Below are 68,986 nucleotides of genomic sequence, written 5' to 3' on the forward strand. Positions count from 1 at the left end.
TCACTATCATGTCTTCTCACCGGCGCGAAATTCACGAAAAAAACCGTCCGCACGTTTTCGTTCACCGGAAGAGAACTCGGCAACAGAGCTTCTGATACAGCACGTGTGTTGTGCATTTCCTATGGAAATTATTCGGTGGTTTAAAAGAATAAGGAAAATATTCGGCCGTGGACCCCCGATCAGGTTTCTTATTTTAGCAATTTCTTGGGGCCAATGATGGTAATCCAGCAAGATGATTGAATTTCCTGGTGAGATTGACTTCCATGCGATGATGACGACGCATTTTTTGGAAAGGGCAAGTTAGAAACTAAGCAAAACTTGCTCCCGTCTTGTATATAGGTCGGATAATTAATGCCACGGAAAGCATTTTATTCATGATGCTTTTTCAAGAAAAATCCTGAACATTTACGTGGAATGAATTGAAGACTTCGACGTGGAACGAATGGAATGACGTGTAATAAATAAAATCTTTTTCTATAAATAAGAAAATATAGTAACAGCGTTAATAATTTAAATTTGTGGGATTTATTTATTTATTTATTCTCCAAAATTTACAGTGAATGACATTGAAGGAAGTTGCAGCCTCTTCAAAACTTTCATCATGCAATACAAACCTACGAAATTAGAATGAACGAGACTAAAACATGGATAATATCTTAATAAAAGGTATTGACCATTTAAAATAACAATTTAATTTTTTAAGAAAAAAGTAATTGTGGCCGCAGAACTTTTCAGTTATATTAAATGATTACATGGGTGTGAAATAAATTGGAAATTCTTTCAGATATTGCCGGTTCATGGCGATCAGGCGGTACCTACGTTGTATCCTGATGTGTGATAAATAAATAGTATCTGAGCTCAAATAATTCTAATCCATGACTCGTATAAGATTTAAAAGAAAGATTCAAAACATCTGATACATTTTGGGATTAAGTACGTTGAATAGTTTTACATCGAATCTGGAATATGTGTGAGTACATTCACCTGCAACGTCTGCGAGGTGTATATAAAAATGTAAGACAAAATATAAACCATTCAAGCAAGACGCTTCCTCCCTGCAAAAAAAGCCACATTTACCCAATGGCCCGATGCACTTTCTGCAGAGCCGCACCGTCACCGTGCCAAGTTCAGCCTTCTATCTCCTCTGCACTTCGAATTTTCGGAGGTCAGAGTCGGGGCTTTAAATACGACGCAGGGTCAGGCGATGTCAGTTGAATATTACACACCTCCTGAGAAACATGGTGAGTTCTCTAGAGCGTCTAGAAGTCCCGAGTGTTGAGAAAGGTTTGGTGAAGATCATGTTAAATGTTTAAACTCCACGGAACATTTATTGACTACTTTCACAGAATTTTTCATTATTTTTTTCCATACGTTTAAAAATATTAAAACTCGTCATGCACGATAAATTTTTCTATGTTAAACTTTAGTGCATTGCCTTCATCACTTTTCAAAGAGTTGTTAATGAGGAGACTGGATGTTTAAGACTCCCGTAGATAATTTGTTTAAGTGATGGCCCCGATCGTTCGGCGTGCAAAATTAACAGCAGTTTGTTTCGTGTATCTCGATCGCCAGTGAAAATTCTATGTTCATCACGTGACCCAAAGAAATCCATGACTTCTTATTCAACATCATTATTCTTAATTTTATTTTTCTTGTTCAGGCTTGCTGTGTATCCTTCATTTTGGGATCATCCCTTTTGATCGCCCTCGTGGCCGGTGATGGTGAGTTTTATTATGAGCTAACAAATAAAATTTTCGTCTCATTAAAACGAAAAACGTACATGTTTACCATAATAATTCGGGGACCGTTACACAAGTTTTCGTCAACTCGTTGCTAGAGTAAAACGCGTCGAACTTTCATTTCATTGCAATTTTTTAATGATATTCGGTGATTGTTATACCAGGCAGTCCACAAGATTTTCTCATACGAGTCGCATTGGCAGCGGAGTGATGTAATATATCGTTATAGCTTCACTTATTTTGTTACCTGCAGGAATCAAGGGAGGGTTTGGCGGCGGTGGCATCGACGGTGGCTTCGGAGGCGGCAAACTTGGTGGATTTGGTGGTGGTGGTTTCGGAGGTAGTTTAGGAGGTGGCAAATTTGGGAGTGGATTTGGAGGTGGTGATTTCGGGGGCGTCGGAATCGGAGGTGGTAAACTTGGAAGTGGTTTCGGAGGTGGTAAACTTGGAGCTGGATTTGGAGGTGGTGATTTCGGAGGTGTCGGAATTGGAGGTGGTAAACTTGGAGGTGGATTAGTAGGCGGGGACTTCGGTGGAGTCGGACTCGGCGGCGGTATTGGAGGAGGTAAACTTGGCGGTGGATTAGCAGGCGGAGACTTCGGTGGAGTCGGACTCGGCGGTGGTATTGGAGGAGGTAAACTTGGCGGTGGATTAGTTGGTGGTGATTTCGGTGGAGTTGGACTCGGCGGTGGTCTCGCAGGAGGTAAACTTGGTGGTGGTCTTGCAGGAGGTAAACTTGGCGGTGGATTAGTAGGCGGAAACTTCGGTGGAGCCGGACTCGGCAGTAGTTTTGGAGGCGGTAAACTTGGCGGTGGATTAGTCGGCGGAGACTTCGGTGGAGTCGGACTCGGCGGCGGTATTGGAGGAGGTAAACTTGGCGGTGGATTAGTCGGCGGAGACTTCGGTGGAGTCGGACTCGGCGGCGGTATTGGAGGAGGAAAACTTGGCGGTGGATTAGTTGGTGGTGACTTCGGTGGAGTAGGACTCGGAAGTGGTTTCGGAGGGGGTAAACTTGGAGGAGGATTCGGCGGCGGAGGCTTTAGTGGTTTCGGCGGATCTGGATTCGGAGGTAATTTTAAGGGATCCATTGTGAGGGGAGTTCCCATCCGACTCAGCCACGGAGGTGGTTTCAGCAGCGGCCTCGGCAGCGGTTTCAGCAGAGGTTTCGGCAGCGGTTTCGGCGGAGGTTTCGGCAGCGGTTTTGGCGGAGGCCTTGGAGGCGGAAAATTCCATTGTGAGTGTTTATTTCGATATTTGCAGAAGCATTAAACATAAAGTACACTAAAGGATAACCAGAATATAATGAAGTTAGAATTGTTGAAGTTTTCACAAATATCATTATACTGAAGCGTTTCTCATTTATTTATCTCGTGCTCTCAAGCTTAACGATTACATATTTTTCTGATGCGTAGTGAAAAACGTAAGTTTAATATGCACTACTTTCTGTTTCAGAAACTTCTCATCTCAAGAGGTGAATATCGGACTTTCCTTCTCTCTGAGCGCTACACTGCTTAAAGAAAAATTAAAAGCCTTTATTTATTCACAATGCATTCAGTGTGGATTAACTATCGATTTATAAAAAAAAACATAAATTTGTTGTTTCATTATTTTTCCCAAAAATAAAACGATATTTTACGAAGTAGGTAATTTTTGCCGAAGATCCACTGCAGAAAACATAATCGTTCATCACCACCAGCGTACCTCAAATTCCATCACTAAAGAATGATATTCGTTAATTACCAAACATTATTTAATTATATGCAACATCAAATATAAAGTTACATTAAATTAGACATTATATTCATTATGAAATTGAATAGTAATAATTCCTACTTTCGATAAGATCTTTTTCATGAAACTAATTGTATTCGGTATGCTGATGTTATGCAGAAGGGTTGGCAACACACGCACGGTTGACCAACGATGCTTCGATGTTGTTCAACAGATCGCCCCGCTATAGGCGCGCTGGACTGTTGCTTCACTCAGGCGTGCATTCGCTACGTTGTAACCGGCAGCGCCGTATAGCTTCTTCAGTCTTGAGCATTCACTGCACGAAAATTAATGTTGTTCACCAAGAACTGAACTCGGTTCATTGTTCGACCTCTTCTGGTGCAGATTTGTTGATTAACGTGAATAAATTAACTGCAGTCTGAAAAATATGTGCACAATTGTTAAATATTTTCTAAACATTCTTGTCGAAATTTTAGTGACAAAAAAGATTGTGCAGAGCGCACATATGCTCGTTCTGTTTGATAGTAACGTGGAGTAAATTGATTATTTGCATTCAAATATCACGATGTTCCAATTAAATCCAAATTAAATATCATGTTCCAATTAAATGCGGTTTTCTCTTTCGATAAAGTTTGCTTTCAATTTTCTTAGTAGAATATGTTCATGAGCAAAAATGAAATGATAAATGAATATACTAACAGGAATAGTATTTATTTAACGGAACACATTTCGTTTTGCGATATAATTGCACACATAATTAAGTTTGATTAGAAATTAGGGCCGCTTGCTGAATTAACAAAAATTAAATTTTTATTTGCCTTACTTATTTTTGTCTGAAATATAGTTTAAATATTTCTCACAAGTGTTTATACTATACACAATTATTATCTAGTTATGCAATATACAAGTAAAATTGGTTTATACAACAATACAATTGTATTATATTTGTTCACCATGATCCCAAAATGATGGATGATACTTAGCCCCATGGTTGAACTAATATAGTTCAACCATGCTTAGCCTCACACTGCACGCGCCAATGTCCTTATTGGAGCTTAGCTTGGGTTCCGATTTTTTTTTCACGTAACTGCGGTCACAGAAAAGATGCATAATAAAGTAAGATGAAGTGGCGCCATGATTGTTGGAAATTCATCTTGTATTCTGTTCTCCATGAAATACAAAAATGGTTAAACGGCACTTTGCTTTAGTGGAGGTTGTACGAGGACATGATATTATGGAAAGTATGTGCCGGCTTGTTTTAATGCCTTATAAAGGAGAAAATATTTTTCTCGATGATTGACATGAGGATTTAATTTGCAGTCATTTGCAAATTCGATAAATAATTTCTTAACTGCTAAAATTTTTTATATGTTGAAAACACACATAGGAGTCTGTGAAAATTCACTTAATAAGTTTTTCATGTATTCGGAACATGTGATGATAATATGGTTTTAATATGCTGCCATTTAGTATTTCCATCTTTATACATTTGTAAAGTTAAGAGTTCGAGTAAAATTGTTTGGATATTTTGTTACCAAACGATCAACTTGATGGGCTGAGTTAAGCGCAAAGAAATTACGACGTCATGAGGTCTAATGATTTTTAACGTTAAGCCTAAATTTGCAGTTATGTACTAAAATATTCAGAAAAACAATTCGAAAAATGAAATCTGGGAACTATTTATTATACGAGTCTGTTTTCGCTTACGGAATTTCGTTTTGAATTGTGCAAGAGACTTTTTCAGCGTCATTCACTTCGTTAAGACTGAAATTAAAGTTCGTCGAGCTCGTAAAACACTCTGTCTCAGGAATAATGTGGTATTGTCGTCAACATGAGGGCTGCAGAAGATCGAGGCTCGAGAGCCGCAGAGCACTGCAGGGTTGTACTTAAACTCGCAGTGGCCTCCGTACATATAGCCCTAGATTTATTTTCTTTTATTGGCAGAAGTAGCTTGGAAAGCCGCCAGTGATTGGCTGATTGAGCGATGTACCAAAAACTATTTATGATAGTATGGCCTGATCTGGAAACCGCTTTGGCTATGCTGCCGCTCTCGACGTCAAGACAGGTGTACTGCCGCCCTACTGCGCTGATAAACCGCTGTATCAGCGGTACTGTGCTTTGCTATTAACATATCAACTTATTCGCTTCCATTTTTCATTTGGCTGTCGAATTTATGTTATATATCAATGTAATCCTGATTTTTTCATTCCAAGCCATTCATATATAGTAGTACTTCAGACATATATAGGCTTTTGGCGACAGGACTTTGTTTTCTTAATTATTATTAAGATTATTAATTTACTAGACCACAATCACACAGGTTGACTAGTAAGAAAAATTACTCAGATAAATGCAAATTAATAATGATTTGCCATAGTCTCGAAAACAGACAATTGAAATTGAATAGAAAACGAAACAAAGTATAGATAAAGTATAACCCCGCCTAGTGGCGGCTGCGGAGAGGACAGTCAATCACTGACGGCTTTTAGATCTAAATCCATCAATGACAGACGATAAATCGACAATAAATAATAATAATTAATCGGTATCTTACAACTGACCGAACTCTAGTGAGTTTTGATAGAACAGCTCCCAGTCCTGCAAGCCCCTAGAATATTACTCTTAGCAACTGTTAATTAATACCTTGGTTGAGCTGCGTCCATGGATACTGTACGCATATTACGGTTCGTACGTACACCGAGTCTGTCAAATCTACGCAAACGGGTAGATCGTAGATCGTCGTGTGATAATTATAAAGACTTGCATGATATAAGTTTATTTATCAGCCGTTCTATTATATATTTTTCAGTATCAAAGTAAAGTCGCTGCATCGCCTCAGAAGTAACCTTCATAGTCAAAGTGATCAACATGAATTTGGTAAGCTTGGCGACGGGTATTTATCGAGTTCCGTGAAAAAATCATTCACGAACTTACGTGAATTAAATTTCGTTTAAAAAATATTTAGTATTCTACGTAGCATACTTCGGGTGAAATCGGTCTCCTCATTAAATTTCAATAGTAATTATTTCAGAAACAGATAAGTGAACGTAAATATGTGGTGCTCCTTTCTTACCTGAGTACTGCTAAAGCTCAATTAAAGACTAGCAATTAAAATGTGCTTAAATCGGCCCAAATTGGCTTTTATAAACGCATACAAATATTTATTAATTAAAATTCTCCTGATTCCCTTCAGCACTGTTGGCTGGTCGTCTGCGGCCTCATGATCACCGCGGACTCGCCTACGCGAGGTGAGAGCTTCTCTTGAAATCAACTCCTGTGATCAATAGGAATTCTATCAATTTTAAATTAAATTAATCAATTTAATTCTCAACCATTGAATAAGGCAAGGTAACTAATGTTGAAGATATTTATTTATTTTCCCATGTTAAACGATCCTTATTTTACGCAATATTCAACATTACATTATATGGTATTTGGTCATAAACGCTTGTTTGCTTCATAACAATTTTGTTTTCTTTAGTACGTATATCAGCCTCTCACAAGCGTTCGTGTATATTTCAGTATCTGGGCGTGCATTCTTTGCCATCAACCTTGATCTGACGAAGGGAGGCATCATTGGTGGACTTCATAGAGCTTTCTTCGGTGAGCCTCCTACACCACCACCCCCAACGACAACTCCACCACCACCACCACTTCCAGCGCTGCCTCCCCCCGGATGGTTCCAATGGTTGGCTTTAGCAGCACAGAACCCATACTACCTTAACAATATACAGTATACGACGACTCAAGCTCCTACTACCATAACTCAACCACCAACAACCACAACTCAACCAACGACTACCACTACTCAATCAACAACAACAACTCAACGACCAACCATGACCCAGCCACCTCCAAGCCCATACCTGATGGCGGGTGGTCCCCTAGATGGAAAGCCAGAATTATGGAACCAATGGCTCGTTGAGGCTCCGGTACAGCCTTTGGGGCCGATGCCATCGCTATATAATAGTTTCTATCAGTTATCAATGGCAAATGGAAACCTGGGGAATAAGGTGGAAACAATTTACACGGATTATGGCATGCTAGGAGGTCCTACCGAACGCAAAATGAATCTTAAACTGGTGACGAACGGTAGTTTCATTCCACCAAGCTTTACGCCAAGTCCGAATTGGCGAAGTCTGTCTTGGAAGAAAAAATAATTCGAATTGTGTATGCCAAAATTCGGCATAATTAATGACTATATCACCTTGCTATATCAATTCTCAAAAATCAATTGTAAAATTTTCCAATTCATGATATGCAAGCATGCTTAGAATTCTCGAGTTTCTCTATTTCGAATAATGCACATTGCACACCCGATACCTAATAATAAATATTGAGCTGCTATCATCCGGAAACATGTGAGAGAGCAAGGCTATTCCTCAATAAAAATGAACAAGTTTTATTAGAAAATCTGAAACTGTAGTGCTTTGACTTTGTTTTTTAATTTTTAATTCAGAGAAACTAGTATGACTTTTAAACATGTGTTGGTAAATAATGAAATTACTGGGTAATTAATTTAATAATCCAATTTTGTGGGCACTTTTTGAACTTTTGTGGGTAATCCGGACCCATTTTACACCGGCTAATTGAGCGCGTATCAGAAGTACGTCCACTCTCAGCTTGTGCTGTGGGCAAGAATGCGAGTCAATATTTCGTCAATATGGATATTTATAATTTCGACACTTATTTTTCTGAGTGTCCCGCTCACTGAGTCCCGCTCTCACAGTGAAATTCGTAAACTACTCATCACTATTAATCATGGGGATGCGCCAAACTTGGGTTATCACAAACGAGTTTCGCAAAAGTTGTCAGCATTCACATTTTTAATTCCCCAAGTGAAATATTTTTCTTCCTCATTGTTCTTGTGAGAAGATTAGCATGACTCACAATTTATAAAACAGGTAGCTGAATAAATTTAAAGGAGTTGGGCATCGCTAAAACGTAAATGCGAACTGTAAAATCACTGAATAACTTGAGAGGCATTGGTGATGACGGAAGTATTAAGTTATCTATAGTTAAGTTGAATTAAATGTAGAGTTGAAGTACTTAATCAGGTAATTGATTGATGCTTGCTGATTAACCTGATATATTTATAAGCTTCGTTATTTGAATGGCAGTTCATTCGGAATATGCTCGGATTATGCGACATCATGATTTTGTCCTAATGAAAACATTTAATAAACTATTATTCAAGCTGGATTTTTTTCATGAACTCATTTCAAATCTAAGAAGGAAACTTATGAGTTTAAACGTATACATTTTCTGAATGTTCAAGTTTTCTTCCGGGTATTTAATAAGTCAAACGCATCAAGTGAAATAATGAACAAATAGTTCTTTCGCAACCAAATTGCTTTTCGATCATAATCTGAATCATACAGCTTGGTGTTAGGCTTCAGGACTTCCTTTTAATCTGAATTAGTTCGTCTTGCCTCCATCTCTGTGCAGCATTTACTGAGCGAAACTCATTAAAAATAATGAAACTAAATTTCCCTACGTAATCATTGCGAAATTTTTTACAGCCTCGTATTATCTAAATTCTAAACAGAGACCTGACTTTATGCAGCTCTGTAAAGCTTCCTCTTCTGAAAATAAGTTTTAGGCTTATCCAAAGTTTTTCTCTCAAACAGCTTTACTTATAAGTTGCAACTGGTATTGTGCAGCTTTAGTAACAACCACACCGGTTAACATAAGGATGAAGCATACATGTTATAGAGGATACACGTGAGAGGTTATACGCTGCCGATACTGCTTGTGAACATCTCCCCCCCATACCTGTCGCAAAAGTATTCATTCACCAGTTAGTCTTCAACTTTGCAATCCACGCTCACATTAATACGCCGGCTAAAACTGTCACCATGGCAACCACAAGCAGTCCTATGTTTACAGCCGTCGCCTTGAAGATCCTCAATATGTGGCGACAAAGGATCCTCCACCCAGACAGCTAATAAGAATTGAATTTAAAATTACAATGTACCACTCGGAGCCTCACCGATTTGTATCTCAACTTGGCTCATGACAGTGCAAATCAATTTAGTAGCAGCAGTACTTGTTGACCATACAGTTATCGCATTGATCCTATTTTGGACTGACTCCCTACATCACATTTTGCTACCAGAAGTAGTTGAAAATTTGACGTATAGAGTCTGCAGAACTCTATACGTCAACGATTACCAACGATTTGAGTGACATCTGCATGTAAAACAAATGACCAAGTAAATGAACGTAAATTTGAATATACAAATAACAAAGTCATGATAATGCTGAAGTAATAGTCCAAAGTTGTAAATTTGAATAGTGGAACGAACATACTACCAAATAACCTAGTCGTCACGTGTGCCGAGATCAGGAATAATTGACGTGCAAGATACAGCGGCTAATGAAGGGTTCCTAGAGTGTTGCCACTATAGGTGCATGAATATAAAATACACACAAAGAGAACTTAATAGGAAAGAAAAGAAAATAATTCCTGTTGTACAGGCCGGACAACGTTTCGATCATCGCATGCGACATTAGTCGATGCAGTTCGCGTTATTGTTCATATCCTCGTAGTTTAAATTGAAGAAAGGTGTAGCCCTGTAAAACAAACTATTTCTATAACTACGCGTGAACTTGAAAGTAATTGACTGCAGAAATATAACGTGTACGCTAAATAAGAAGTTATACCAATCAAAATAATTGTAGATTTCCCTGAGCTAAATTTATCCATATTTTCGACCGAGCAAACCTCTTCGAAGTTAGTTTCTATGTTTTAATTCAGTCATCTATATAAAATAAAAGCGAAAAATAATTTCCAAATATCTAGATGAACAAGATGTTCAAATCTCCCTAAAACTATTCATGGAGCCCCATTTTAATGAAGTACGTTATAATTAATAAAGCTCATATTGCAGGGAATCATTCATGCTACGATCGAGAAAGCTATTGAATCAACTGTAATCTTAACATTGCAGTCAAAAATAGATACCTATCAGGAAAGCGCCGTTGAATCAACTTTGTAATAAACGTTGTTTGGTTGAACATACATTGATTAAACGTTGTTTCAGCGTCACTTGCCTGGTAGTATAACAACGTACTTGGAGTAAAAAAATACTGCCAAGTTATGTGCCGTCAACGTAAAAGTGCATGGACGTTCACTCAGTCTCAGTGACATTCAGTACCGGATTAAAAAAATATAACTCAGTACTCACTGCAGTGAGTGACAGAGAGCGCATTTTCTCGTCGACGAAAACTTGAGGTCACGGACGGACAGACAGACAGACGGACATGGCGAGCACAACAGTGCATTTTTTTCCATAAATGAGAAAATGCGCTAAAAAGGGTTTACATTCATGGATACTCTTGCGAGAAATTTTTTTTAGGAATGTGGATAACGAGATTTTAAAAAATAACTGCAGATTACTTGTAATTTGTGAAATTCAATGTTGTGAGCAGGTGTTTTTAATGAATAACCAATTTTGAGTTTTGCATGTTTTCAAAAAATTCGGACGGTTTGAAAACAGAACAGTCACTGGTGCGTAGATATTGAAAGCCTCGCGTATCACTCCTTTCTTTTGCTAGACCAAATTCTGGCCGATTTTAGCAACGCTCAGACGCGCATTCCTTTTCTAGCGGGAACAAGGTTAGGTTTACGGAGGCAGTTTCATGGTCAAACAGAATGAAAATGAAATTTCACAAAACTGCTTCACATTTTATCAAGGGCTGCTTTTAGGCCATTGGAAAATGTTTGATATTCCATTCACGGTTCCTGCAGGTAATGAACTTTCGGGAATATTTTCTAGGAAATTGTTAGATGTGAAAAACGTTCGGTGCGAAAACGTTTCCAATTAGATGCGAAGACGTTGTGAAATTATTAGATGCGATTTTAGCATGCGAGTGCTCACTCTCTTGCTAATCACTAAACACTAAATTTGGGTACAATTTATTTTCTCAACAATCTCCTGCGAATAGAAGAGAAATATTGTTGAGTACATAATCTATGCCCACCATATATCTCCTGATAATATGGCATATTTCGAATATTGATGTAACATGAAATGTTCCATGATGTTGCATGAAAGTTATTACTGAAACGCTAAAACTGTCATGTGCACTGGACAAACTCCCATCGATTTCATTCGCACATTTTAACAATTTTTAGGTTTCCGTTGTTGGTGGTAATATATTGACAAGCAAAGGGCACGGCGCATGGAAATTAAAACAATATATTGCACTTTAATGGACGTCTTTGATTGTTCTCGCATGATTTTCATTTCATTATACTTGTTATCTTAGTCACGAACTCGGTATAAGAGTGTGCATCGAGTACACGTCTTGCCATAGCGTCATTAGGAAATAACGCAATCCTTAAATGGTTTGATTATCTTTCGAGAAAGTGAAGTTCAGAGTGAAAAACATTGACCTAAACCTATGCAATCGGGCACTGTAATTCCATGCTATAAGACAAGTCATTTGTGGCTTATTCACAGCACACACTAACTTCTAAATTACGTGCGATTTGCCATCATGATGCACTCCAGCGTTTAGTAATTTTATGTTATTTTTTTTTAAGATTATGGGTATCCCATGCGCAGATTTTATCGAACGTACAATTTTAAAGTTATAAACGAGTACCAGCTGTCAAATGATTTTCCTGTTGAATTTGATGTTGTCACTGCTGAGTAAGAGAACATTTGGTGTGCCTCAGGTGTTTGTCGACCTGAGCTCCGCAACAGCGATGAAAAGTCTCTACTCTTTTGCAACAAAATTTTGGCAAAATGATCGTTTGTCGATAATATACTAATCACACTGTTTTCCAAACGAGCTTTACTCGTTTGGGCAAGAACAAGAATTTACTCTGCATGCTGCTTGGTACATTTGCTTGGTACAACAACTTGTAAAACACGAGCAGAAAGGAAAATATGGAAGTTAAGCAAGTTTTTTTTTTACATTTATTTGATGCGTTCGTTTTTCCTACCTTTGATCTCTTCGTTTGGCATTGTACTAAATCTGAATGCTTTTGCTTCTTTCTCTATTAATCTCGAGTGAGAACAATTCCCGCATTCATTTCACATCGTTTTCATACTGCAATGCACCCCAAACTTTTTGTAACCGAGTACCACTTGCAGATCTTGTGCAGTTGTGGTGGACCACCAAGCCTACCAATTAATACTGCAAAAGAGTTTTGGTTATTGAAAAGTATGGGTTACATTTAAATTTTGAAGCTAATTATTAACGAATTAAAGGAAAGAACTGTTTCAATTTCACGGTTGCCTGTTGGTAGCAGGTGGGTGGCATATGACATCTGTAATAATATTTGCAAATAATCTTATGTTAAAAATATGCGACTGAAAGTCGTTTATGACCTGAGAAGTGTTCATGCACTACACGTGGTACGCATGCCGCTCTTTAATTGGGAACCACTGCTAATGGAAAACTTATCTCTCAGCTTTAGCTTCTTCCTCTGACAAATTTTCAGTTTCTCTTCAAATCCCACTTACCCAGTTCCTTTCTCCGATGAAGCCCCAGCTTTTATATTGCATGATTCTCTCTTCCTCTTCATATCCTCTAATTATTTCAATGAACATCAACGCGATGCCCTAAGTCAGCGCATCCACAAAACAAGCTTCAGCAGCCCGAGATGCCTCGCCCAGTTTCCTTTCTATAACGACGGGCATCTTACTGGTTCCCACTCACAATCGCTCCCAATTCTGAAGGTCGTTGCTCTATTGTATCATATATTTATAGAGCTCAACCTGCAGCCAAATGTCAGTTACGCTTAGCCCGTCTGCCGCAGAACATGGTCGGTGCATAGATCCATGCTTAAATTGCTTTCACTTTTTTTTCTCATATGAAATATTTAAACATCAAAACGACTAAAAAAATAATACTTTTTTTTCTGCAGGGTCACATTTTAAAAAGTGTTTGGCTGTGCGCTTTGCTGGCAGGCGTTACAGTTGCTTCAGGTAATATTTTTATATATAATTTATTTCTGGATGTTTTTCTATCGTAAATTGGATGTGATTAACTTTCTTGATTTATTGATATTGTGATAACTTTATAATAATTTTTTGTCCCAAAATATGAAGGTTTATCAGAATTTCCATTTCAAATATATTGGTTTTTCAGGAGGAGGCGCACATAAAGGCGTGTCAACTGGAAGCGGGAGTTCAATCGGTAGCTTCGTACGCCAAGGTCAAGGAGGAGATATCCATTCGGAGGACTTCGGTCAAGGCGCAGTTGGTGGAAATTTTGGAGGCAGTGATTCTGATGGATCGTTTGGTGGTGGCTTTATTAAAGGGGATGGAGGTGGCCTTGGTGGCAAAGGAGGTGATGTAGGTGGCTTAAGTGAGAGTGTAGGTAAAGAGGGTGTTAGTGCCTCCGGTGATGGTGCTGGTAAAGGAGATGCGGGAGGCTTCGGTGATGGTGTTGGTAAAGGGGGTGGTGGTGGTGGCATCGGTGATGGTGTTGGTAAAGGAGGTGGTGGTGGCATCGGTGATGGTGTTGGTAAAGGGGGAGTAGGTAGCGTCGGTGATGGTGCTGGTAAAGGAGATGAAGGTGGCAAAGAGGGAGGAGGTGGCTTCCATGATGGTGTTGGTGAAGGAGATGCAGGTGCCTTCGGAGATGTTGTTGCTGATAAAGAGGGTGTAGGAGGCTTCAGTGATGGTGTTGGTAAAGGAGGAGGAGGTGGCTTCCATGATGGTGTTGGTGAAGGAGATGCAGATGCCTTCGGAGATGGTGCTGATAAAGAGGGTGTAGGTGGCTTCGGTGATGGTGTTGGTAAAGGGGGAGGAGGTGGCTTCCATGATAGTGTTGGTAAAGGAGATGCAGGTGGCTTTGATGATGGTGTTGGTAAAGGAGGTGTAGGTAGCTTCGGTGGCGGTGTTGTTAAAGGGGGAGTAGGTGGCTTCGATGATGGTGTTGGTAAAGGAGATGCAGGTGGCTTTGGTGATGGTGCTGAGAAAGGTGGTGCAGGTGGCTTCGGTGATGGTCTTGGTAAAGGGGGTGTAGGGGGCTTCGGTGATGGTGTTGGTAAAGAGGGAGGAGGTGGCTTCGGTGATGGTGCTGATAAAGGTGGTGCAGGTGGCTTCGGTAATGGTGTTGGTAAAGAGGGAGGAGGTGGCTTCGGTGATGGTGCTGATAAAGGTGGTGCAGGTGGCTTCAGTGATGGTGTTGGTAAAGAGGGAGGAGGTGGCTTCGGTGATGGTGCTGATAAAGGTGGTGTAGGTGGCTTCGGTGATGGTGTTGGTAAAGGGGGTGTAGGTGGCTTCGGTGATGGTGCTGGTAAAGGGGTAGGAGGCGCCTTCAATGATGGTGTTGGTAAAGGAGATGCAGGTGGTCTTGGTGATGGTGTTGGTATAGGGGCTGAAGGTGGCTTCGATGACGGTGCTGATAAAGAGGGTGCAGGTGGCTTCGGTGACGGTGTTAGAAAAGAAGGAATAGGTGGCTTCGGTGATGTTGTTGGTACAGGAGATGCAGGTGTCTTCGGTGATGGTGTTGATAGAGGGGGTGTAGGTGGCTTCGGAAATGGTCCTGGTAAAGTGGGTGTAGGTGGCTTCGGTAATGATGTTAAAGGGGGTGTACATGGCTTCGGTGATGGTGTTGTGAAAGGAGATATAGGTGGCTTTGGTGGTGGTGGTGTTGACAAAGGGAGTGTAAGTGGCGCCGGTTATGGTGTTGGTAGAGGAGGTTTGGGGAATCTTGGTAATCGTGTTGGTAAAGGGGGTAGTAAAGGGGTTATCACCAAAGGAATAGGCGGTGAAATAACTAGCGCATTCGCAGGAGTAGGTAACGAGTTCAGCACTGTGGGCTTCATTCACGGCATTAGAGACTTCAGTGTTGGTGGAAATTTCTTTGGAGGAAGAAGTTTTGGTGGCAGTGCAGTTAACGGTGGTTTTGGGATCGGTGACACAACAGAATTTCGTGATGCAGCTGGCGGATTTGGTCATGTAGATGGAGGTAGTTTCTTGGGGCCAAAGATTCATTTAGGAGTGGGTGAAAGTATTCAAGGACTTGGATTTGGAGGAGGAGTCATCGGTGAAGGGTCTCGAGGAAGCTCTGGTTTAGGCTTCAATGGCGGCCAAGCATTTGTCGGCCAATCTAGTTTCTCTGGAGGACTTGGAGGAGTCGAACTAGGAGGAAGTTTTGACGATTCCGGGACCTTTGAAAGAGGTGCAGTAGGTGGATTTAGCAGACCCAGAGTTACTGGTGGATTTGAAGACATCGGCTTTTCTGATGGATTAGGAGGGCACACAGTTTCTAGTGGCTTGAGAGGACTAAGTGCTTCTGGTGGGCTTGGAGGAATTGGAGTAACGAGTGGATTTGGAAGACATGAAATCTCCGATGGATTTGGAGGACATGGAGTTGTCGGTGGATTTGGAAGAAATGGAATTTCTGGTGGATTTAGAGGAGATGGAGCTGTCGGTGGATTTGGAGGACTTAGAATTTCTAGCGGATTTGGAGACCTCGTAACGACCAGTGGATTTAGTCATGGAAGCTTTGATGGGTCTTCTACTGGACATGGAACCGGATCAAAACGAGGCCTTGAGATCGTTCGTGGAGTTCCGATTCGTCTGAATGGAGATGGTCTAGGTCACGACGGTCTTTTTAGACACGAGCTAGGAGCTAAGGATGGATTTGGCTTCTCCGCGAACTTTGGAGGTACAAGTGGATTTGGAGATAATGATTTCGAGATTCCTCAAGGACTTGGAGGAAACTTGGGAACACTGTCGGGACGATTTAGTAACAACTTTGGCGCTTTCTCTGGAAACTATCGCTGTGAGTTATCAATCTATGAAAATCAACCATAGAATTTTGTTGCAGTAGAAGTCAATCAATCTTTTTCTAATGAACTTTATCCAAACATTTCTTTGAATATAGGCAAATGAAATAATACTCGGTCATTGATTGGTCACGGGTGCAAAACATTTGAAACATAGAAACGTTCAGAAGCTTCCAAAGTTTCTGCAAACTTTCCGTGGCCAGTGCTTGGTACTTGAGTAAATAGGAAAATACGTTAATATTGAGAAACTAATTAGGTGACATATATTAGCAAATTAGTGATACTGGAAAATGAATTATATTGCAAATGAAAATTTTTAATTTTCATAAAACATTAATAATGGATGAAGCTCCATATTTTTCTCTGTTGCGTGAATAGCTTGAAGCTGGAAGAAGATTTTTTGTCAAGTCTAAACATTGAAGTTGATTACTTCTTTAAGACTCGTCTTATATATTTCATACTTCTACTTGCATTTCGAATTTGAACTCATGTATAACTCACTGTGTCTAAGAAGTTAACTAATTCATGTGTTATCCATGCTTTCTGCTTCGATGATATGTGAACTAGTGATGAAAACGTGCCATTCTTTTTTTTTCAGGAAACAATGTCGAGGTTGAGGTTACGAATCTACGAATGAAGATGTGTTGAATGTTACGAGAATGGACATCGAAATCAACGCTTTCTTATGGACCGTGATTGTTTTTCTGTTTTTATTTTATTTCCAAAATAAGGGAACTAGAGAAACTATCAAACGTTATATTTTGTATTTTTCTCAAGTTAACGATTCCGCAGTGGACATTAGGAAGAAAAGCTGAAAAGGTAATTATACCTGGACTGCAATTTAACTAGAATTTTGTTAGCAATTTAACCCTGCTTTTTGATATTATTTGCATAGATAAACGCTTGAATTTTTTTATCTACCGCCAGTTTAGATGTGTGAAATACCAGTGATTATTTTTCGGCTGAAAATCTCTTATTGTGAATCTCGATTATGGGTATGAAACTCGAAGTAAATTGCCCTTGTAAAGTCTATATTGTAAAAAGTCCAAGATCCACTCAAGTTTATTGTAAATATTCATGAATGCTTTTTTTCAACACGCAACCCAACATACGTCGCAGGTCAGATATGCCAAAGATATCACGGTAATCCAGTTTTTCACTACGTTTTTTTAACTTTAACCAACCGAACGGCCAACTCGTACGATGTACAAAGCTTTCTACTATTTGATAAAATATTTGTCCCACATCATACAATATGCATTTCAGCGGATACTATCGACACGAATCGGACGAAATGTATTTTAAAAATATTCTTGATTGAACATTGACTTGTCAGCCTAATTTCGTTCACATTGATGAGGACGATGAAATAAAAATTTAATATTATTTCTAAATAAACAAATTTCTTAGAAGGCTTCGTGAACTGATTTCAACTCGTTGCAATAAATAATGATACCGAACAGATGTCACGCTAGAGAAGCCTTATTTGTATTTTTTGATGCTGCACTCCGTTAGATGAACCTCCTCTTGATAAACCTCAGTAAAATCATTGGTCATTTAATAACAATCTTATACCTCGCTGCTTCTCATCGTAAATGATAGCAATCTCGGTGCAAGTATCAACAAATTAAACTGAAGATTTATTTCCCTCGTTTAACGGAATAAAATTCTGATCACAAGCATCGAAAAATTGTAACTTCGCATTAAGAAATATCAAATATGTCAGCAAAGGATGCTTAAAGTCCCAACCTAGCATTTTAGATGAGTCAGGCGGAAAGTCATGTATAAGCGACTGACGACTGACGAATAATCAACTGAATCATTAAACGACGCACCACTGGTCAATGCAATAAGGTAAAAATTAATGCATGAACTCGCATCGTATAGTTCGTATACAATTAAAAGTTTGCTAATTGTACGCATTTCCAATTATTTGCGATTACAGATACTCTCACTGTCTTCGCAAATGCATGTAATTTTAAAAGCTGAAATCTAAATTTAATATATTCATGAATATTTGTACGAGTATGTACGTGATCGTTTAATTACATTGTTATTCAAAATTTCAACTCTCCGCTGGTGAGCGTGCAAACGTGGCACGTCAGGCGCGAAAATTTTTCATTTCTGTCCCCATTCTTTTTGTTTCCAGATACCCGTCAGACATAAGAATGGGTATCAAATGATAATTTCAGAAGCCCGTCAACAACAATAAACGTCCCGGTGACCTGCAGACCGAAGCTGTGGTCCAAGTGCAAAAACAAATGGTGCGGCTGATAGCTTGGGAGTCGTTGTAAGAAGAGTTGTGAGAGGAACTGAAGGAAAGCGTAGCTTAGACTCAAGGTGGACGGTAAACTAGAGTCTACAGATTATATGCACATGTAGTATATAATTAAAACAAACAAATCTATACATATCTTCTCGCGAACCTTACTGAGATGTTTAACATAATATTTCAGTACTTCTGTTGTGGCCGTGAAAATGGAGGTGAAGAAAATGTGGTCTTGCTGAAATTCAGGTGTCAAAGGCAGTAAATGATCGAAAATTAATTATTGAAATATCCTTGATGGTTCGACAAAAACAATATCTTTTGTTAATAAATTTAATTCGTTAATACTGTAGAATCGAGTACTTATTTATGCCAACCCCAGCATCAACTTTCAGCCCTCTAACCGTCCAATTTCACGATCTTAGAACTTTACTAGCAACAATTAGACTTAGAAAAAATGAACGAATATAATAACAGCGATTAAGTTCTCATACTCATACTTGAAATGCTCTCATACTTACAGACATGCTCGTTGAATTTCAGGAACTACCATTTTATAATTAATATCGAAAATAAATAAGTATTCATGTTTTTTATTCTTTCAATTTATGCGAATTTTTAACATAAATTGATGTGCGTTTTCTGGTAATAGAGTGACATTATTATCTCCCTGATTAGAAATCACCAACATGAGTATATTGACATGAGTGCTATGACTTTCACTTCAGGTACAATTTCTTGGAGGCCGGAGATATGAAACTGTGAAACATGACATTGAAATTCATGATGTTACGAATACAAATGAATTGAAATGATGTGAGACGCTTATTTTCAGTACTTGTGCAGTTGCTAATTTTTCGAAGATTCTATGAAAGAGGTTTAATGGTAATACAAAATCATATTGGTTCTATTCAACAAATAATAAGATGATGCTAAATTATAAAATACCTAGCTCTTAAGAAAACATTGATGCATTTTTTACGAGCAGATTCCTTCTAGAAGAAATGAATTACGAGTAAGGCTGGAATTCCACTCAGAAGTGAAATCGAATTCCGTGTAACAGCTATATGGAATTCGGCGGTGGTAGGAACAATCCGCACTCAGAGCCACGCAGTACCCTAAGTTTGTTTAGCCAGCGATTACCTTTTGCATAGCAGCGTCAATCGACCACTTGTCGCTATATCTAACTTTTGATGTACGAGTGTTTGATATCTTGGATTACCGAGCTCAGGCCTGTTGGCGAAATCTATTGCCGAGTGAAGACTTCATTCTGTTCTGTGTCGACAACATTTCGACTGTTACCGAATCTTCAAAGTCCCCATCACCTTCGCCGTCTGTCATGGACTAGCTGTTACTTGCCCTGTTTCTAGAGTAGGACTGCCAAGCGTTCTTCAATGAATATGGTAACGTATATTGTTCTCGTTTAATAAAATGTTTCCCCTGATACAAAATGAAAGTAGGTACCTTCAAATAACTGTAAGAAAGGCATTGTAATATTAATTAATATCTAACGACTATTAGCAATACCTACATATCGTAAACACGGACGACAGACTGCGGCAACTTAGAACTGCTGAAGATAGTCGTAAAATTTACCGCTGCAGCTTGCGGGGGAAGAGCTATGTCTGACGGTTGGAGTATCAAGTCTCCCGTGTGAACGGTATTATTTGTTTCGTAGGGCATTTGAGACACGGCCAAGTGGTAGGCTGGAGGGAGAGTTTCCGAACTACCGTAGTGAGAAGGCACATAACTCTCGTGAGGCATAGACATCGAGCCAGCTAACGTGTAGTGGATGCAGCAGCACTCGTGATCACTCATTTCGCTTACGAGGTTAATTGCCAAATAACAGAAGATGGTTTTCGAAGCTCGACCTGATCAATCTTTTCAAGATTCACTCTAATTTTAAATTTGTTCAAAATTAATACGTTGTCATTTTGGTTTTGATCCATTCCAGCTCATTGTGCTGAGCGTGATGACGTTATAGGTATGCTTTGTAAACCCCAGCAACACATAAACATTTAAAGTTCACAAAATTATAACTTATCAAATGGAAGTAATTATTATCAGCTTGATGGTCTTATTTTCGTCAATTACCATGATAATATATTTAGGATTTTTTATTAAGGTCCATACATCAATGAAGTTATTATTCATCAGTGAGGAGACAGGATGTAGTTCATGCTTCTATGGTCAACTTGTCACTAAAACTGTCCCTTCATAGAACTGCTCAGCGTCTCATAAAGTCACGCTATGTGCCTAACAAAACACTTATAATGCAATTATTCAGCAACTGCAGCTACTTATCTTATCATGACTAGCAATTCTGCACTATCATCTATTTTTCAGGTTCTCTGGTGCTTGGTATCAGCGGGAGGGAATTTTTCAACGAGTGCTATGGACGAAATAATCGTAGATTAGAATTGTCATTCAAAGTCCACGTTAACGTTGATGCCGTCTCAATTTATAGATGCTTTACTCTCTAAACTTTACGACAGTCATCGTTCGATCTACAAACCTGATATCGTCGACCTTGAGACGTAGAATTACCTACCTAACAAATTAATCTTCAACTGCCTGTGTTGCGCTCACCATCTCATCTAATGACAATAAAATACAGGAATTTTACACGAGTTATCCTGATGATTGATGTGTCACAGGGTGATAGAGACTCGTAATACGGACGACATGAACATTTTCAGCCCATTTTTATATTGTAATTATATTTTCAGGAAAGCAAATTCAATTTTATATTGAATTTAGATTAAATGGCAAGAAAATATTCAAAGTAACGAGATAACACTTTCATCCTGCGCCCAACTAGCAAAGACTCGTGTGCAATGATAATTTTATAAACGACAGAAATTGAACCCTATGCTATAAATTTGCCAACATTGGTCGTGGTGCATTAAACAGAACATTAGCTTAGCAATATTTGATTATATATAGAATAGAATAGAAGTGTCGGCATTGAAGAAAGAGGCCCATGGCCTGTTGCCGATTCTCGAACTTTTCGTGACTTGATTCACAAGGGACCCGGCCTTTGGAACCCGATCTTTCCATAACTGACGATTGATTGAGATAGCTGCTGGACTTATTGCCTGGTCCGTAATTTGCTAGGCATTTTAAGACTGAACATATGCTCCTGCATAGCTTCGTCTAGTCTGTTCTTGAAGGCGTTCATACTCGGAGCGTAGGAGTCTTAAGGCCCGTTTCCACTATGAGACTCTACGAGACTGACAATTGAAAAACTGGCTTTTTCAGTCCGGACTGAGGCAGTCCGAACCATCGAGACTGGAGTGACGGGGAGTCAAGCGCTGTTCAATCTTTTACTGGACTTGCGTGACGGGCAAGTGGCAGTGTCGCTGTGACTTTCGTTCAAGGAGGTTGTGCGCTGGGCTGGCGCTCCAATAGACGCACCATTGCCTGCCTCTTTGCTTAACTGACCATGTCGCACGACGGATACTGGAGCAGAGATGTCACTGAAAGGCTTATCGATTTATATAGAGAGGCACCTTGCTTCTGGCAAGTAAAAAGCTCTTTTTAAAGAGACAGAATCTTGAGAATTAGAGGAAATAAGTAAAGAAATGGAAAAATTATATCCATCCACGAACATCGAAAAATGGAAATAATACATCCTAACTACTCATTGACCGATTTATCTGTTTATTGGCATAGATTCACTCGTCCGTCAATTAAAAAATCTTAATTATCTTATTGTACTTACAGTGTATGTATACTCAGTAAATAGTAAATAAACACATTAACCAATAATAGTAGCGCATAGTGACAACAGCTAGTAAAGCAAGAGCGGCAGCATAATCTATCTTCAAAGGCCAGCGAGTGCGGTAGCCCAGACGGTCAGTCTCAATCCCAGCACACGCGCGTAGTGGAAACGCGCACTCCAGTTTTCAGAATCAGTCCCGTAGTGGAAACGGGCCTTTACATAGACGCTGTTAATATTGCCGGTTCAGAATTTATATGAAATTTATTGGACAGTGAAGTGGGGTTTTGTTTCCTATATTGCCTGGGAGAATTAACGGAATATTCTGCTTCCCAGGTGGGAGGGACCTTTTCTGATGTGGCGTCAGCTTCTGGGACCCGACTATGTTCCTCTCGGACGGTTTTTCAAGGGTGTGAACCGTGAACGTGCACCGTTGGAAGAAGCCGACCGCCTCCAGTGTTTACCTGACGTGGGAGCCGACTTGTCCAGTCTGCCCCTTGGTTTCCAGTGCGCTCTGCATAGCCAAGCCACGAGGGCGTCTACCGTCGTACCTTATTGGAGCGCCTAGTGACGAGATTAACTAGAACCATGAAGTTTCTCGTGGGGGCGTGATCACCCTAGGCTTGCCTGGATCGAGACATCGTGTTCCGGTCCGGTGTCTGTGCCGCTTGGGGTCGTTCGTTAATGTATGAGGGCTACCCCTGAAAGATATACGCGGCTCTCGTGAAGTTGGTGCGTCTCGTGTTCCGTTTTGGTAAAGGTCATCAGTTTTTAGAATTGTCGGGTCGACTATTTGAATAAAGATGTTTTTAGCTTCAAGTAGCCAATGAAGTAGGTAACTAGTACTGATATTTGTGTCTAGGTTCTCGACGCGATTGAATAAAATTCGGGTTGAATTTTATTCTTGCGCTCTTAGCAGGTTTTATCGTATGCGTCCTCCCTCGTACCAGTAGCGCCTCCTGCCCAGGGACATTGAGCGTTTAGGCGGCTCTGTCGTAATTATTAATAGTTACCCGCTCTCCCGTAACACTGGGACCTTGTATATAAGCCATGAGTATACTTGTATGCTTCAATGAGGTCCCCACGAAGACGTCGATAACTGAGGCTTGGAAGCTTCATAATCTTTAATCTTTCCTCATAGGACTTGCCTCTCAAGCCCGGAACTATCCTTGTTGCGCGTCTTTCAACACTCTCTATTAATTTTTTGTTCTTTTCAAATTTCGGTGACCACACGACGTTTCCAAACTCTAGGTTCGGGCGCACGACAGCAACAAACAACTGCTTCATCGCTTCTGCATCTAGGAACTCAAAAGAGCGTCTGATCAGTCCAAGTCGTTTTTGGCTTTATTAACTTGACCTTCAATATGCTTAGAAAATTTTAACTCATTGTCGGTATTAACTTCTAAATCTTTTTCCATTGTCGACTTCGACATCATCACTCTGTTTTTGCAACCGTGTCTTCTCATACTGTTGTAATCTTGCTGTTCATTATTCTTGCCAAGGTGGATAACTTTACATTTGTCAGCGTTGAACCGCAGCTGCCACTTATCAGCCCAGTCAACCAGCCTGTCAAGATCACCTTGTAACTGTACTTTTTGCGACGTATTCTTCACTGTATTATAAATTTTTGTGTCGTCAGCGTACATCGAGCAAACGCTAGACACAGCTTCTGGCAGATCGTTTATAAACGCAACGAATAGAAAAGGCCCGAAAACGCTTCCTGGTGGCACGCCGCTGACATTGAAACCCAGTCTGATACGGACCCATTAATGCTGGCACGTTTTCGACTCCCTACTAGAAAATCTCTGATCCATTTGAATACATTACTATCAATTCCCAAAGACTTCAATTTTCGCAACAGCCGCTCATATGGGACACTGTCAAATGTCTTGGCAAAATCGAGGTACACTGCATCTGCTGGCTCCCTTTCGTCCAGCAGGCGGGTCCATTCGTCCAGAGTAGACAAGAGGTTAGTGGTGCAGGATCTCCCGGCAATAACGCCATGTTGACAGTCTGATAGGAGATAATTAGCAATCAAATTATCTATCAATCGATCCCTTACAACAGATTCCATTACCCTGCAAACGACACTTGTCAAACTGACGGCGATAGTTGCCCGGGCAGCTTTTGTCACCTTTTTTTAACAATGGCGCCACTTGAGCTTATTTCCAGTCAGCCGGCAAGATCCCTTCGTTCAAAGTTTTTTCGAAAAAATGATGTCAGAGGGCCGGCTAGGACAGTTGCTAACTCTTTGAGTAATCTGGGGTAGAAGCCGTCTTGTCCACATGACTTGTTTGGATTTACAGCGATAAGGCGCTTGAGAACATCTTCTTGTAAATCAAAACTTCTTAATTTAGAGCCGACTGGGCGCTCCTCAATAGCTGGAATACTGTTCAAGTCCTCTTCAGTGAATACGCTACTGAAAAAATGATTAAGTACGTTAGCCTTGCCCCCATCAGAGGATATCTTTCGTTGATCTACTTTCAAATCAGAAATACCGTCGTTCATCTTGCACTTCGAGCTAGCGTACAAAAAGAAGGCTTTCGGGTTCTTTTTTGCATTTTTAGCAATACTTTTTTGAGAGTTTTTCCTGCGGTGCGACAGCTTTCTTTAGCTTGATTTCGAGCTCTTGCGTATTGGTTATAGTCAACATCGCTCCGAGTCTGTAAATAACGCTGGTAGGTTTCCTTCTTTTTTTCAGCTTAGCTAGAACCGTACTGTTCATACACCAAGTTTTTTTGGCTCCACCAAGCTTAATTTTAGATACATACGCATCAACTACAGACATAACCGTGTCCTTGAGAAATGACCATGACTCGGCCACATTCATGTCCTTAATACAGTTCGAAATATTCACAGCATTCACTGCTTCACGGAGTTTATCATAGTCGCCTTTCGCAAATTTCAAACGCTCACGCTTCCGAGGCGTCTTTTCTGTACAGCACTTATAGTCCGAAAAACAATGATTGGTGATGGCTTTTGCAAAACGGAGCCTCGTGCCGAAGCTCATCTAACCATGATTCATCACTAGTAAACACCAGAGGTCTAGAATATTGGGAGTCTGTTTACTTCTATAATGGGTTGGTTGGGTAACGTGCTGGTCTATGAAGGAGTCTCTTACTGACTCCATGAACAATGATGCTGGGTGATTCTCTTCCATTGGAGAAGATCCTTCAATCCAGTCTAGCTCTGGATGATTAAAATCACCAACGATCAAGGTGTGTGACCTACGGAAAGTCATGCTCGGTAAAAGACTGTTTAGTACTTTATCGTTATCAGAATAACTGTTTGGTGATCTATAAACGACGCCTATGAGGAGGCTATCATTGCATTTGAGCGAAAGTTCGCACCACACTGATTCTCTAGCATAGCTGATTGATGTTCTGCAGATAACTTGACTTGCTGGGCCGCATAAGAGGTTCTAACCCACAAAGCTACACCTCTACTGCACTGCTCTTCATTTAAGTTATGAAAACAATCAAAACTTGGTAACTGAAATTCAGGAGGTACCATTTTTCCCCGTGATTTTTAGGGAGTGTTTCTGTAATACAAATAATGTCTATGCACTCGTTTTCGATCACAGTTAACAGTTCACTTGTTTTGTTCAAAATGGAATCCGAGTTCGTGTAAAAACACTTTAAAGCTTTTTGTGCACTTTCACTTTGATGCATGCGTTTACTTCTTACATTATCTACAGGCCTGGATCTATGGATATGACTTCTTACTTGTCTTCCAGCTCCGCTGACTGACCGTGTGCGGCCGGTGTTGTCTTGACATCGTGAAGGTGGTTGACCTGAGTCTCCGCGCCTTTCCGCCAGAGTCTCTCCGGCCATTTCCTGCGAAAAATTTCTCTCTCTACAGGGGTAGCATCCTTCTTTACAAAGACTGAATTAAACTCTGGGAATTCACTTAGTTTTCTCGCAGCCATAAGCACATGTCCGACCTGGGCTGTATCCTGCACAGTCACTAGAAGCGGTCTACAGGTGGTAGCGTCTTTCGATCGCAGCCTCTTGCATGCCGTTATATTCACAACGGCGTTAAGTACCTTGGCGCAACAATCAGTTATTTACGCAGCATCCAAAGCATTGCTTTCGGGAACGTTAAACCAAACAAAGTTAAGGGGGGGTATACCCTAAAATTTTCGGATTTGGCTTTTTCGGGTTTTAGTCTCATCTTAAAGCTGACATTCTGCCCTATCCAACGGTACCATTGCCATCTCTGTACGTTGATTTACGCTTTCACGACAGATCATGAAAGGGGGCGGGTGGGGGAGTTCTTTAACAAATTAGATAGGAACTAATTCCCTCCCCGACACTATAAATACAGTGTTTGCTTGAGGTGCAGCTCAGTAACCCGCCTGGCGTTGTATGAGGAGGTGCGCATGTAGTCGCTCCCACCATCCTTGAGTGGAATCAAGCTCCAGAAACGTTTAGTTCCGTATCCTTACTACATTGAGTGCCTATTGCGATGCGCGCGAGACTTTGTCGCGCTCTACTGAAAAGTTGAACTTATTGTCACTGCCTGCCTATCTCCTCCTACAGTTTTGAAGCTACAGCAATGAGACATATACCATTCGATTCGTAAAGACCATACCTATCGAGTAACAAAGCCCATTTTTTAGATTTGTGCATAGTTTGGATTCAAAATGGGGGAGGAGGCGGGAAAATTTGAAGAAAATGAGAAGAAAACGGAAAAATGCGTGTAAAAAAAACTGGCAAAAGTAAAAAATCGGGCTTCATTACTCGATTGGTATGGTCTTTACGCATCGAATGATATGCGTCCCAATGTTGTAGCTTGAAAACCCTAGGAGAAGATAGATTTCTACAGTACCCCCACTTTTTCCGTTTTCTGTGAATTTCACGTTTTCTAGTAATTCTCCGAAAAAATCATACGAACAAAATGTTCTTGTATTTTGGTTTACATTTTTGTGTGAAGTGTCAGACAGATCCGTTAGTGAATGTGGAAGTTTTCTGGAAGGTATACCCCCCCCCCCCTTAAGTCTTCTTCTCTCTCTATCCAGCAGTTCACGAGTGCTCTCGCTGGCGAGATCAGAGATGACCTCTTTGCGGCCTTTACTTTCTGTGTTATCGCTATTTTCTGCTTTGTGCGGATGAGCTTACATTTCCACCAGTTCGTTTCGTAACGAGTGTAATTCGCTACGCAACAAGCTCAATTTTTTCTTGTGGTTCTCCTCCATTTCGGCTCTATTTCTCAACTCCTGCTTGTTGGTTTCTTCCATTTCGGCCTTAAAGACAGAAAACATAGAAGAGCACTTCTCTTCCACCATCTTTTCGCTTTTTACAGCGCTAAGTGCAGGTTGTTGCCAGTGTACTATGCCGCGTCTACGTCGTGGGAGTACCCTGGCCTGCGCGTCGGACGGATGCCCGGCATACTCGTGGGTCAGGCCAAACGGCAGAGGCCCCCCGCCCGGATCGCTGCCGGACGGAGGCTCCTTTCTTCATTTTTTCGACCAAGGGTTGGGGAACCTCGGCCTCCCTTTCCCCCTACCCACATCTTTGGCCGCCTATCTTTCCTGAGGCACCCAATGCCCTTCTCTCCTCACATCTTTTCTTCCTACTCGTCCTTCTCCTCCTGACCCAGGGTATCCATCCCAACCCTGGCCCGCACCCCTGCTCAGTCTGCTCCATCCCGGTTACACTGCGATGTTACTCGCTCCTGTGCTCCATGTGCAATGCCTGGACCCACAAGCGGTGCTCCGGCGTTCACTCCATTCACCTCTACTCCGCAGACTGGATCTGCCCTACGTGCAGATTAGATCTATGAACAAGGCACGAAAAGGAAAAGGATCGGCGACAGGCCACATCAGGCCTACACTTCAGCGCCGACATCACTATGTTATGTTATGTTATATCCCCGCAACGATCACAGGCCACTGTAGCGTCATTGACGTTAAGCGATACCAGCTTGCAAAATTTACAAATTTCCTCTCGCTCATTTTGCGATTTGATCTTCGCATTCGGTTTAACAGGACTGGAGGCCTTTTCAATTAATCTTTTTCCTCACTGACCAGCCATCATGAAATGCAAGAGCTAAAAAATACAACTTAAAACTGAATCAAATTGAGTAAAAATTGTAAAGTTTCCAAATTGCTGTAAAAACTCGGTTACAGACTTGAGAATAAGCGGCTTTCCGAAAGCGGTTGTAAAGGTGTTCAGGGTAGAGGAGGTGAACTTGGACGTGACACAAAGGCTGGTATTGTTATACTGTACGCTGCGTCGAGGACGTGCACGTTGCTCTCGCTTGCAAGCGACCTTCGCTGACTCTAGAATAGAATAGAAGTGTCGGTATTGAAGAAATAGGCCGCGTTATTATCTAAAGCTCGCGTTATTTAAGATGAAAACACTTTTACTCTAGGTTCGTTCTTTCTATTCGCACTCTCTTTTGCTGACTCACTGAAAATTCAGTCATCCACTGACACGGGTCATAAAAAAATGCGAAAAGAGTTCCGAAAACGGCACAGTGAAAGTTGAAAGGTGAAAATCTGGGATCACAAAACACGAGCGTCCGCTCTCGACCACGACTGATGACCAAATGATCACAGACAAATGATCTTGACCACAATGACCAAATGAATCACTGATACAATGCAATTACTGAACATCGTTCTCTCGAGTTTGCATATAATGATTTAGTACCAAGAAATTAACGAGACAAGAGCCAAAAATTAATTACAAGTTGTAAATGAACCGATTTTTATCCGGCAACGTAGGGAAACTGTTTGGAAATCTTAGCAAAATCAAGTGTAAAGTCATAGCAAAATATGTTGCAACGTTACGTGGAATCTAATTATAATGAAAATGCATCCCTATTTCTTTCACTACTTTGATGGAAACAAAAACATAAGCTCTTTAAAGTTTAAAAGAACAATAGTAATGAAATTAGGTGATTGAAATGGCATGTGTCCACTCATGTTGTATGTACGGTTTGACTCGCGCAATCATATCCAAAATGGAGTCAAGTATTAAGCCTACAATTGATATAGTTTCAAACGTTACTTAATGACTGCATGGAGGCAATTGGTTTGATTTAGCGCCGAATTCTGGCGTAAAATAATCAACTAGGGGAGTCTAATACACGAGGCTAACTAAATATTAAAGTTCTACTTTTTAACAACCCAACGGGGCCCTGAACCTAGCTTCACGCCTGTAATATTCAAATATGTTGACGAAAACTCACCAATCTGCAGTTTTAAATAGTCATCCTTAATGTCTTTATTATGACACTCCTGTTTTTATCCTGACAACGACAAAATATCAGACGATCTTTACTCGTAACAAGAGACAGGAGAAAAGCGCAGGGCCATTATATGACAAATTTTAATTTACAAAACAACATGGCCTACAAAAAAATTGGTTAAAATTTATTGTCTAATTAATTCGTTAACGTTTTACGCTTATCGTTAGTCTCGTGTCCGGAGACATAGTCGACGCTCTGTAGCTCGTTCTAGATTAATATTACCTTATCCTTACCCGAGTGAAGACCTCTTGCTCAAACTGTATTATTACTTTTGTTAACTCTTGCTTATCTATACCTTAATTTGAGTTTGTGCGAGTGTGGTTTCATTTCATTTTGTTCCATTTAATGCATGTTAGAACTTCTTTGTTTTGCTCGTTTAAGATCTTGCTTAACTACTGGCTTTACGCCAGTGCTTGGAACCCGTTGGGTTATTGGCTCCTTGGAGCTTCGGTGTTTAACCGATTTTATCACATGCCTTACCTTAGTGCTGTGAATTAACTTGCATGCTTGCATGCGCTTAACTCTCTTTAAGTACGAGTGAACACTCCTATTACTATTTTCACTATTTTCGTTCTTATAGTTCTCTACATGAGAACTCTTGGCCAGGGTTCCTCAACGGAAACAAATAGGTTTATTTTGATTACTTGAAACTGTGTTATCATTATTCTGAATTTACTTGAATTACTATACTGAAATTCACTGCGTTAAAACCTTGAATCTATTAATTTTAGGCTTAAGTTGGTTTTCTGTCTTATTCAGATAAGAAGCAACCGCCTCTGCTTGGTCTTCGACTCAGCCGTTTCTGTTTTGTTGAGCTGAACTACTTGCATATTACGTTCTGTTGCCACCGACAATATATGGTGAGAATTAGAGAGAGAGACATTCACCTGAAACAGTGACTCACTTAACTGAAATTAAATATTGTGTTCTAGACTCCTAACGTTCGAGCTTGTACTTATGTGCGAACGTATTCTACTACAGTGCACGAGTACCTCATCGCGCTTCGTGCTTCACGTTTCCTCCTGGCTTCGTTCTGCGAACCAATTCTCTTTTCGGAACCTCTGCAATAAAAGTTTCAACGCTTTCTTTGTTCTTTAATTTCCAATTGTACCAAAATTCAATAAATTCGGAGCCCCTATCTTGGTTAATTAAAAAATTATTTTTCAATATCTCTGCACCATTAATGACATCAGTATAAAAAAATAACTAAGTGAATATCATTAGTGAATTACTGAAGTCGAGTGAGCACTGCCAGAAAATTATGTAGCCGTTTGTTAGCGAGATGGTACAATGACGTATGTAATTATTCTCATTCTTGATTTTTGCATCTTTACCTGACAAGTGAATTTCTAGAGATCTTAAATTAGGCAAGTACCTAAAAATGCAATTAGTAAATTCTCAAGACGTGGGTCTATCGAACATCAGCCTTTATTTCATTTTTGCCTTTCCTCCCTGTTGCCCCTATCAACCCTAAAACATATTCACTATAGTTACACTGCAAATTTCTTCAACGCCTCATTTCCTATCTTTCTCCGGCTGTTGAAAACTTTGCTTAGCGAAGCAAATTGATCTGATTATTAATCTTAATTTCTCCACTCAAAAGTATAGGTACGACGTGCAACACAGTAGATGCATAGACGTGAATCCTTCGTTTACCCACCAATCTGTTTAAATCCAACCAGCAAATGTTGCATGACAGCTAAGGAAGGTCAGTGGAAAATTGGAAACTGATACGAAAACTGGCGTTTTTTTCTTAGAGCTTATATTAATAATATTTATTTTTAAAGTAGTTGTATTTTACAAGGGAACGTGCACCGCCCTGCAGGGCTTATGTTAAAGAGGATGAAGGAGGGAGGAGTAGAACGGAGATAAACTTAGTGATATAAAGCGATATTTACCTGAAAGCGCTTTCTGTAGGCACCATACAGTAGACGGAGGCGAAGTACAGCCTCGCCTCCGCTATTAGGTAACCTATCTCGTGGCATCAATCGTTGTTCTGAAGTAGCCTTGAGTTGATGACAATCAACAGCTAAGAGCTTTTCGAGGAGCAACGTTAGAAAGAACTACATAAATTACTCTTAAAAGTACCGCTTCTGTTAAAATTGAAAGCCTTACGATCGACGGCAGCGGAACCGTGAAGCTGGCCGGTCACTGTTTTAGGGCCCTCAATAATTTCACGATGGCCGTGTTGGCTCAGCTTTCCTGCCGTGTGTGTACGGGCACCCGACGGTCGTTTCGGCACAGCCGCGTAACGACTCACTGCGATAACCGTACCTTCATCATCTCTGTGATCCCGCCACATATTAAATAATTTCTATAATGTGTGAAAACAATGAAATCATCTGTTGAAAAAGGTTTCAGCATTTCGGGTTGTACTAGTGATCAGGGTTTAAGTATGTAGATGCTACTTGAATGTCTGTCCAGGTGTCTACAGGATATTTTGTTTTCGTTGGTCGGTGCTCCTATTTTTGCAAACCTTTTAACTATAATCTTTATTTCGGTAGGATTCATGCAGAACGCCTTTAAACGCCACTCTTTATATCGTCTCGCAGACACGCTACCTAATCAATTGGTGTACTGGAAGTGAAGGGGAAATTGAAATGAAGAGATTAGGTATTAGAAAACTTCATATTTCCAATATAGGTATTAAACTATAAACTGTGCATTCGTTCACCCATGGCAAACATTAGTAAGATGGCATTGTCAGGTTGTCACCGAATAATGGACTTATTGTACGTCACCAACAACAGCCTCTTATACTACTACGAGATCCGAACGAGAAATTGAATCTTGATCAGTCTAATGATGTATAAATATAATTTGTTTGGAGACAATTGCATGACAGATTGAATACGTTCCAATTAATATATTTAAAACATGTTTCTTTAATGTTATCAACTTTTAATTACAGGATTTTTACCTGGAATAAGAGATACGATGGTACGGGATGCGAAGTTTGAATGCTGTTATTGGCCCCTCAAACGCTGAGATCACAGCAACCGACATTGAACTTTTTCAGCAGAAGTTACTTTACAGATTCTAATTGATATGAAAGCGTAATAGTAAATTCCGTGAAATTATACAAATTATGTCACTATAAACTAGCTAAACAAAACTAATTACAAAACACTGTGCACAAGAATCCTTAAACGCGCTTTAATCCAAATGAGCTTCCAAACAGCAGCGCATATCGATAAGCTAAAAGCCTAAAATCTATTGGGATCGTGAACATGGATGGCAGACTGCGGCGACTCTGAACTGTTGAAGAGAGTCGTGAGATTTCCGGCAGGATTTTGCGAGGGACGAGCGATGTCTGACGGACGGAGTATGACGTCACTCGGGGGAGATGCATTTGTTTCGTAGGACATTTGGGACACGGCCAAGTGGTAGGGCGGGGGAAGTGAGTTCAAACTCCCGTAGGAATAAGGCATATAACTCTCGTGAGGCAGAGGAACTGTGAAGACAGAGGAAGATTCCTCCGGGGGTGAACGGTGCGCAACGTCTCTGTACGACGGGGGATCAACTCCAATTCTATCCCCGTCCGTGGAAGTGGAAGATTCTGTGGCTGCCGGTGGGGATTCTGGTGCCGAATTGGTAGTCGACGCGACTTTGACCTGTAGAACGGATTCATGAAAAATATGCCAGTCGGCTATTCCGTTATTGAACTAAATCAAATAGTTGTTTGAAAAATTGGAAATAAATTTATTGAGTTTACAATGAAAACGTTTTTGTGCTGTAAGTTTGTTTGTGCGAAAACACCAATTCAAGTTGTCAGCGAAATAAACATAACTCATTGAATTATAATTTTTCGTTATTATTTCTTTATTCAAGACGAGATACTCCTTAATTAGTGACAGAGAAAATAACTATCAAAACATTTTTGAATGGAAATCATGAGATCAACTATCAAAACATTCAATGGAAGTACGGAAAGATACCGACACGGGAGATGTCCTGGGCATATAAGAGCTTTACAATTTTCCTGAAATCGTATTTTTTAACAGGATTCGACGAGTCCATATGATAACTTTTCCAATGATTTTCATGTAAGATTTTGTCTGTTTTCAACATTCCAACAGTGTCAGTATCACACTAAGGCATAATTAAGTTCAATCTTGTAAACTAAACAAAGCTTCTATAAAGCGGTTGACTATAGACGCTGTGTCACCGACCCACGCTGATTACGACTTTTGAAACTCGTAGGGTCCACGTGGGACGTCATAATGAAAATTGTATCTATTATGATACGTAATGAGAAAAAAGCTAACTGCAAAATTATTAACGTAACTACCGAGTTGTGTGGACCGCCAAATGTCTCAACTGGCCATTAAAATAGAACATATAATTTGTCAATCCAAAATCCGTGCAATAAATAAATCTTGATGTCTCGTTTCGCAATGAAATATTTCGTCTCTCCTCGAATCGTTGGGGCATGTCAAGTTATATAGTCTGTCTCGTACCGGGTCAGAGTATCCGGGTAACAATTTCTAACTTTTGTGACACAATGTTTTCTCGATTTCTAACTTTATGCTAAATGGCATTTTAAGTTTTCCCGGTCTTTCCTTCTGGAGTATTTTTCGTCTCAATGTTCCGGCGCAATTAAAGAGAACAATTCATGGGCACAGGAATTTGCATAATCATTTCTTATTTAGTCACAATCATAACTTTAAAAGATGTTCATTGATATGTTAGGTGGTCTTAGGTCCTGTAGCACTTATGTGAAATGAGGCTTCTTGTCGGTATTTAGAAGCTTCTAAGTCGTATTCTAATGAGTTATTTCCATTTTATGAATACACATTGCTTGATCTGTCACTTGGTATTATTTAGACCCTTAATTGTAATGTCAGTGGCGGTCCATCATTGACATCACTCCATCACAATTGTAAAGGCATTAGCCTCACCACTAGTCTGGCTATAATGGAACTGAGTACATCACATTCTAGTGCCGCGAAACGATAAAATCTAAAGTAGAAAGTGTGAGAGCTCGTCATAATTGAGCTCTCATAATTGAGGGTTAATTATATTGAGCATAATAACCCCTCTAATCCCTTATTTCATTTAGGTCCAAGAAACGAATACTGAAAGTCTACATTTGATTGAGAGATCGTGTCAATTGACCATAATTAAACGGCATCTCCACACGATGCCGGCTGACAGCAGCAGCGGAAGACAGATGATGATCAGCACAGCGTCATTCGGTGAACAAGTTTCGGGCCCACGGGCGAAAAATCCAGTGAGCAAACACAGCAGTGATATCGTCAAGCACATGCGGGAGTAAAGCTTGAGCAGGTTTGGCTTACTCTGTAAATAAAAAGAGCGAGTGAGATATAAAATAAAGTGAGGCATCAAGTCTCCTGTTAAGAAAACCGATACCCAATTGAATGACCAACACCAACCTGAGATTTAAAGCCTCGAGTTAAAGCCTGAGATTTAAAGCCCAGCTAGGGTCTGGAACGACAATGCGAATAAAACACAAAGTCGTAACCAAAAACCGAAGGAAGCTATCAAAAACCGGATTCTGGCAACAATTTCAACGCTAAAATACAGGGGTTGGACAAAATAATTGGAACACCTGATAAATTTAGAGAAACTTTATTTAATACGGAGTTGGACCCCTTTAGCCTTCAATACAGCTTCAATACGTCTGGAAATCGAATCATACAGCTTCTTGACTTGTTTTTTTTTAAAGGCCTCCCACACTCACCATTCCAACAAAAAAAAAGGGAATTGATTTTATTAATTAAAAACAGGGAATAGTTTCATGTCAATGATCAGGGCCCCGACCTTAACGCCTCTGATGGTGGCCTACACCGACTCCGATCGAGGGTCACTGAGCTGTGACGCGAGCTAGGAGCGGGCCCACGTAGAACTTTTCTCTGACTGCCGTTAGGATGCTAGCTGCATTGCCTCTCTGCACAGCCAAACCCAACCTTTGCTCCAACCATAGAGTCTCTCTACGTTCGCCGGACAATTCCGTAATGCGACGGCCAATCTGTGATATTAAAGGACCAGTCGTTTCAACATATGTGCCAGTCGTTTCTAATGCGACTGGCTCGAAACGATACCGAGCTGCCAACGCCGCGTATTTACGTCTCTTGCTATCCTCCGCCGCACGAGCCGCGAACCCAGCAGAACTAGCCGAATTATTGACGTGCGACTCTGCAAAAGTGTCGACGCAGGTTGCATCCCAGCACAAACACCTCCCATTAGAAAATGGGAAAACCGTTAAGCCAACTGGTCTCTTACCATCACCTCTGTCCACTCCAACGGGTTCAAAGCAAGTCTTGACTTGTTCTATTGGAATTTTCAGACACTCTTCCAACAAAACCTTCTCCAGTTCATCCCGACAGGAGGAGGACTCGTCTGACTCGTCAGAGGACTGAGGACTCGTCTGACTCGTAGGAGGACTCGTCTGAGAATATTACTCGCCTACACTGGTCTCGAGACCAGGTTTTGTGGTCCTTGCATCACAGCATCCGCTTCTGAATGTTTCCAGAAGAAAGTAGAGGTTTCCTGATAGCGGCTCTTCTATGGTATCCACCATTATGAAGCTCACGACGAACGGTTTTGGTAGAAACTTCATTGCTGAGATGCTGATTTAACTCTGCACGCACCTTTGTAGCCGTAGATCGCCTATTTTTTCATAATACGGTTTAATGTCCTTCGATCTCTATCAGATAGCTTTGAGGGTTGACCACATTTAGTGCGATTATTAGATGTTTCCCCTGTTTTTCGAATTGCGTCATCGTCCTTGATATAGTAGCTCTCGAAAAACCGAAAACCTCAGCAACTTTAGTGATCGAAGCTCCTGTCATGCGAGCACCACCAATTTGCCCTTTTTCAAAATCAGTTAAGTCACGCATCTTACCTAATTTTTAAATAAATCTAGAATAGATTGTGCCTTTACCTGTAATAGTAAAAACAACATATATTAATTATGTATGTATACCAACATAATAAAACTCTGATGAATGTTTTGGACAGAGGAGGAATTTAAAGAAAAGGTACTAATAAGTGTAGTGTTCCAATTATTTTGTCCAACCCCTGTAGATATATGTACTACTTTAAAAAATCATAAGAATTATAAAGTTAAAAAATCATATGAATTCTAAAGTGAGAGGTTTTAAAAAATTATACGTGTTTAAAGTAAAATATGTGGTTTTAAAGTTAAAGCAATGAAAACTAAGAAATAAAAAGTCGTAGCAAAATTGTAAATCAGTTCATTTAAGTTTGGACGATGGTCAACACAGACGGCTAATAAACGGCGTCGAAGTCATCATGCGTCAAGGGGAAAGCTAGTGCAAGGTGGCAACCGCAATTACAACGTATAATTGCTTATATATTTCTACTAGCTTGGCCTCACTAGTGATTACCTTCTTTACTCCGTAGTAAAGCACGCCGGCTGCGCACCCTGAGCTCAGACTTATGACCCATAGCAGAAATATTCGCAATCCACCTGAAAGTACAATAATAATTACTTGTCAATGTAGAACCATTTTTATCTTGATTATTTACCTAGTGTATGTTTAAATTGCATATCTTTATTTAATTGGGAAAATATCTCAATGACACAAAATCCTAGATTTGATTTAAATAATATGCATCACGATTGTTCAAATCAACAACGAAAACTTTCGTCGGAGTCAATAATTCTTACTTGAAACGAAGTGATTTCTTACGATATCGCCCTGTACGAATGCGTAAACTGAGACTATCTGAAAAGTATGTCATGTACTAGGATTAATTGAATTAAGGTTGGCTATATAGCATAGCGAAGTATTCCTCCTAATTTGTATTTACCACATTTGTATTCCTACGTTTTTATATAAAAAGAACTACAACAGAAATTCATGAATAATCTCACGGCCCAAGAATTGACAGAGACAAATAAACTTAGAATTTTTTTTTTAAACGCCCACTTCAAATTCATGAACGTAATTCTTCACTCATCTCATTATCATTCTCATCGCTCATTATCAAAAATCATTCTACTTTATGTTCACAGTTTTTGTATCTTGCAAAAACTGACCGAGGTGAGTACAACTGCGGCCTTCCCAACGGCCGTGTAGCGGATGACACAGCACGCGTTGTTTGCACTCATGGCACTTGCGCATCTGTTTACCAAATAACGACAGAAGAATTTCTAAACTAGAGTCCAACTGTACAAATCACTTTGATCTTCTAATTATCCACAATTATATGTTATCATTGAATGTTCTGGTATACGTATACTCTTCCTTATTATGAGTAGCGTTATGTGTTGCCAAACGACATCCAGTAATGAACAAAATATGATTCAAATATTTCTAAATTATTGGTTGAAAATAATTAAACACAACAATCAAAACATTAGTGTAATCAAAAACATGAATTAAGGTGGTAGATTAGTGAACATTTTTGCCAGTGAGGAGAAATGATGTATTTCATACCACGGTCTTCCAATTAACACTGATACCGTTGCTTTGGTGTAGTGTCCAGCGGCTCACCACGTCATGTACTGCGCAAAGCAAAAAACATTTATGATGCAATTATTGAGTATCCAAAACTATTTATCTTATCACGATTATCTTGTCGCTTCTATCAGCTCTGACTCGGATCTCCTGGTACCAGTGGGAGGGATATTTTCAAAAAGTTCTGCATGTAGACGAAAATTTACTTTGTTTGGTGTTATTTCCCGTTACTGTTGGTAGTCTCAATAGCTAGAAGTATCCCATTCTAATTTATGTGATAGTCAACCCTGCCTCTACAAACCCAATAACGTCGACTATTCTGGCACTAAATCATAAGCCGCACAATAACGCGTTTGCTTGCGTTTTCCGCGTATTGCTGTGCTGATAATGACCGGTGAACAAACACCCCATCTCATCTAATAGATATCAAATGCAAGAATTTTACATGACTCTTTGTGATGATTGGTGCGGACAAGCTTATTGCGACTAGCCATGCATACAGACGAAACATGACGTGGCATTTTGTAACTCTTTTCGGTTTGTAAACGATACTGTCAGAAAATCAAATTCCTTTTCATCTTGAACTTGGCTAAATCGAAGGAAAAAATTACAACGAAAGTTTAAACTTTTATAGTGCACTCAAGAGATGTAGATAAACGGGGGCCGAGATAATATCATGAAAGTCAAAAGTCGAACCCGCGGCAAAAAATTGCGAACAACAATTTTGTTACAGCAATCGGGACTTTCATACAACAATATGTGAATATGAAATGAATGCTGCGCTGATACAATACCATTGCACGTCGCTCTCTAGAATTTCTTCAGTTTAAACGTGGTCAACGGAGAATTGCAATTAAGTAGTAGAGAAATTGACGCCAAAAGCTGCCGAGGTTTAAGTTCAAATTGTTCATTGAATTTAACCTCTTAGCAAATTCTTACGTGGCAACCGCAGAAAAGCTGTTTAGAAATCCTGTCGCATATTAGACCACCTAATGCAAAATAAATTGCAACATTATTGGAAATCTTACAACTGTAAGGACTTTACACTATTGAATTTGGATTCTACAAATTCATTTAATCAATTATCTCTAAAAATATTTGGCTGCACAGGCAATGGCGCATCCACAGTTTGCTACATCTGTCGTAAAACAAAGCAAGCTGCCCTTCTTTTGGTAACAGTAGCAGAGAATTAAAGATAGCTTTCAATTAGGTTTCCTTGTTCTGAGCGCGGAGAAGCTCAAGTGCGCCAGGCACGGTCTCTTAGTAGTGCTGTGACGTCAGCGTGAAGCAATGAAACGCGGACTTGACGCAATGAAGCGTGGACGTAACGCAATGAAACGTGGCGTGACGCAAAAAACCGTGGACGTGACGCAAAGAACCGTGGACGTGACGCAATGAAACGTGGACGTGACGCAAAGTGTGACGTCACAAGGAGGGAAAAGGAGCAACGACAGCAGAACCACAAAATTGCAGATACTAGAGAGAGAAAGCAAAAAATTCACTAGGCTCTAATCATGAATTAAACTGGTAAAAGTGATGAAGCGGTAATTTCAAAGATATTTCACTAATCTATTTAACACCTTTTTAACAAACCTGAGGTTCTTAATGCCCGTGTTGAGATTAAATGATGATACATGGGAATTGATGTTTAGAAATTTAAAGGAAATCAGTAATAGGAGTAGAAATTTGGACGGGAGAAGACCGCATGAATATGTGGAGGTTTAACTGCGTATTGAAAGAGGATCACGGACTTCAACTATTAATGACACAATAAATATTGCCAAGCGAATTTATTAGCATAACAAACTACCAACGCGAATTTCACGTATCCTACTTTAGGCTAGAATATATACTTGATATAATCCGATGATGTTCTCATATCATTTTTTTAGATTTTTATTTGATACAACTTAGTAATGATTCGATATAAATTTAGCACAGATTTGACAATTTTAATGCAGATTTAATATAAATTTAATATAAATTTGAAATTGAATCTGATATAAATTAGATTAAAATAGCGTAAATTCTGTAAATAACAGAACTGACGGCGACTCTGAACTGTTCAAGAGAGTCGTAAGATTACCGGCAGGAGCTTGCGAGGGAAGAGTGATGTCTGACGGACGGAGTATGACGTCACTCGGAGATGTATTTTTTTCGTAGGACATTTGAGACACGGCCAAGTGGTACGGCGGGGGAAGTGTGTTCAAACTCCCGTATGAAAAACCCCTATCTCTCTCGTGAGGCAGAGGCACTGTGAAGATAGAGGAAGATTCCTCCGGGGGTGAACGGTGCACAACGTCTCTGTACGACGGGGGATCATCTCCAATTCTATCCCCGTCCGTGGAAGTGGAAGATTCTGTGGCTGCCAGTGGGGATTCTGATGCTGAATTGGTAGACGACGCGACTTTGACCTGAAACGCGATCGAAAGACGCGACTTGAAAAATATGCCTGTCGGCTATTCCGTCATTGAACTAAATCAAATAAATGTTTAAAAATTGCGAACCAATTTATAGGTATTGAATGAAAAAAGTTTTTGTGCTGCAGGTACGTTTGTGCGAAAATACCAATTCAAGAAGTCGGCGAAACAAACAAAAGTCATTGAATTTTCATTTCTTGTTCTTATTTCTTTATTCAAGACCAGACGCTCCTATATTAGTGATAGCGGAAATGATAATCAAAACATTTTTCAATGGAAATCATTAAAATCAACAATCAAAACATTCAATATGAATCCGAAACGATTCAGACACGGGACGACATGTCACGGGCATATAAGAGCTGCACAATTTTCCTGCAATTCTATTTTAACGGGATTCAATGAGTCACATGATAGCTTTTAAAAAATTTTTTTGCAAAATTTTGTCAGTTTTCAACATTCAACTGCATCAGACTAAGACATAGTGTAAGGTCAATCTTGTAAATGAAACAAAGCTTATATAAGCGGTTCACCGACCCGCGCTAATTGCGACTTTTGAAACGCGTAAGGTCCACGTTGTGCGCCAGTGCGCCACGATTCAAATTGTATCTATTATGAAACGTGATAAAAGAAGAGAGCTAACTACAAAATTTTTCTGCCATCCATGCAACGCATTGACGTAACTGTCGAGTTGTGTGGACCGCCAAATGTCGCCAAATTGTCTTAAGGTTTGTATTCAAAGCCGCCCGAACTCCACAGCGACCTTGCTCGAGTTTGCTGCCGAGACGCGTGAGGGCTGGTTATCTTACGTCTGGCCGACGCGATGCCGTAGGAATGCCTGCTAGCGCAGCCGTGTCGGGCTGGACCACCGTACAAGCTTACAACAGTGCACATGTAATGAATGAGCTTTGACTACTGCCAGCAAATTCTTTGCTATTTACAGCGCGATCGCGCGATCTTAAAAAAAAAATAAACATAATGATGTGCCGTCATTTTAAATCTTTTTCCATGTTATTTATTTAATTTTTCCGGTTCAAGCAAGGACGTGATTATTGTAAAGTTCATCATGGCAAAAAATAATTTAGGCTTTGATACCCTTTCTTTCAACTGAATAACATATTTTATTTAACTTGTGATAAATAAAGTGAACAAATTATATTAACAGAATACAACTTGGATGTGCATAGACCAATTCAGACCAATAGTTAGCTCGTAACGATAGAGCGACACTGGCATGAAGTGCGTCGATGCTTGTAGCATGGGTATGGAGAAAGAAAGGGAGGTTGTGGCACCGCAGTGAGGGTTATTAGAGGGATAGGTGTGCGCGGACATCTGTGAGGGTTTCACACACTCATGTCTGACACCCCTACTCTCGCCACCTCGTCAAAGAAATACCAATATCTTTCACTGTAATAGGAGCTTAGACTTCAAGCCAAATTGGCTGTTTTCACACAGATATATATTATATATTCATTTTCATCATATAAATGCATCACATTCAACACCTAAATCATTAACATTATATTTAATTCAGAGAGTACAAATTTCTGAACGGAAGACATATTGTCACTAGACTATTAATTATTTTTTTCTGTTATAGGCACGTCAAGGGAAGGTTAAAGAAAGGCGACGAAATTTTAACTTTTACGGTTAATCAGGATTTATCAAACTACAGAGACAGTAATTCAGACTATACAGAGGCCAAAAGTTTACTTATAATGACAGTGATACTGGCTGTCACTTGCACAGCAACAGCGAAGTATCCGTCTTCATGGGGATGGAGACAGAAAGGAAAGCTGTGAAACCGCAGTAGGGGTTTTTACAGGGTAGGGGGAGGGGTTGTAAGGGAAAAGATTGTGTAGCTCTTTCTTCTCAAATGGTCAAGGCTCGATCGACTGAATACAGAATGACCCGTATAACGAATATTCAATATCTATTCAATATTCAACATCATCGTTGATAATTCAAGGTAACATGTTGTTTAAGTAAAAATTTTTAAGCTGCACTTCCATTCGCTTGAGCCAAAACATCGGTTCAAAATCAACAACAATTATGTGTATATCTTCTGGTATCCAGGTCACGAAATAACATTTACTTCGTCCGGTAACTTTCATCTGACCTTGAACTTGGAAGAAGTAGGAATGCCTTCTGTTCAGTATTATTTGATCGTCAACGACTTTCAAATGATTGCATTTTTTAGCAATTACATCATCTTTTATTGTCTTGAAATAACGTGCAGAGCTTGGGCATTTGATTTCAACAACGTGGTCATGATCCACAAGACCGTCTTGGGATGCACCTAAATAAGGCAAATCTTTTTCTACGAAAAACCGCATCTTTTCACTGAGATGCCCAATTTTTTTGTAAGCCTTCTAATGCTAAAGTTTCCCTCTCCCGCCCCCACGCTACGGCATGAATCGTGTCACTCAAGCCATTCATTATTCTGTGGGCGACCAACTGCTTGCTTGTTGTTTTTCTCAATTTGCATACAGTCCCGAAATTCGAAGCGGTTAATCTTTTTCTACGTTCATTATGCCATGATGAACAATTACTTTGTTGAATTGTTGAACACTCAAGGGTCTGAATTTGATGTTCATCCAGGGACAAAGTTTGAATAAAGTTACTTTTAGCTTCATCTGACACGGTAGCGAAAGCGTTGCTCTTATAACCGAAAGCTCGACCTTGTCTCCTTTTCAACTTGACAGCACTTCCGTTGAATAGCCGTTTTTTGGCATTGGCCTTCTTTTGAGCCAAATGAGCTTCAATTTTCATCCTGACCTTGTTAGGGGATTTCCGAGGAAGTTTTTCGTGGATTAATGAATGCAAGCGTCCGGTGTTATGTGCTATTACAGCACCATTGCATCTGTTTTTGAAGCCGTCTTTTAACCTAAAGTTTATTCTTTTTCCTCCCATAAACTTTGCAACTTGACTGAAGAAATTTTCTACTCTGTTGCTACTAACGTCATGAATAAGACTGTCTGCTTGGTCCTTCACTCTGTTTAGAATCTTCATTGTGGCTTGAAAAACTCCTGTTTTTTCAAGATCTGGCAAGTGATTTTGATCATCTGGATTTTTACAAAAATAATTTCCGGTTGTTGAGCACATTTTATGATCACCAAAGACATGCCGGGCGCTGTTCAAAATGTCTTTTTGCAACCCCTCGATTTTCTCCTTTTCTGAAACACTCAATTCTTTATGGTGTCTTATAGCGCCATGTATGGCATTTATCAAGCGCTGAGCACGAAACTCTACCAGTTTCCTTTGTTCCACAGAACTAAGTTTCGCTGCCCCTTTAGCTTTGAAGACATCATCTCTCAAATGTTTCTTGCAATTCCTAAAGATGTGATTTCGGCACTCAATTTTTTTAACCTCTTCAGGAGCGTAAGGCATGATTTCGAGCAGTTTCGGGTACACGCTACTATCCCCGTCTCCAACAAAGTAACTGTATTTCAAGCCATGGGTTTCTAGACTCGTAGAAAATCCTTCCGCAAGGATGTCGGCTTCCATTGATGACGGACTGTCATGCCAATTTTGACTGCAGGCATGGTCTTTCGGAGTTTTTTTTACGCTTAGCATACGCGCAGACTGCGCAAAATCGATTGCGTACGCCCACGAATAGAATTTTACCTGAGCGATAGCCAACTATTGCTGCAACTTCAGAGAGAGCTGAGTAATTATGCCCATACGATCGCTTAGACCAGGCACCATCTGCAGTAACTAATATCTTAGGGATACCATTTGCATCTACTCTATTTTCTCGGATGGCCAAATCTTTTTCTTCTTGAGCCGCGACTTGCATGCTTTCCAAAGATGTTTCGATCCATTTGTCACTAACACGTTGCTCGTATTTATGATATGTGTTTTGAGTGACGAAAGGAACGCTGAGTGATCCCAAAAATTCTGAAGCTTGCGACCTTCCGATGCCTATAGCTAGAGCACCTGACACTGCTGAATAATTTGATGAATGCACTCCTTCCTCAGAACTTTCTTCTTCAGTACGGACACACATTTTTAAATTGCACATGCTACATTGGAATTCATAGTAGCGTAAAGCCCTCGTCGGACATCTCTTACGAAAATGAAATTGTAAAATGAACAAATGTTTGTATTATGCAACGCCATTTTACACACATCACTAAAAAGATTTTTGACATCGAAGAGCCTCCTACCACTTAATGGTTTTAATGCATTTTGAAACACTTGTAGAATGTCACTGTTTGTATTAGACACAACACTGCTTCGATCTGATCCGGCATTCAGCATGCTCAACTCTTCACTGTTCTTATGTGGATTAGCATCCTGCACGCTCGCTTCCTCCGAAATTTCGATCACTAAATCACTCAGATCGTCTTCGTCGCTAGTAAGATCCACAGTTGGAGTGATATTGTTGGCGACATTTTCACCCGAAGCCGATGCGTTTAGATCCTTTAGGAGATTTTGTTGTTTCCTGCGGAGCAAAGAACAACATTGATACAATATTGAACCAAGACTTGAAAATCGGTATTACATAATCGCAAGCATTAATATTTACCATCAACATGATAATGGCAGGCAACTTAAAGAGATAAATTAATTTTAAACTATCATTTTATGTATTACTCACTTATGTTGTTATCTTGATATATTCATAATAAGCAATAAAATGTGATAAATCTTACCTCCATTTTTTTAACTGTAATCCTCTATTGATTCGGTATGCTGAAAGACACGGTCTTGGGCTTTTCGTTTGCTTACGAGAGAATCGCATGTTGTCACAAGGGTTCTCGCCAACGAACTAACAATGGAGTGCTGTAATTTAAACGTGCTAGCCCTTTAACACAGGGCCGTAGGAGGGAACACGGGAGGGTAAGCAGTGCAGCCTGTCTACCTCCATGCGAGGTGGGGTAGAGGATGTCTTCCCCTCTACCCTCTATGGGGTAGACAAGGGTTGCCACTTCAGGCCAGAGATTTATGAGCGTACGACACGTTCAACGTGCTCAGCGCTAGCATCCAATGAAAATGTGAAAACTCCTGTTTAGCAATGATGAAAACATTTTTTGGTTGTGGATATTTACAAAATGGATGTTGATTCCGACATGTATTTAGTAACATCAGATAGAGAATAAATAGTACTACACGTTTACGCCTCAAAAATTTCGGTAAGACGCCGGTTTAATTAACATCGAGGTACAAAATTATCATCTGTCATAACTGGCGTTATACAAAGCTTACATATTTTTTGTTCCTTTACACGGATTGTAAATAAATACCTAGATAAGTATGGAAAATTTCAGATCGTCATCTCATTTACGAGTGGAGTAAAGTTCACCCTAATTAGTGAAGAACTGCTTAGGAACCTGTCCGGGACCTCGCGGCTCTCAAGCACCACCTTAACGGCCTATTAAAACTCGAACATTTAACTTGTAAATCCTAACTACGCGAGATCGCAATGTCTTGATATCTCGTATCGCAACGAAATATCGTCTTTACTTGAATCGTTAGGGCATGTCATGTTATATAGTCTATCTTTCTCGTAACATATCAGAGTATCCGGAGAACAATTTCTAACTTGGGGCCACAACGTTTTCCCGATTTCATACTTTATGCAATAGTATTTTGAGTTTTTCCCGTATTTCCTTCTAGGGTATTTCTCGTCTTGAAGATCCGGCCCAATTGAAGAGAACAATTCATAGGCACAGGAATTTGCATAATCATTTCTTATTTAGTCGAAATCAAAATGTAACGGGCCAGATATAGGCCTCATTTTGTGTACTATATAGATATGAAGCCGCCGCACTCCTCGAAAGAAGACTGCAGAGAAAAATGTACTAGCCGAACTGTCTTCGGCTGTAGTCTGTCTCTCGTATGGAGCGACTTCATCATTACCATTGTTTTGCCTATCGATTGCTGGATGTACGTTCTACGTCATCTGCCAGGGACCTGTTAGGTGCAATTTATTTCGCAATTTTTGAAGTAATTATCTCAAGCCTCTTATGTAAACGTCGGCTTGAACTTCATCATTGGTTTGGTTGTTTTAAATCTTCCTCGATCTTAGGGCCCGCTGGCAGAGAGACCTTATTAAAGTGTTTAGACGTAGTAGTGTCCCGCTACAAAAGAAGTAGTAGTAGTTTCCCTTAATTTTGAAAGAAGTTCATTGATATGTTAGGTGGTCTTAGGTCCTGCAGCACTTACGTGAAATGAAGCTTCTTGCCGGTATTTGGAAGTTTCTTGTTCGCACTCTAACGAGTTATTTCTGTTTTTTACAAGCACATTGCTCGATCCGTCGGTTGGTATTATTTAGACCCTTAATTGTAATATCAGTGGTGGTCCAACATCACAAGTGGAGCTAATGCCATCACAAGTAAAGGCATAATTAGCTTCACAACTGGTCTGGCTAATGAAACTGAGTACACCACCTTTAGTGCCTCTCAACGGTCAATCTGAAGTAGAAAGTGTGAGAGCACGTCACCATTGAGAAAAAGAACCCCTCCATCCACTTATCTCATTTAGGGCCAAAAAACGAATACTGAAAGACTACTCATGATTGAGAGATCGTGTCAATTTACCATAATTAAACGGCATCTCCACACGATGCCGGCTGACAGCAGCAGCAGAAGACCTGAGATGATCATCCCAACGACATTCGGTGAAGTTTCGGGCCCACGGGTGAAAGCTTCGGTGAGCAAAAACAGCAGTGATATCGCCACACACATGCGGGAGTAAAACTTGAGCAGATCTGGCTTACCCTGCAAATAAATGGAACAAGTAAGATATCAAATAGAGGCATCAAGTCTCATGTTAAGTAACCGACACCCAATTGAATGGTATCCAACACCAACCTGAGAATTAGTAAAAGGCTAGGGTCTGGAACTACAATGCGAATAAAACACAAAATCGTAACCGAAAACCGGAGAAAGCGATCAAGCACCTTATTCTGGTAACAATATTATTACTAAAATTGATATATGTACTACTTATCAAATTACAGCAGTTAATAAATCATATGAATTTTAAAATTAAAAGTTGTAAAAAGTTGACGTTTTAACGTATGGACGGTATGCGTATTTGAAGTTAAATGTGGTTTTAAAGTTAAAAGTAATGAAAATTAAGTAATAAAAAGTCGTAGCAACATTGTCAATCAGTTCATTTAATTTTAGATGAAGGGTCAACACAGACGGCTAATAAACGGCGGCGAAGTGATCATGCGCTAACAGAAGGTGGCAACCGCAATTACAACGTACATTTGCTTATATATTTCTACCAGCATGGCGTGATTAGTGATTACCTCCTTTATTCCGTAGTAAAGCACGCTGGCAGCGTACACGGTGCCCAGACCTATGACCAGTAGCAGAAATATTCGCCATCCACCTGAGTATACGATAACAATTACTTGTCAATATAGAACCATTCTTATCTTGATAGTTTTCCAAGTGTCTGTTTAAATTACATGTCTTTATTTGATTGGGAAAATATTTCAACTACACAAAATTTCAGACTTGTTCTAATTGTTGTACAGTACGATTGTTCAGCTCAACAATGAAAACTTTCGAAATCAATCATTCCTACTTGTTTCGTAGTTATTATGTTCGATAACGGCCAGCAAGATGGCGTAAGCTGAGACTATCTGAAACGGAATATCTTGCGACTTAATTGAATTAAGGTAGGATATATAGCATAATGAACTATTCCTGCTAATTTCTATGAAATTTTTAAAATTCATCTACTATTTTAAAAAGAGCTATAGCAGAAATTCTTGTATATTCTCACGACCTAAGGGCTGGCAGTGAAAATAAAGTTTGAAATTGTTTGAAAACCCCCACTTCAAAATCATGAACGTAATTCTTCTCTCATTTCATTATCATTCTCTTCACGCGTTATCAAAAAATCATTCTACTTTATGTTCACAGTTTTCGTATCTTGCAAAAACTGACCGAGGTGAGGACAACTGCGGCCTTCCCAACGGCCGTGTAGCGGATGACACAGCACGCGTTGTTTGCACTCATGGCACTTTGCCAAATAACGACAGAAGAATTTCTAAACTAAAGTCCAACTGTACAAGACATCACTTTGATTTTTTAATTATTCACAATTAATTATCATTTAGGTCCTGTTATATTCTTCTTTATAACGAGTAGCGTTATGTGTTGCCAAACGACATCCAGTAATGAACAAGATATTTTTTCAAATATTTTAAATTATTGGTTTAAAATAATTAAGAGCAACAATCAAAACATTAATGTAGACAAAATCATGATTTAAGGTCATAGATTGGGGAACATTTTTGTCAGTGAGGGGGAAATGATGTATATCGTACCACGGTCTTTCAATTAACACTGATACCGTTGCTTTGGTGTAGTGTCCAGCGGCTCACTACATCATGTACTGAGCGAATAAAAAAACATTAATGCGGCAACTATTGATTATCCAAAACTATTTATCTTATCACGATTATCTTATCGTTTCTATCATCTCTGTCTTAGATCTCCTGGTTTCAGTTATGGAGGGAGATTTTCAAAAAGTTCTGCATGTAGACGAAAAGTTACTATATTTGGAATAATTTCTCATTTTGTTGGTAGTCGGAATAGCTAAAAGTATTACATGCTAATTTATGTGATAGTCAACCCTGCCTCTACAAACCCAATAACATCGAATATTCCGGCATTATATCGCATTAAATCATACGCCACACAAATTACACGTTTGCTTGTGTTTTCCGCGTATTGCTATTCTGATAACGACCGGTGAACACACACCCCGCTTCCTCCTAACAGATATTAATTACTATAATTTCACACAACTCTTCGTGATGATTGATGTGGACAAGCTTATCATGACTCGCCATACAGGCGAAACATGACGTGAACATTTTTTAACTCTTGTCAGTTTGTAAACGATACTGTCAGGAAATCAAATTCCTTTTAATCTTGAACTTGGCTAAATTTAAGGAAAAAATACAACGAAAGTTGAAATTTTTACAGTGCACTCAAAAGATGTAGATTAACAGGGGCCGAGATAACATTATGAAAGGCAAAAGTTGATACCGCGGCAAAAAAAATTGCAAACAACAATTTTGTCACAGGAATCGGGAATTTTGTACAACTATATTTGAATATGAAATGAATGCAAGTTGCACGTCGCTCTCTAGATTTTCTTCAGTTTAAACGTGGTCAACGAAGAATAACAATGAAGTAGTAGAGAAATTGACGCCAGAAGCTGCCGAGGTTCAACTTCAAATTGTTCATCGAATTTAACCTCTTAGCAGATTCTAACCTGGCAACCGCAGAAAAGCTATTTAGAAATTCTGTCGCATACTGGACCACCTTATGCAAAATAAATTGCAACATTATTGGAAATCTTACAACCGTAAGGAATTTACACTATTGAATTAAGATTCTACAAATTCATTTAATCAATTATCTCTAAAAAGATTTGGCTGTACATCTGTCGGTAAACAAAGCAAGCTGACCTTCTTCTGGTGACAGTAGCAGAGAATTATTAAAGATAGCTTTCAATTAGGTTTCCTTGTTCTGAGCGCGGTCCTGCGCGGAGAAGCTCAAGTGCGCAGCCAGACGCGGTCTCTTAGTAGTGCTGTGACGTAAGCGTGACGCAATGAAACGCGGACGTAACGCAATGAAACGTAGACGTGACGCAAAGTGTGACGTCACATGGAGGGAAAAGGAGTAATGACAGCAGAACCGCAAAATTGCAAAAACCATAGAGAAAAAGCAAAATTTTCGCTAGGCTCTTATCATGAATTAAACTGGCAAAATTGATGAAGTGGTAATTTCAATGATATATGACTAATCTACTCAACACCTATTTAACCAACCTGAAGTTTTTAATGCCCGTGCTGAGACTTAATGATGATACATGGGAATTGATGTTTAGAAATTTACAGGAAATCAGTAATAGGAGTAGAAATTTGGACGGGAGAAGACCGCATGAATATGTAAGGGTTTAACTGCGTATTGAAAGAGGATTACGGACTTTAATTAATTATTAATGACACAATATATATTATTTATATATTAGCAAAACCAACTGCCAACGCGAATTCCACAAACCCTACTCTAGGCTAGAATATATATTGGATATAATCCGATGATGTTATCATATCATTTGTTTAGATTTTTATTTGATTTAACTTAGTAATGACTCGATGTAAATTTAACACAGATTTAACAAAATTTTAATGCAGATTTAATATAAATTTGAAATTGAATCTGATATAAATTGGATTTAAAATATTGTAAATTTTGAAAATAACAGAACTGACGGCGACTCTGAACTGTTGAAGAGAGTCGTAAGATTACCGGCAGGAACTTGCGAGGGAAGAGTGATGTCTGACGGACGGAGTATGACGTCACTCGGGGGAGATGCATATGTTTCGTAGGACATTTGAGACACGGCCAAGTGGTAGGCTGGGGGAAGTGAGTTCAAACTCCCGTATGAAAAAGGCTTACAACTCCCGTGGGGCAGAGGCACTGTGAAGACAGAGGAAGATTCCTCCGGGGGTGGCCGGTGCGCAACGTCTCTGTACGACGGGGGATCATCTCCAATTCTATCCCCGTCCGTGGAAGTGAAAGATTCTTTGGCTGCCGGTGGGGATTCTGGTGACGAATTCGCAGCCGACGCGACTTTGACCTGTAGATCAGATCGGATTCATGAAAAATTTGCCTGTCGACTATTCCGTTATTGAACTAAATCAAAATGTTGTTTGAAATATTGGAAACAAATTTATTGAGTTTAGAATGAACAAGTTTTTGTGCTGCAAGTTCGCTTGTGCGAAAACGCCAATTCAAGAAGTCAGCGAAAAAAAAGCGTTAGTTATTGAATTTTCATTTCTTGTTATTATTTCTTTATTCGAGAGGAGACGCTCCTAAATTAGTGATACAGATAATAACTATCAAAATATTTTTCGATGGAAATCATTAAAATCAATAATCAAAGCATTCAATGTAAATACGGAACTTATTATGTCTTACTTAGTCACATTCATAACTTTAAAAGATGTTCAATGATATATTAGGTGGTCTTAGAAACGAATACTGAAAGACTACTCATGATTGAGAGCGCGCCAATTGACCATGATGAAACGGCATATCAACACGATGCTGGCTGACAGCAGTAGGTGAAGGCAGGTGATGATCATCCCAACCATTTTCAGTGAACAAGTTCCGGGCTCACCGGTGAAAGCATCAGCGAGCAAAAACAGCAGTGATATCGTCACGCACATGCAAGAGTATATACCGTGAGCAGTTTCGGCTTATTCTGCAAATAAATAGAGGGAGTGAGATATAAAATGAATTAGAGTTTGTTTAGGAGTCATCACGTCTCATGTTAAGTAACAGACTCCCAATTGAATGGCATCCAACAACAACCTGATAATCAAGACCTTGAGTACGTAGAAGGCTAGGGTCTGGAACGACAATGCGAATATAACATATGATCGTAACCGAAACCTAAATGGCGGAGTCGTAATTTATGATTCGTAATCAAAACCGGAGGAAGCTATCAAAAATCCGGATTCTGATAACAATTTTAACGCTTGAATAGATCTATTTACTACCTTTCAAAAACCAGCAGTCTAAATAAAATCATATGAATTTTAAAGTTAGAAGCTTCTACAAGTTAAATGTATTTAAAGTTAAATGTGGTTTTAAAGTTAAATTCATTGAAACTAAGAAGTAGAAAGTCATAGCGAAATTGTAAATAATTTAATATAATATTGGGTAATGGTTAACACAGACGGTTAAAGTGCTTATACTCGGGCTTGTACTCGCTCCTAGTACTCGTTACGAGTCCAGTTTTGCCGGCTGAGAGCCCAGACATGATGAGAGTATTGGGTAATTGGTTAACAGTCCGCAGGCGCCAGTGCGTCGTTGGGAGCTGTCCAGTTTGGTCTTTGCGTGGTGGAATATGGAACGTAACGATAATGACGCGTTTGAGGAAGCAGTTGGTACCATAGAGTCCACTCTTGCTGAGGTGAAAAACTTTGTAGATCAGCGTAGAGTGTGGGTGAGAGACCTAATAAGGTCTCGTCTAACTTTCAAAAAACCACTTTCTCAATTAGTTTTTGCTGTAATATTCATCGTGACGTACATCCCACAGTAGATCGTAATCTTGGAATATATATAAGAAAAGTTCAAAATCATCTGAACCTCTTGACGTTATTACAACCGTCGTCGTTAGGACAAGACACAGTTCATAACAATAGAGGATACAGAGCGGCCAAAGCAAGATACTGAGTGGCACACGTGTAGCTACTCATGCACTACGACTGCCGCAGTCCAATTAACTAGACTGCACACAACAACTTGAACTGCTTCACAGTATTTGGTGTGCAACTATTCGGAGCTAGCACTCAGGGCGAGTATTCGGAGCGAATGCAAACCCCATGTATAACCGCATTTATTAAACGGCGGCGAAGTGATCATGCGACAAAGGGAATGCGAACGCAAGGTGGCAACCGCAATTACAAAGTATAATTGCTCGTCTATTTCTACTATCATGGCCTGATTAGTGATTACCTTCCTTAATCCCTTGGAGAGCACGCTGGCTGCGCACCATGTGCTCAGAATTATGACCCATAACAGTGCTATTCGCCATTCACCTGAGAGTACGACAAGAATTACTTGCCTATGTAGAACCATTTTATCTTGATCGTTTACCTAGTGCCTTTAAATTATATAACTTTATTTGATCATTTAAATATCTCAATGACACAAAATTTCAGATTTGTTTTAATTATTGTGCATCGCGATTGTTTAACTCAGCAATGAAAACTTTCAGAATCAAGAATTCTTACTTGTTTCGGAGCAATGGTCTTCGACAACGATCTGCACGTAGGCGTAAACTGCGACTGTCTGAAAAGTAATGTATTAAGATTTAATTGAATTAAGGTAGGATATATAGCGTAACGAAGTATTCCTACAAATTTCTATGAAATTTTCAAAATTCAAATACATTTGCATTTAAAAAAGAAATACAGCAGAAATTCTTGTATAATCTCACGGCCCAAGAACTGACTGTGAAAAATAAACTGTGAAATTTTTTGTAAAAACTCCCACTTCAAACTTAGGAACTTATATTTTCGCTCACTACTTTGTCATTCTCACTTACAAGGTAAAAAATCAATTTACTTTATGTTCACCGTTTTCGTATCTTGCAAAAACCGACCACGGTGAGGGCGACTATTGCCTTCCCAACGGCCGTGTAGCGGATGACACAGCAGCACGCGTTGTTTTCACTCATGGCACTTGCGGATCTGATTGCCAAATAACGACAGTGGAATTTTTTAGCTATAGTCCAACTGTAAAAGCCAACACTCTGATTTCTAATTATTAATAATTAATTGTTATCATATAGGTTATGGTATACTCTTCCTTATTATGAGTAGCGTCAATATTTTTAAAATATTGGTTGGAAATAATTAAACGCAACAATCAAAACATTAGTGTAATCAAAATTATGAAGCCATAGAGTAGTGAACATTTGTGTCAGTGAGGAGAAATGATGTATTTCATACCACGGTCTCCAAATTAACACTGATACGTTCCTGTGGTGAAGTGTCCAGCGGATCACCTCGTCATGTTAAGTGAAAATCAAAAAAACATTTATGATGCAATTATTGAGCATCCAAAACTATTCCTCTTATCACGATTATCTTTTCGTTTTTATCATCTCTGCATGACTCAGATCTCTTGGTATCAGTGGGAGGGAAATTTTCAAGAAGTTCTGCATGTAAACAAAAATTAATTTATTTTTTTGGTGTCATTTCCCGCTAATGTTGGTAGTCTCAATAGTTAGAAGTATTCCATGCTAATTTCTGTGATAGTTATCCTCCCTCTATAAACCCAATAACGTCGAATATTAAGGCACTAAATCACAAGCCGCACAATAACGTGTTTGCTTGCGTTTTCCGCGTATTGATGTGCTGATAACAACCGGTGAACAAACACCCCATCTCATCTAATAGATATCAAATGCAAGAATTTTACATGACTCTTCGTGATGATTGTTGCTGACAAGCTTATTGTGACCCGCCAGACAGGCGAAACATGACGTGAACATTTTTTTAGCTCTTTTCAGTTTTTAAATGATACTGTCAGGAAATCAAATTCCTTTTCATCTTGAGCTGGGCTAAATCGAAGGAAGAAATACGAAACGAAAGTTTAAATTTTTATAGTGAACTCGAAAGATGTAGATTAACAGGGGCCGAGATAATATCATGAAAGTCAAAAGTTGAACCCGCGGCAAAAAAATTTCGAACAACAATTTTGTCACAGCAATCGCGACTTTTATACAACTATATTTGAATATGAAATGAATGCAAATTGCACGTCGCTCTCTAGATTCTCTTCAGTTTAAACGTGTTCTTCGGAGAATAACAATGAAGTAGTAGAGAAATTTACGCCAAAAGCTGCCGCGGTTCAAGTTCAAATTGTTCATCGAATTTAACCTCTTAGCAGATTCTTACCTGGCAACCGCAGAAAAGCTGTTTATAAATCCTGTCGCATAATAGACAACATAATGCAAAATAAATTGCAACATTATTGGAAATTTTATAACCGTAATGAATTTACACTATAGAAGTTGCATTCTACAAATTCACTTAATCAATTATCTCTAAAAAGATTTGGCGTGCACAGGCAACGGCGCATCCACATAGTTTGCTATATCTGGCGATAAACAAAGCAAGCTGCCTTTCTTCTGATAACAGTAGCACAGAATTGAAATCTGCTTTACATTAGGTTTTCTTGTCCTGAGCGCTGAAAGCTCAAGTGCTCAATTAAGGCAAGGTCTCGATCTTTGCAGTGTTGTGACGTAAGCGTAACGCAATGCAACGCTAACTTTACGCAATGAAACGCTGACTTGACGCAATGAAACGCTGACTTGACGCAATGAAACGCTAACTTGACGCTTTGAAACGCGGACGTGACGCAATGAAACGCTGACTTGACGCAATGAAACGCAGATGTGACGCAAAGAACCGTGGACGAGACGCAAAGTGTGACGTCACAAGGAGGGAAAAGGAGCAACGACAGCAGGACCACAAAATTGCAAATACTATAGAGAGAAAGCAAAAAATTCACTAGGCTCTAATCATGAATTAAACTGGCAAACTTTATGAAGCGGTAATTTCAAAGATATTTCACTAATCTATTTAACACCTTTTTAACTAACTGAAGTTTTTAGTGCCCGTGTTGACACTAAATGATGATGCAATGAATGAAATTAAAGTAGAGAAATTTACAGGAAATTAATATATAATAGGAGCAGGAAGTTGGACGGGAGAGGACAGCATAAATAGGTGGAGGATTAACTGCGTATTGAAAGAGGATTACGGACTTTAACTATTAATGGCACAATATATGTTAGCATAACAAACTGCCAGCGCGAGTGGCACAATCCCTACTTTAGGCTAGAATATATATTGGATATAATCCGATGATGTTCTCATATAATTTTGCATTTTATTTGATACAACTTGGTAATGATTTGATATAAATTTAACACAGACTTACCTATTTTTAATACAGATTTAAAATAAGTTTAATATAAATTTGAAATTTATTCTAATATAAATTGGATTAAAATAATGTGAATTCTGGTAATAACCTAATACTGTTTCCAACTTTCTACATGAACAAAATAAACCCTGGTTATTAGCAACTAAACAAAACTAAAATTATTTTGCATTCGCACAAAATATAGGATAGAGAACCAGGTTCACAGAAAGATTTTGAGATATGCCTAGTGACTGATGAGTATGGATATTTGGAAGACAATGATTTTCAGGTGGCACAAAGCTGTAGATCGAATTTATCACTGAAGCGTGAAATATTGCCCACAACTTTGAAGTTTTAAAAGATCTTACTTTTAAGTTTAATATACACTTGTTTACTGAATAAAAATCTAGGTATGTTATCATTGCCACTACCTCAGACGGTGTACATTTTAAATCCGTGATTTGTCTCCCTTGATTCTGTAAAGATGAGCGAAGTAACATTGATATTAGAATCAAGAGCACTACGCTCAAAATAATATTTCGAGACCTGGTTCAAATCTTGCCAATCAACGAACCAAAGACTTTTCAATCTCCTCTGGTAAGCGATCATTCAATCCCAGCTTTACCTTCCCTCATCAGATTCTTCCCCTCTGCAGTGATCGGATTTACCAAACCCAGCGGGTCAAATCATTTATGCGAGGCGGGACAACAACACATGGCGCTAGTGCATGCCTCGTCACTGATCTCTTCATTCTCACAAATAACACTTCGGAGTCAAGACAAAATCGGTAAACCAAAACCTTTTTTGTATAGTTTTACATCATCCTTTACAAGGCACTGGACGAATAAAATTTGAGACCAAGTGCCTAATCTTCTATGGCTTAAATAACCCAAGTGTTTACTCGTACTAGTTAGGGCAATGAATGCTCAAAATTCATTGTAGTTGTTATGGTGAAGATGGTGAAGTAGAAAAACTTTCACTCACAAGAATACCACACATCACGCAGTAAATCAACAAGCGTCAAATTTTGTACCTACAGAATAATTTTGTACAGTAACATAGCTAGGAGATAAGAAATTTATGTAACATGAGGGCATATACTTTAGGCTGCACTAAACAGTAGACGAGAACGGAGCATAAAATTGCACCGATCTTGGCATCAAGCGTCGTCCTTAAGTAGCCGAGAGGTCAATCTACAGCAGAGGACTTTTCGAGAAGCAACGGCTGAAAAAACCAAGAAAGCTATTGTTAGAAGTACCGCTTATGTTAAAATTAAAAGCCTATTGGAGACGTGAAGATAGCGGGACGACTGAAAAAGCCCAGCATTGCCCAATACCAGCATAATTTTCATACTTCTCCCCGTGCGCAAGCATACTGCAGAGCAAATTAGCCAACATGATTACTTGCAGAAAGCCACAGGGACCAAACCCCTTCATGGATGTAAACCAGCGAGCCAATGAGCTGCAGGCCGCCAAAACAATGGTCGTAACCCTCACGCTAAACCCCAAAATATTTCTATTTCATGCAGCCTAGCCCCTTCCCCACTTTCGATAAAGAACGCCCTGCGCCACAGTGCTATCAGTACACTGCTACCCCTCCAGCCTGTCCGTTCTTCTGGAGGCTAAACCTCCACGCTTACCCCCTGCTCCCCCTCCTTTCGGTACCAGCTTGCGGAAGGATTCTAACCAAACCTAACCTAACCCTTTCGCGGAAAGATGGAGAGAAGGGGGTAAGTGTGGAGGAAGAAGATGCTGGTGAGCGTCCAGGGCTGGGCTTACGCCTGCGAAGTGGGCATAAGGTGAAGCTACAGTCCGGTGCGGGGCCGTTCTCATTTACGGCAGTCGGACTCTCCCAGCAGGCATTCGGTGGTTGAATCAACGTTGAATCAACTACGCATTACGACATTGATATCGGGGTGAAAGGAGGTTTAGAATGAAAATTGAAGCAACATCTTTCATCAACCTAAAATCAACATTGATTGAACGTTTAAAAATAAATAAACATTCAACGTACCAATATCGACATTGTTTCAACGTTGAAATAAGGTTGTTTCACGTCTGTTCTAGTTTTAGTCAGATTTCGACATTGATCGGACGTTTAATTTTGGTTGTTCAGCACTTCAACCTGATATCAACATTGATTCAACGTTTAAAAATAAATAAACATTCAACGTACCAATATCGACGTTGTTTCAACGTTGAAATAAGGTTATTATACATCCGTTTCAGTTTTGATCAGATTTCGGCGTTGATCGGACGTTTAATTTTGGTTGTTCAGCGTTTCAACCTGAAATCAACATTGATTCAACTTTTAAAAATTAGTAAGAATTCAACGTATCAATATCGACGTTGTTTCAATGTTTAAATAAGGTTGTTTTACGTCCGTTCTAGTTTGGTCAGATTTCGACGTTGATCAGACGTTTAATTTTGGTTGTTCAGCATTTCAACCTGAAATAAACATTGATTCAACGTTTAAAAATTAGTAAAAATTCAACATACCCATATCAACGTTATTTCAACGTTGAAATAAGGTTGTTTTACGTCCCTTCTAGTGTTGGTCAGATTTCGACGTTGATCAGACGTTTAATTTGGGTTGTTCAGCATTTCAACCTGAAATAAACATTGATTCAACGTTTAAAAATTAGTAAAAATTCAACATACCAATATCGACGTTATTTCAACGTTTAAATAAGGTTGTTTTACGTCCCTTCTAGTGTTAGTCAGATTTCGACGTTGATATGACGTTTAATTTTGGTTGTTTGGCCCTTCAACCTGAAATCAACATTGATTCATCGTTTAAAAATTAGTAAACATTCAACGTACCAATATCGACGTTATTTCCACGTTGAAATAAGATTGTTTTACATCCGTTCTAGTTTTGATCAGATTTCGACGTTGATTGGACGTATAATATGGGTTGTTCAGCATCTCAACCTGATATCAACATTTATTCAACGTTTAAAAATTAGTATAAATTCAACATACCAATATCGACGTTATTTCAACGTTGGAATAACGTTGTTTTACGTCCCTTCTAGTGTTGGTCAGATTTCGACGTTGATATGACGTTTAATTTTGCTTGTTCAACATTTCAACCTGAAATCAACCAATAATCAACGTTGTTTCAACGTCAGATGCCTGCTGGGCTGTGGCTTACGGCATTCGTAAGAAGTGATGGTATGGACTTAAATCATTGGTGTAAGAGCTATTGGGCGTAATCCGTTTGGAGTATCAGCTTGTGGGCTGAGGCATTGCTTGTTTCAAGCTGGTGTGGCGAGATGAGGCAAGTAAGAACAGCTGCATATGTGTTATGCTGACTATTTCTATTGCATGTAGAGGGTTGCCATTGGCTCTTGGGCTGATTTAAGAGTCAAATTTTTGGGCTACGACAGCGCTCCCAAGATAGCCGGTTGCTGTAATAAGGATTAAGGCCATCAATAAATTTATGATAAACGAGTTGGCTCAGTGTTATTGTCTGTAGCTGAGGACAATAATTGCCGAGTATAGGACGTTTGAAGCAGCCACTGCAAAGAGAACTACGCAAGAAATTTATGGAAGTGAGGCTGCAGTTGAAGTGAGAATACAATGGCAGCGATGCAGCGAAGACTGCCGGCTGCTGTTATAGGATAATCAACAATTCAACAAATGACGGTCGTGCTTAGTCTGTGGTATTGTCGTGAGTACGCGCAGCCTACGGCCGTTTCGTGGCACAGCCACGTGGAGACGATGCACGGTAACTGTACAACGTACAACGTACGTACGTCGCCTATGGAATCTCACCACAGATTAAATGCCCTCTTTAATGTTAGGAAACAATGAAATCTTAGGTTTTTCTGTTCCGGGGAACAATGAAGTGCGATGGGTGAAGTGATCAATGTTATCTTGGTGTTGTTTGCCAGCCATGTTTGTAGCGGAAATTTTGTTGAAGTTAGGCAATGATCCTGCCTTCGTTACTTTACTTATTTCATTTGAAATCTGCTTCATTTTGACTCGCATGCCTTTGATTTGTTTTTAAATATTCCCACAGAACTGTAAGGATTTTACACAGTCGAGTTTTGAATTTTTAAAAGTTTATTTAATTAATGAAAACAGAACGAGGAACTTTGGGAGGAAGCAGCAACGGCGCATCCACATATAGTTAAGATTTCATTTATTTTGAATTCATTAAAAGGCAGCAAACTGCTCTTCTGGTAACAGCGCAGAAGTTAGGATGGTTTTGGTTCCAAGGCAGGCTTAGTTCCGAGCGGGGCAAAATACGAGGTCTTCAGGTCAAGTCTCCTTAGCGCAGTGAAGTAATCATGACGCCAGACAACGTCCACGTGACGTAAAAGAAATGACGTCGCAATGGGAAAAGGCGCATCCACTGCAGGACCCGAAACTTGAATGTTGATACTAGAAAGAAATATAAATTGTGTCAGACTTGCCTAAATTAAAGATTGATCAGGCAAAACTAACGACACGATAATTTCAGAATTGGTACAAAGATATCAACACATTAAACCAACCTGAGGTTTTTAACGCCCAGTGAATTGATGAAGAATTCTATTTGATGAAGTGAATGAAGAATTTAATTTTAGAAATTCAGAGGAAATCAGTAGGAGGAGCAGGAAGTTGGACGGAAGAAGACAGTAAGAATAGTTAGAGGTTTTACTGCGTGTTGAAACAAGAATAAAGACTTAATTTAGGATGGCAAAAAACCGTAACAGTATAATAAACTGCCGACGCAAATTGCACATGCCCATTTCTTGTAAATAGATTTATTTCATAAAGATATAATATAATTTAATACAGATTTGACACAATATAATATGGATTTGATATATAGTTTGATATAAATTTGATACAAATTTGATATAAGTCTGATATAAATTTGATATATTTCTGAAATAAATATGAAATAAATTTGATATAGAAATTTGATATAATTTGCTTAAAATATATACAACTTGTGGTAGTCATGATGTCCAACTTCCTACAGGAGCAAAAAAATAAGCACAGTTAATGCAACCAAACAAAACGAAAACGACACGGCGTTCACACAAAATATGGAACAGAGAACCAGGTTTATAGGAAGTTTTGAGAAATACTTAATGATTGATGAACATGATGACACTGATTGGCAGGCGGTACAAAATTTGTAGTTCGAATTGGTCACTGAAGGAACCGACCACCGCTAGGAACTGCTTAAAATTGAATCTCTCGATTTTGCTCGCGCAGAACCCAACGTCAACTTGTCCGCACAGCTGGAAAAAAAAAGACGCCCGCACTGCGCGCAAGAATTAAATCATCTGATGTTTATGTAATTCTCGGTGAGAAATGTTAAATTTCTCACAGAACCTAATTTAAACTCTTGAAACCCGACTCAATCAATTGGTGTTCTTGGACGGTAATGAAATTTAAAATTGAGAGATTATATTTTAAAAAACTTAACATTTTCATCATAAAGACATTAAACTTGAAACGTTGCAGTCGCTCACATGAATGACATTGTTAAAACATCTCAAATTAATATTCTATTTGCAACTTTTAGAATTTGTCCTTAAATTATATTCAAAACTTACGTTGTAACTCATACTGACATACAGAATTAACATTTAAACAGTCTCTTACACAACAATGAGATTCGAATGATGAATTAAATCTCGTTCACTCTAATGCAGTAAAAGATGATATTTTTTGAAGGCAAATGCTTGACACATTGAATTATCACCCAGCAAATATAATTAAAACATCTTTGCCTGATATGAAAAAATTTTAATTGCACCGTCTATGCTTAAAATGATGAGATACCAGGCGCATCAAATATTAAGTAAATTTAAAAAATCTTATTGGCCATTATATATATTATTCTGAAATCAACGCAACCGCAGCGTTGAACTTTCCAAGCATAAGTTAGTTTGTAGCTTCTGTTTATAACGATGCCTATGGACGTGCAACCATAACAATAAATTCTTAACCATGATACAAATGATGTCTTGACTCTTCATAGGCGATACCGAACTTTTACAGTTATTATAAGAAAAAATATAACTCAGTACTCACTGCAGTGAGTGGCAGAGAGCGCATTTTCTCGTCAACGAAAACGTGAAGTCACGGACAGACAGACGGACATGACGAGCACAATAGGTAATTTTTTCCATAAATGATAAAATGCGCTTAAAAATTAATTGTTGAACAAGCCGGCATCTCAATGCAAAATTATTTGCACTGTCAAACAGCAACGAATATCAATATGCTAAAGCCATGTGTTTTGAACATGTATGGCAGACTGCGGCGACTCTGAACTGTTGAAGAGAGTCGTAAGATTTCCGGCTGCAGGAGCTTGCGAGGGAAGAGTGATGTCTGACGGACGGAGTATGACGTCACTCGGAGATGTATTTGTTTCGTAGGACATTTGAGACACGGCCAAGTGGTAGGCCGGGGGAAGTGTGTTCAAACTCCCGTATGAAAAAGGCTTATAACTCTCGTGAGGCAGAGGAACTGTGAAGACAGACGAAGATTCCTCCGGGGGTGGCCGGTGCGCAACGTCTCTGTACGACGGGGGATCATCTCCAATTCTATCCCCGTCCGTGGAAGTGGAAGATTCTGTGACTGCCGGTGGGGATTCTGGTGCCGAATTGGTAGTCGACGTGACTTTGACCTGTAGAACGAATTCATGAAAAATATGCCTGTCGGCAATTCCGTTATTGAACTAATCAAATGAATGTTTAAAAATTGGAAATCATTTTATTGAGTTTACATTGAAAAAGTTTTTGTACTGCAAGTTCGTTTGTAAGAAAGAAAAATTCACGAAGTCGGCGAAATAAACATAACTCATTGAATTATCATTTCTCGTCATTATTTCTTTATTCGAGATCAGACGCTCCTAAATTTGCGATAGAGGAAATAACAAGCAAAACATTTTCCGAAGGAAATCATTAAAATCAACATCCGATGAAAATTCGGAAAGAGACAGACACGGGAGGAGATGTCCTGGGCATATAAAGGAGCTTCACAAGTTTCCTAAAATTATATTTTTTAATGGTATTTAACGAGTCATATGACAACTTTTCCAAAAATTTTCATGTAAAATTTTGTTTGTTTTCAACATTCTAAAAGTATAAAAGAAAAACATAGTTAAGGTCAATCTTGTAAACTAAACAATGCTTCCAAAGCGGTTGACTTCTAGACTTTGATCACCGACCCGCGCTGATACCGACTTTTGAAACTCGTAGTACCGACTTTCGGTATCAGTACCGACTTTTCGTAGTACCGACTTTTCGTAGTACCGACTTTCGACCGCGTACCGACTTTTGAATCAGAACTACCGACTTTCATTGGGCGCCATGATTCAAATTGTATACATTATATGATACGTGATGAGAGAAAAGCTAACTGCATAATTATTCTGCCATCCATACAACGCATTAGCGTAACTGCCGAGTTGTATGGAAGCCTAATGTCGCCAAATTGCCGCAACTGCCCATTAAAAATAAAATATTTAACTTGTCAATCCTAAATACGCGCGATCTCGGTCTCGGTCTCGGTAAATACGAATGTCTCGGTCTCGTATCGCAATGAAATATTTCGTTTTTCCTCAAATCGTTAGGGCATGTCAATTTATATATAAATTGTCTCGTAACGTGTCGGAGTATCCGGGAAACAACATCTAGCTTTGGGGACACAACGTTTTGCCGATATCTAACTTTATGCCAAATAGTATTTTGAGTTTTCCCGGTATTTTCTTCCAAGCCATTTCTCGTCTCGATGTCCCGGCTCAATAAAAGAGAGCAATTTAGAGACACATGAATCTGCACAATCATTTCTTATATATCTAGTCACAATCATAACTTTGAAAGATGTTCATTGTTATGTTAGGTTGTCTGGGGTCCTGTAACATTTGTAGAAATGAGCCTTTCTGTCGGTATTTGGAGGCTTCTTGTTCGCATTCTGACGAGTTATTTCTGTTTTTTACATGCACATTGCTCGATCCGTCGGTTGGTATTATTTAGACCCGTAATATTGTAATGTCAGTGTTGGTCCAGCATTGACATCACTATAGAGGAGCTAATGCCATCACAAGTAAAGGCATTAGCCTCACCACTGTCTGGCTAATGGAACTGAGTACACCACATTCTAGTGCCTCTTAACGGCCAATTCTGAAGTAGAAAGTGTGAAAAGAAACCCTCTAATCATTTATCTCATTTTAGCCAATACTGAAAGACAACACATGATTGAAAGATCGCGTCTATTGACCATAATTAAACGGCATCTCCACACGATGCCGGCTAACAGCAGCAGCAGAAGGAAGGAGATGGTCATCCCTACGACATTCGGAGAACAAGTTTCAGAGTGACGGCTGTAAACTTCAGTGAGCAAACACAGCGGTGATATCGCCACACACATGCAGGAGTAAACCGTGAGCAGGCTGGGCGTCTCCTGCGTATAAATAGAGAAAGTGAGATATGAAATGAATTATAGTGTGTTTAGGAGTCACCACGTCCTATATTAAGTAACCGACACCCAATTGAATCCAACATTAACCTGAGAATTAACGCCCCGGTCTTGAACGACAATGCGAATAAAACATAAATCGTGACCGAAAACCGGAAGAGGCGATCAAAAACCGGATTCAGTTAAACAATTCTAACGTTATAATATAGGTACAACTTATCAAAAACAGCAGGTAAAAAAACACATTAATTTTAAAGTTAAAAGCTTTTTAAAAGTTATACGTACCTAAAGTTGAATAAGGTTTTACAATTAAATGCAGTGGAAACTAAGAAAGGAAAAGTCAAAGCAAAATTGTAAATCAGTTAATTTAATTTTAGATGATGGTCATCAAGACGGTTAATGAACGGCGGCGAAGTGATCATGCGTCAAGGATAAAGCTATCGCAAGGTGACAACCGCAATTACCACGTATAATTGCTTATATATTTCTACTAGCATGGCGAGATTTGTAATTACCTTTGTTACTTCTTAGTAAGTTGCATATATATTTGTACTGGCAAGGCCTGATTAACGACTAATTTCGTTACTCCGTAGCAAATTGCTCATATATATGTATCTACCAGCATGGCCTGATTAGTTATTACCTTCGTCACCCCGTAGCAAAGCACGCCGGCCGCGTACCCTGAGCTCAGAGTTATGACTAGTAGCAGAAATGTTCGCCATTCACCTGAGAGTACAACAAGAATTATATGTCCATGTAGAACCATTTTTATCTTGATTGTTTACCTACTGTATGTTTAAATTACACATCTTTATTTGATTGGGAAATATCTCAGTGACACAAAATTCAAGATATGCTTTAATTATTGTGCAGCTCGAATTTTCAAATCAACAATGACAACATCTGGAATCAATAATTCTTACTTATTTCGCACCAATTTTGCGCCATAATCTGCAGGAAGGCGTAAACTGAGACTATCTGAAAAGTAATGTATTAGGATTTAATTGAATTAAGGTAGGATGTATACGAAGTATTCCTACTAATTTCTCAGAAATTTTTAAAATTCAAATACATTTATATTTATTTGTAAAAGAACTACAGCAGAAGTTCCTATATAGTCTCTCGGCCCAAGAACTGACTGTGAAAAAGAAACTTTGAAAAAAATTTTTTAAGAGCCTACTTTACACTCTTGAAGGTAATTCTTCACTCATATCATTATCATTCTCGCTCATCTCATTATCTTTCTCTTCGCTCACTATCAAAAATCATTCTACTTTATGTTCACAGTTTTCGTATCTTGCAAAAACTGACCGAGGTGAGGACAACTGCGGCCTTTCCAACGGCCGTGTAACGGATGACGCAGCACGCGTTGTTTGCACTCATGGCACTTGCGGATTTGGCACTGATTGCCAAATAAGAACTGAAGAATTCCGATACTAGAGTCTAACTGTACAAGTCACTTTGATCTTCTAGTTATCCACGATTAAATATATGTTGTTATTCAGGTTCGGGTATATTCTTCCTTATTATGAGTAGAGTAAATATTTTTAAATTATTGGTTGGAAATAATTAAATGCAACAATCAAAACATTATTGTAGACAAAATCATGAATTAATGTCATAGATTAGCGAACATTTTTGTCAGTGAGGAGAAATGATGTATTTCATACCACGGTCTTCCAATTGACACTGATACCGTTCCTGTGGTGTAGTGTCCACCTTGTCATGTAATGCGCAAATCAATAAACATTTACAATGCAACTATAATGAGCATCCAAAACTATTTATCTTATCACGATTAGCTTGTCGCTTCTATCATCTCTCACTCAGAGGATGTGACGCAATAAAAAGTGGACGTGACTCAAAGAAACGTGGATGTGACGCAATGAAACGAGGACGTGACGCAATGAAACGTGGACGTGACGCAATGAAACGTGGACGTGCATGAACGCAATGAAACGTGGACGTGACGCAGAAGGAAAAGGAGCAACGACAGCAGGCCCACAAAATTGCAGATATCATAGAGAGAAAGCGAAATTTTCAATGGTAGTATCATGAATTTCATTGGCAAAATTTATGAAGCGGTAATTTCAGTGATATTTAACCAATCTATTCAACTCCTATTTAACTAACCTGAGTTTTTAAAATGCCCGTGTTGAGACTAAATGATGTTACTATGAATGAAATTGAAGTTCAGAAATTTAGAGGATATTACTGTAATATACATTATAATAGGAGTTGAAAGTTGGACGGGAGAAGAAAGCAAGAATAGGTGAAGGTTTTACTACATTATCATTCTCACTCATCTCATTATCATTCTCACTCATCTCATTATCATTCTCTTCGCTCATTATCAATCTCACTCATCCCATTATAATAATAGCGGTTTCAGCGTTTATTAGGCCGTATGCCTGTCGCCGATTCTTAACAGCGCAGAACATTCACAGCATTTTGCGGTCTCGAACTCGCAACTCACTGCTACAATTCTGCTGTGCTTAACCGCCCGGCCTCCTCGCCGATTCTGACCAGAAACTGGCGCACAGAGCTGGGATCGAACCCGCACCTCTCTGCTCCAAAACCTGGTACTCTGAACTTTAACCACTGGGCCACCCTGCCCACTATCATTCTCACTCATCTCATTATCACTCTCACTCATCTCATTATCATTCTCTTCGTTCATTATCAAAAATCATTCTACCTTATGTTCACTGTTTTCGTATCTTGCAAAAACTGACCGAGGTGAGGACAACTGTGGCCTTCCCAACGGCCGTGTAGCGGATGACACAGCACGCGTTGTTTGCACTCATGGCACTTGCGCATCTGATTACCAAATAAGGACTGAAGAATTTCTACACTACAGTCCAACTGTACAAGTCACTCTGATCTTCTAATTATCCGCAATTATATGTTATCATTGAAGGTTCTGGTACATTCTTCCCTATTATGAGTACCGTCATGTGTTGCCAAACGACATCCAGTAATGAACAAAATATGGTTCAAATATTTTTAAATTATTGATTGAAAATAATTTAACGCAACAATCAAAACATTAATGTGAAATAAATGAATTAAGGTCATAGATTAGTGAATATTTTTGTCAGTGAGGAGAAATGATGTATTTGATACCACGGTCTTCTTATAAACACTGATTCGTTCCTGTGCCGAAGTTTGCAGCGGCTCACCTTGTCATGTACTGCGCGAATCAAAAAACATTCATGCTGCAACTATTGAGCATCCAAAACTATTTATCTTATCACGATTATCTTGTCGTTTCTATCATCTCTGACTCAGAGGACGTGGCGCAATGAAACTCGGACGTGACGAAAAGATTGACGTCACATGGAGGGAAAAGGAGCGACGACAGCAGGTCAACAAAATTACAGATATCTTGAGAGAGAAAACAAAATTTTCATCAGTAGTATCATGAATTTTATTGGCAAAATTTATGAAGCGGTAATTTCAGTGATATTTAACCAATCTATTCAACTCCTATTTAACTAACCTGAGTTTTTAAAATGCCCGTGTTGAGACTAAATGATGTTACTATGAATGAAATTGAAGTTCAGAAATTTAGAGGATATTACTGTAATATACATTATAATAGGAGTTGAAAGTTGGACGGGAGAAGAAAGCAAGAATAGGTGAAGGTTTTACTGCGTATTTAACGATTACGGACTTTAATTATTAATGGCACAATATATATTAGCATAAACAACTGCCAACGCGAATTGCACAAACTCAACTTTATGCTAGAATTTTAACAAATTCGCAAACCTCACTTTTACAGCATTTGATATAATCCGATGACGTTGTCATATTATTTTATGTGAACTTTTATTGCCACAACTTGATAAAGATTCGATATAAATAAAACACAGACTTAACAAATTTCAATATATATTTAATATAAGTTTAACATGAATTTGATATTTAATCTGATATAAATTGGATTAAAATGGTGTAAATTCTGGTAATAATCTAATACTGTGTCCAACAATCTACGTACCTAAGAAAATTAAACCTAATTATTACAAACCGAACGGAATAAAAATGATTTTGCATTCGTACAACATACAGGACAGAGAACCAGGTTCACAGAAAGATTTTGAGATATACCTAGTAGTGACTGATGAGTATGGATATTCTGAAGACACTGATATTCAAGTGGTACAAAACTGTAGATCGAATTTATCACTGATGGAGGCGACCGCCACTCGGAATGAATAAAGCAAAGGCAATTCTGACTTCAGTTTATATTTTAATATCAAACATTACTCATATAAATTTGTGAAGAACTGAGCTATGTTAAGCAATAAATAGACAGGATATGTGACTTGACTGCAGAGTCGGAGTAGAGAACCGTGATAGCGAGTTTGTTTATTTTTCGTAAGGGCTGACACTTGACTCTAAAATGCTCCAAAACGTTGTTCTACTGTTAAGTAATTTTGCAGCTTTATTCATAGTTAGGGAATTATAACTGTTTATCATCATCATTATGTGGGGAATCTCAACCTGTTAGTGGAACGGATGGAGGAAGTTAGACAAGAACGGATCGACATGTCAAAACTTATTCAAGATGAATGACTCTTAAGGCATGTGAACGTTATCAGGCAAATTTTAATGCAGGATCATGTCATGCAAGATTACCGATCATGGATCGGAAATGGTCAGTAAAATCCAATACCACGTTGTCAAATGACTTGATCATGTTCACTTTGT

At 39.2% G+C, this 68,986-nt stretch overlaps 4 protein-coding genes and 1 long non-coding RNA gene across 5 annotated transcripts; 3 read left to right on the forward strand and 2 right to left on the reverse strand.

The window, feature by feature from the left end:
* Positions 1 to 1,215: 1,215 nt before the first annotated feature.
* Positions 1,216 to 3,335, forward strand: LOC108681177 (glycine-rich cell wall structural protein). The gene is made up of 4 exons (XM_018170182.2): positions 1,216 to 1,241; positions 1,661 to 1,721; positions 1,993 to 2,973; positions 3,192 to 3,335. Coding segments are annotated over exons 1-4 (1,047 nt in total). The 5' UTR covers positions 1,216 to 1,238; the 3' UTR covers positions 3,194 to 3,335.
* Positions 3,336 to 6,277: 2,942 nt separating this feature from the next.
* Positions 6,278 to 8,661, forward strand: LOC108681130 (splicing factor 1). Its single transcript, XM_018170123.2, has 3 exons — positions 6,278 to 6,347; positions 6,664 to 6,718; positions 6,993 to 8,661. Exons 1-3 carry the CDS (start codon positions 6,339 to 6,341, stop codon positions 7,628 to 7,630), a joined length of 702 nt encoding a protein of 233 aa, XP_018025612.1. The 5' UTR covers positions 6,278 to 6,338; the 3' UTR covers positions 7,631 to 8,661.
* A 4,541-nt stretch (positions 8,662 to 13,202) lies between these two features.
* Positions 13,203 to 18,848, forward strand: LOC108681168 (spidroin-1-like). The gene is made up of 4 exons (XM_018170170.2): positions 13,203 to 13,251; positions 13,354 to 13,414; positions 13,578 to 16,226; positions 16,829 to 18,848. Coding segments are annotated over exons 1-4 (2,715 nt in total). The 5' UTR covers positions 13,203 to 13,248; the 3' UTR covers positions 16,831 to 18,848.
* Positions 18,849 to 32,120: 13,272 nt separating this feature from the next.
* On the reverse strand, positions 32,121 to 48,538 carry LOC108681143. The gene is made up of 11 exons (XM_018170138.2): positions 48,255 to 48,538; positions 47,890 to 47,947; positions 47,609 to 47,691; positions 46,890 to 47,069; positions 40,011 to 40,338; positions 37,904 to 37,971; positions 37,504 to 37,588; positions 37,132 to 37,189; positions 36,848 to 36,930; positions 34,593 to 34,775; positions 32,121 to 33,088 (listed from the first exon to the last, which is right to left on the reverse strand). The coding sequence occupies exons 1-10, from the start codon at positions 48,324 to 48,326 to the stop codon at positions 34,771 to 34,773; spliced, it is 1,020 nt and encodes a 339-aa protein (XP_018025627.2). The 5' UTR covers positions 48,327 to 48,538; the 3' UTR covers positions 32,121 to 33,088; positions 34,593 to 34,770.
* Positions 48,539 to 64,936: 16,398 nt separating this feature from the next.
* On the reverse strand, positions 64,937 to 67,132 carry LOC125177862. The gene is made up of 3 exons (XR_007156690.1): positions 67,003 to 67,132; positions 65,191 to 65,245; positions 64,937 to 64,993 (listed from the first exon to the last, which is right to left on the reverse strand). It is a non-coding gene; the product is annotated as an uncharacterized LOC125177862 (long non-coding RNA).
* Positions 67,133 to 68,986: the final 1,854 nt, after the last annotated feature.

Source organism: Hyalella azteca, unplaced genomic scaffold (assembly GCF_000764305.2).
Source record: "Hyalella azteca isolate HAZT.00-mixed unplaced genomic scaffold, Hazt_2.0.2 contig5366, whole genome shotgun sequence".
NCBI lineage: Eukaryota > Metazoa > Arthropoda > Malacostraca > Amphipoda > Hyalellidae > Hyalella > Hyalella azteca.

Bases quoted from the DNA above. Each gene is read 5' to 3' on its own strand.
- LOC108681177 (XM_018170182.2), top strand. The intron at 1,722-1,992 runs GTGAGTTTTATT...TGTTACCTGCAG, and splicing joins CGCCCTCGTGGCCGGTGATG to GAATCAAGGGAGGGTTTGGC.
- LOC108681130 (XM_018170123.2), top strand. The intron at 6,719-6,992 runs GTGAGAGCTTCT...TGTATATTTCAG, and splicing joins CGCGGACTCGCCTACGCGAG to TATCTGGGCGTGCATTCTTT.
- LOC108681168 (XM_018170170.2), top strand. The intron at 13,415-13,577 runs GTAATATTTTTA...TTGGTTTTTCAG, and splicing joins AGGCGTTACAGTTGCTTCAG to GAGGAGGCGCACATAAAGGC.
- LOC108681143 (XM_018170138.2), bottom strand. From the start codon at position 48,326: ATGAGTGCAAACAACGCGTGCTGTGTCATCCGCTACACGGCCGTTGGG. The intron at 47,070-47,608 runs GTAATCACTAAT...ATTTATTTGCAG, and splicing joins TTTACTACGGAATAAAGGAG to GGTAAGCCAGATCTGCTCAA. The intron at 37,589-37,903 runs GTATGAAATACA...TTTGGTAAACAG, and splicing joins GTGTTAATTGGAAGACCGTG to ATGCGCAAGTGCCATGAGTG.